This window comes from Papaver somniferum, chromosome 11 (genome assembly GCF_003573695.1).
Source record: "Papaver somniferum cultivar HN1 chromosome 11, ASM357369v1, whole genome shotgun sequence".
Classification (NCBI taxonomy): domain Eukaryota; kingdom Viridiplantae; phylum Streptophyta; class Magnoliopsida; order Ranunculales; family Papaveraceae; genus Papaver; species Papaver somniferum.
In genome coordinates, this window is record NC_039368.1 from 94,689,541 (window position 1) to 94,761,629 (window position 72,089).

The 72,089-nt window shown below is 37.0% G+C and overlaps 2 protein-coding genes, 1 long non-coding RNA gene and 1 pseudogene across 5 annotated transcripts; 2 read left to right on the forward strand and 2 right to left on the reverse strand.

The window, feature by feature from the left end:
* Positions 1 to 4,318: 4,318 nt before the first annotated feature.
* Positions 4,319 to 32,902, reverse strand: LOC113324788 (annotated as a pseudogene).
* Positions 15,568 to 18,745, forward strand: LOC113321444. 2 transcript variants are annotated; one of them, XR_003346662.1, is made up of 3 exons: positions 15,568 to 15,907; positions 17,871 to 17,970; positions 18,417 to 18,745. It is a non-coding gene; the product is annotated as an uncharacterized LOC113321444 (long non-coding RNA). The 2 variants fall into 2 exon arrangements; XR_003346663.1 differs by having other exon boundaries at positions 17,878 to 17,970.
* Positions 32,903 to 48,582: 15,680 nt separating the features above from the next.
* On the reverse strand, positions 48,583 to 51,415 carry LOC113320347. Of its 2 annotated transcripts, none has more exons than XM_026568262.1 (2): positions 50,508 to 51,415; positions 48,583 to 48,626 (listed from the first exon to the last, which is right to left on the reverse strand). In XM_026568262.1, the coding sequence occupies exons 1-2, from the start codon at positions 50,947 to 50,949 to the stop codon at positions 48,613 to 48,615; spliced, it is 456 nt and encodes a 151-aa protein (XP_026424047.1). In that variant the 5' UTR covers positions 50,950 to 51,415; the 3' UTR covers positions 48,583 to 48,612. The 2 variants fall into 2 exon arrangements, 1 of the variants encoding a protein (XP_026424047.1); XR_003346055.1 differs by lacking the exon at positions 50,508 to 51,415 and adding an exon at positions 48,825 to 48,957 and having other exon boundaries at positions 48,587 to 48,626.
* A 1,519-nt stretch (positions 51,416 to 52,934) lies between these two features.
* On the forward strand, positions 52,935 to 59,045 carry LOC113323544. The gene is made up of 2 exons (XM_026571861.1): positions 52,935 to 54,829; positions 58,736 to 59,045. The coding sequence occupies exons 1-2, from the start codon at positions 54,347 to 54,349 to the stop codon at positions 58,781 to 58,783; spliced, it is 531 nt and encodes a 176-aa protein (XP_026427646.1). The 5' UTR covers positions 52,935 to 54,346; the 3' UTR covers positions 58,784 to 59,045.
* The last annotated feature ends 13,044 nt before the right edge of the window (positions 59,046 to 72,089 follow it).

The window sequence follows — 72,089 nt, forward strand, 5'->3', positions numbered from 1 at the left end:
ATTAATCATATAGTATTTGATAGTTTACCAATATTTTAATTAATATTTTATTGGGTCACGTTACCAATAAATAATTCGCCGAATTGAGCAACACTTGCTCAGTTGCTTGAATATTGATCGACCTATCAATATTCAGTAACATCGAATCGAGCAATACTTGCTCAGTTGATCGAATTTATAATATTTTCTCAGACGAGAAATATAAACATAAGAACTATATGTGTGTTCAATTCATGAATCACTGAGCATTCGTCACACATGCTCAATTCAACAAAACTTAGACTCACTGTCTAAAAGTCAACAACTGACCTAATACACGTTTGCCTTACAAACTCCATGTTCGTGAGATATCAATCACGTTACATGGGGGTATCAATTAGGGTTTTGGTCTGGCGGCCTACGGCACGTGTGTTCATCCACGACGAGAAATGTGAGCAAGTCGTGCAAACGGTTGAAGGAGTTAGCAAAGTAGTGGGTGTACGATCAGTCAAGTCTCCACACGACATGGAACTGACTTTACCACGATTTCCCACTTTCCAGAAACCGTCACACTTACTGGGATCAATGTGTTCACTAGTCTGAAAATACAAATAAGTCTCTGAATCCATGATTGAACAAGACACAAAAAATCCACGAGATATTGAACAGACAATCCATCGTCTAACCAAGAATCATCGTGTGAGCAACACTCTCTCAATCATTCGAACTTATTCATCATTTGCAGAAACCCACAATACATCCACAATCCTTGATCATCATTGATCCCACACAATTCCCAGCTTCCCTCCTATAGATCAACCCATCTCCCTCTTTGTGACCGAATTGACTCTGGAACGACCATTGACTTGGTTTAGGCCGGAGTCCTACGGATTGATCTATCGAACTCAAAGCACTCCCGTGTAGTGCATCTGGTTGAGGTTAAGCAGTTTGCTCGATTGAGGAGTCTCGTCCGCACGGTCGTCTCTTCACTTCCCTAAAAACCAACAAATCGTTTTTTCCCCATCTACAACTTTCCATGTCAATCTTATAAAATCCCAGATTTACGGTCAGGATTCATGGAATGACCATTCCCTATTAGGTCTGACGGTTGGATTTCAACCCTTATCCAGCCGTAAGTCTGAACTTTCCCAACCGATTTAAATACGTCACAGCCACCTGTGATACCTGTGTTCAGATTTACGGCTTGGTCAGGGTTAAAACCCAGCAGACATTCAATTTATTTCTTGGTCTTTCCATGTTTTCTGGTTGTAAATATTCAATTGCATTGACTTATTGCATTGAGTTTTTTGAGAAACGGCTAGTTTTTGAAAAAACTAGTCGTTTGGTCATTCTTTGCTATAAAATATTCCTTCTCCAATAAAGAATTTGTGCAAAAACTCTCCCTTTCACAAACTTCCAACCTCTAATTGTTGCAAAAAAAGAGAGGAAGAAACGTGGTCACTACACTACCAAGGAGGATGTTGCAATCGTCAGGGTGTGGCTTACGGTAGCAAAGTATTATGAAGATGTTTACATTTATATAGATGAAACCTCTGATTTCTTTTGGAACCGTGTGCGTCTTGTTTTTGTAGCGTTAGACGGAAATCGTAATGGAAGATCGATAAAACTCATTAAGAAAAGATTCAAGCAGCTCTTTCCAGGATTACAACCTTTCAAAGAGGAAATGAAAACCATAAAGGAAAACAATCCCAATATGCCACGTGTACAAAGAGTAAGTTTGTCAATAATAAATTTGTTTTGAATAATACTAACTTAGAATTGTTTTTTTTTGTTCAGTCCGAGATAGCCGATTATAAGGATGGCTATGGAAAGAAGTTTGACCTTCACGGTTGTTATCATATCTTAGAAGAAAGTACTTATACTGATTTCAATCACTATAATTGAGACCATGTTCACAATGTAATGATCTTTTCTTTAAATTTTATGCTATGAAATACACATGCCTTTTCGTTTCAATGAAATTCTATGAAATATGTATGGTCTTTCCCTTTCATTCGTTGCTAAAAATGGCACAATTATATAAGAATAGAGAAACAATTAACTTTCATTCAGACCATTACGGTTAGGAAATAATACCAAACCCATCCGTATTTCGGCTTAATGGCTGGAAAATGCTTTCCAACCCAACCGCCAAAATTTCTCACGGTTAGAAAAACTGCAAAAAACCTCGATCTGAGGTTGTAATACAACGTAAAATTGGTGGCACAGTTGGGATTCTAAATTTACGGTGAGGGATTCCTAGCCGAGGTCAAGAAAATTTTCTAGTTTTCTGCAGATACAGAAAAACTAACAGCTACAATAGTCTCAACTGCGTAAGATACTTCACGGCTAGGAGTTCTTTAACTCCTAACCGTAGCCACCCATTTTCGGCTTGGTCGACTAGAACTCCTAGCCGTAATCAGCCCATAAGAAGATTTCCTAAACCCTTAATTCATCAATCTTACATATTAAGACAATCTAACGGTTAAAAAAACGGTGGGTTTTTCGATTGTTAACAAATTCTAGTGTTTGGACACATTCATTTGGAAAGATTCATTCACCGAATCTTAAATTTGCGGATCAACATTTTTATAAACATTAGAATCATAACAAGTCGATGATGGATTCAGTACAAATCGTCCTGATCTTGTTATACCGTGAATCAATCTTAATAAATATTCTTGTAAATCGATGAAGATTTAAACTTTTTTATCATAGGTTTTGTTGTTTAATTTTAAGAAGAAGAAGAGGAAAATGGGTTGGTGAATTAATTTGGTTTTGAAATTTGATTTAGTTTTGATTTTAGGCTTAATAATGATTAAAGGATAAATTTGACTTTTCATATGAACGAAGTCCCCCTTGTCCACACTTAGGATGTTAGATCCTAGTTAGAAATTCGCTGAATCATTCGCGAACGGTCGTTCCCGATCTCTACGCCTGTCCTAGTTTTGATTTTTGCAAATTCCGCGATTTATCTACTGGGCTTACTCTTATAAGGCACAAAATCTATTTTCCATTTTTTCCAAAAGTTTCTCGGTAGAGGGAGTCTAACCCCAGCAGCAGTACTCCTTGAAATTGCTTCTTCTCCACTGAATCAACGGCTTGTTGGTGTTAATGGTACTTATATTAATATATATATATATTTATTACAACAAATCGTATTCTCCCCAAATTTCTTGGTATACATATATTTTTTTACAATTACTGTATTGCCAAATTTTTCGTCCCGAATTCATATGTTCAAAACGAATTATATATAGTATGACGTTCCGTATTACTACCGAATCACGATCCATTGACCGGATTTTTGACCGAAATCCATTTTCACAAATCTGTATAATACCCGTACGTATCCCTATCACGAATTGCTAACTAGGTGTTAAATATCCTATGAAGTCCCCAAATCCCAGAGGATTGAATCCCCAATAATAGGATTCCAAACTTATGGAGAACCTTCCAAAACACAACCCCAAAAATTGTAGCCATTTTATTCCCATGTTTCATGAGCTTTCCCACATCCATTACAGGGAGGAAGCAAAATGGACAACATGCTCAGAGATTGGTGCCCTACGGGGGGACCTAAATACAACCAAAAAACTTTCTGCAAAAACACGTTACAGATACCCTTAAACTTAGAAAAACAATGCCTCTCAGCTATGCACAAGTTCCCCGCAAGTAGAGAAGTTGGATTGTATGCTGATGAAGTACAGAAAAGTTTGGTTATCCATATCAAACAAGAAAAGGAATGAATGGAAACAGATGTAAAACTCTATTACTCCACATTAGGAGTAACTTTTCGTGTAACTGAGAATGAAGAAGTGCACTTAAGATTCTGTCTCATGGAAGTGTGCTACTGATATTGTTCCGAGTAATGAGAGGCTTGCCAGGCCAATGCAGCATACTGGTGCGCAATGCAAAACTTCCCAGCAAAGTGTGGAAAGTACAACACATATGTTGATGGAGTGTTCTTTCTCAATCGCAATACAGCTATCAATTCCTGGAGCAAGAAGAAGCGTACAAGGAGCTAATAATTCCATTTTTGATTGGATCCAAAGCTGGTTTGAGGATGATATGAATAAACTAGATGAAGACTGGACAACTAAGATGGCACATACGGTCTGGGAGATTTGGAAGGCAAGATGTCGAAATGTGTTTGACAATATCACGCCAAACCACATCACAGTGATAAGAAATATTCAGCAGCTTAATTCGACCACTGGCAGGAAAATGAGAAAGATGAATGTCTGTGAAAACATGACAGACATAAGCAATATCCCAGTTCAAACTAATTGGATACCACCTGAAAGTCCATTCTATTCAATATGTTGTGATGCAGCTTTTAAAAAAACTGATTTGAACCATTCTGGCATTGGACTACTCCTCCGATATTTTGCAGGGCAGTTTGAACAAGCTCAATGCACCTATGCAGACATACACCTGAATGCGGAGCAAGTTGAATGCGAGGGACTGCTGAAAGCTATAGAGTGGGCAGAAGAGTTACATCTGCAGCATGTATGCTTGGAACTTGATGCGCAAGCTGTGGTAGAAGCAGTGACTCAAGACTTGGAAAAGGTAGCTTGGGAGAATCAATCCATTGTTTTACAGATTAGGTCTAAACTTTGCCATCATCCAACACGGAGATGCAAATTCATTAGGAGTAAAAATAACAAGCCAGCAGATAGCCTGGCAAAGCATTCTAGAATTTTTAAAATTAGTAGGTCTTGGATGGGTTTACCACCAAATTTCATTGCTAATGTAATACAGGCAGAGGAAAACTCAGTACTTCTATTTCATCAAGCAATAAAATCTTTCTCCTTGCATCAAAAAAAAAAAAAAGATTCTGTCTCATGGACCTCGAATTTGAGAATTTGTTTATGATGGCTTCCTAGTTTGCCATGTGCTTTATCCAATGTCCTGGGGAATTTGTCGAATGGAACTAGCTCCGTTCCGCAAAAAGACAATAACACAGAATCAAAATAGTAAATGATATGTTAAAATTAGAATGAAATCCCTGAGAATGGTAAGAAAATAAAAAATATATATCATAATACCAAGAATGTTATAAAAGGAAGTTTATTAGTTACATGCTCACTTTAATGGGATCCCATTATTTGGACACCAAGTATGTAAGTCTAAAGTCCCACATCTTTGTAAATATACACTTATAAATAAAGTTTCTCCCTTCTTATTCCCCTCTATTTTATGTCTTTTGTTCGCTGTCTTCTATAATCACAAGACGTTATCAGCATGCTCTACGATGAGCTTTGGAGTCACTGTTAAGAAACAAAAGCATAGAAGATTAACTCATCTGTACTAAACTTTTCCGTTTGGTTTGATTTTAGTTTTTTTAATTTTTCTTATTTGATTTGATTTGTTAAACATATCTTAACTATGTTTCACTGGAATTTTTTTTAGGTTGATTTAACTATTATGGTCTCTTACATGGCGACCAGAGAGAGCACATAGTTAACTACCCGTGAAAGGGTGAACAGACGCTTGCATATTCGGGCTACAGACTCCTGTTATCTCGACGGGATCATAAGAACTAAACTGATAGAAGGCCACCAACCACCTACACAACGCGTCACTCTTTGTTGCACAGAGTTTGTTTTCTTTATTTTCTGTCTTTGAATCTTACGCTGTCTTCTTAACTTAATTAATTTTATTTTGTTTTCGGAAAATGACTATATTATGGCCAATAATACCTTCTCTTTTGGATGGCTATTTTTTTGGGTGCAGCTAAAATCTTTTAGATTAATCTTAAAAATATTGGTTCATAATTATGGGTCGTGGGTGATCGATTTTACCAAGTAAATTGATCTCCTTTCTTCTCTAATCTTTTTACATAGAGAAAGAAAAACAAAATCCATCAAACGATGGTTTACGGTTTCTATTATCCTAATGAAACTGTAATAGTGTTGTCGTAATCTGACTACCTTTACAGTAATGCATCATATGCATGGTTGAAAAACCTACGACCAATTAAATTTGGTATCTTTATCCGCTGGATTTAGATCATGTGATTTTATTTTTGGTTTCCATTTATTTACAAGAAACCATCCGTCATACGTAAGATGGATTTTCCATATGCGGTGATGAAAATGACGATATCCTTTATTCGTTGGTACAATACTATTAATTGTACAAACCAATTGATATTGGTTTTGTCCCATCTCTTTTCTATAATAGATGTAAAAATTGGCTTTTTAAGAACATTTAGCCAGCTTTGGTTATTGATTTAAAGAAATATTCATCAACCAAAAGGTAGATTTTTCTTTACAAAGAATACGATAGTGATTTCTTTATTTTTCTCAAAAGAATCATTTAAACCAACTGGAATTAGATTTCTCTAAGGATCCTAAAAGGATGAAATTGATTATTACGTATTCACAATTGCAAACACCAATTGCCGCATTCCCAAGGGATATTGAGCAATTTTTTTATATTATTGTTTTTTTTTTCCTAATGCTACTTCCAAAATTCAGACCGTTCAACTTGATGTTGGAATATGGTAGGACATAAAAGATCAACGGGTACACCCGGCTTGTTAGCCAATATCGTTAGTCCTTGTAGTGATTATATTGATCTTGATTTAATTTTCTTTTGACAAAGAAAGTGTTCATCACTTCAATCTAAATCATTATCTTGTTGGCCCTTGAGGTCATGAAGTTATTGGAGATTTGTTTGCATATTTTCAATGCTTTTGATTTTGACTTATAATTTTTATTTTATTTTCAAAAACCAATCCATGGTTGATCGTTATATGTATGTCTATATATATATATATATTAATGTCGAAAGACATATCCTCGAAAAGATAAATCAATATAATAAATATAGTAAATGATTTCTATATAATAAATACCTAACTAATTAGTATTTCACACTAATTGATGATAATGAATGATTTATTAATTGCTCATAATAATGTTTGTTCACTAATTGCTCATAATAAATAATCTATTAATTCTTTTCATTATAAATTTTTTCTTAATTAAACATGATAAATAATGTTTGATGATAAGAGAATCGGGCCGTACCGGACCATGTGCAGCCCTAGTTTCCGATGTACGTTAATGTGCCGAGCTATGTAGAAAAAAGCAATTGAATGATCGGAAATTATAAACTAAAGCTCAAATTTATTCTAATGGGAAAACATCAGGTTTAGCTATAATTAGTGAGAAAATGACAAAAGCATACATATATGTAATATTAAATTTTCTAATTAGTATTATTACTAAAAAGTATTATTTTTCTTAACCACTTTTTAAAAATCAATAATTGCTTAATATTTATTGTTGATAAATTAAAGTATATTTCAATGATAAAGTATAACATAAAATGTAATTTGATATTAAAAATAATTATCTTTAAAAAAATAAAATAAAACGAATAAAAATTGGTGATATATAGATTCAAGGATAATTGTTGTCGGTTATAAAAAAAGATGGGATAGAATTGGAAAATAAAATATGAAATTAGGGTGAACTATATCATTTGCTTTTGAAGCTTTTAAAAGCTCCTTCTCCTCCGCTTTTAAAATTATAGATTTTGGAAGTGTTTTGCATAAAAAACACTTAATGAAATCTCTGTTAAACACTAGGATGAAAAAAATATTACTATAAATATGTTTTCAAAGTACTTTTTTTTGAAAGAAAAAAGCAGTATCAAACTTAGTTAGATTGGCCAACAATTATATAAGTGGGCCATAATGACGGTGGCAAGTATTGGTGCCCGGTGAGTAATTTCGCATCGTCTCACGTATTTCTTGATAAATGGTTTCACGTTATTTTTATTCAATGATGATGGATAACAGAGTTTATTGTTAGTAGAGCGTATTGTTATTGTTCGTAGAGCGTATTGTCATGATTTTAATATTTTTATGCAAAAAATAACCTCATATTTGGAAGCGTAATGTAGTAGAATGTAATGGATGACTCGCTACCGATAATGTCCTCACTTAGCCATTGCGGTCATCTGACAGTATGGGGTTTTCAATGGCTAGCGTTGCGGTTATCCATCCCAGGATTACTCAATACCGAGCATGCTTAACTGTAGAGATTTTTTGCCAAATATGAAACCAACTATGTTGAAAGGTCTCAGTGTTAGGAAAGGACAAACCATTACCTATATTCCATTTGACGAATCCTATCTGCCGAGTCGGAGTACTATAGTACCACCAACTTAATTTGGATCCGCCCTCGACTCCGGAATATGTTCAATCCTTGACTCTGGCATTTTTTCTCACTCATGAGACCCTTTCCAGACACAATCCGTCAAGCATACTCTTTAACCCTCGGCAGGTAACCCGTGGTCGACTATAATACCATTTGTAAGGACCCGATCCTCCGCGAATATTGCCCCCACTTAGTCACTGCGGTTATCCGAAAGTGTGGGATTTTCAACTGATACTGATGCAGTCATCCATCAGCAGTTTTCTGGAAGGTAGACATACCTAGATTACTCTCACCCGAGAACGCAAAATACAGGGCTTTTTACCAAATTTGGATCCAACTATGTTGAAAAGTCCACAGTGTTACGAAAGGACAAGTCATTACCTATATTCCGTTCGGTGAACTCTTCCCAACGAATTGAATTATGTACATAATATATCTGGAAAATTTGAAAAACTAGAAATATATCGTATATGATTAAAATGGTTGCCATCGGAAATGACTTAACATTTTAAAATATTATAGCTTAAGTGAATGAATTATCTTTTTATTATGTCAATGGAATAGTAAAAACATAAATTACGTTATGTATTGCTGATTCAATTCCGGGTTTTACTCTTTTTAGACTATTCTTAAAGGGGAAAAACACAACAAGGATCCGAACATTGTTAATATCTACACAATTATTCTTGAGAAGAATGAGTTCAGATGCTGCAATTTTGTTACAACTTACATAGTTTAATGTTTTGGTACCGCTCGGCTGTTAGAGTATGTGGCGCGATAAACCACATATGTATAGCTAGGGATAGTCCCTCATGGAATAAAGAGGAATACATGTGGAGTTTAATAAGCTTGGAAATCTCCATACATAGCACCAAGGCATTTTAGTGAAAAACCCCACACCTCTTATCCCAAGGCGGTCAAATGGGGTTCGGGGTTATGAGGTCGGGCCCTGAGTAGTGTCTGATGGTTAGTGAAGATCCTAACAAGTGGTTGCGGATGTCACCCGGTTTAGGGTGCAAGTGGAGTCAGACTCAAGGTGAAGCAGACAAGGCCCAAAATTGTACTAGCGTGCAAGGTGGAGTTAGTGTCTCACCCATTAACTCAAGTGGAGCAGGATTCTAGATCGACAAGGAGATGCTCAAGGTTGAACTGATGCTTAAGGTGGAGTTAATGTCACACATTAATTCTCAAGTGGAAAAGGATTTTAGGTGGGCAAGAAAATGCTCAAGGTGGAGTTAGTACTTTCCTTCTCATTAACTCAAGGTGGAGTAGGATTCCAAGGCGCGTAGTGACAATAATCATGATCGATGGGTAGTATATACAGATGGTAATCATATGATGGAGTCTGATTGGACTGGTGAAGTGGTCAAATCTCGCCAAGATGGAGATTGTTGGAGTATGTGGCGCGAAAAACCACATATGTATATTTAGGGATAGTCCCACATGGAAGAAAGAGGAGTACATGTGGAGCTTAATAAGCTTGGGCATCTCCTTATGTAGCACCGAGGCCTTTTATATTAAAACCACACACCTCTTATCCCAAAGTGGTCAAGTAGGGATAACATCAGTGCTATGTGGTTGGCCCATATATAGTAGGTTCATATGGTCCATGAAGATCCTAACATCCTTCACTAAAATAAGGAAGATGCAGAAAGTTAATACCATTTCAAAGGATCGATAAGATATCTTTGTCAACTAAAAAACATATAAAATAACGTTTTTTTGGGGGGGACAAAATATGTAAAAATTAATTCCGATATAATTTCATGGCTGGATTGAGGATGCAACTCGAGAAAGAATAGTCATGGTATGCGAAAATGTCAAGGCGGAAAATGATGAAAAGGATTTGTGGAGTAAAGAATAAAAATATTTATCGGGTTTTTCTTTACTTTTGTAATGATAAGAAGGGTAAACTTGATATTAATAAATATTATACTCCCTCCGTCCGACTTTACTTACCTAAATTGTGTTTTTTTAGTAAAATTGTACCAAAAAATTGGTATATATTCCATTAAAATTTCATAATTATCTAGAAAGAAACAAAAACTAGAATATGAAAACTAGTGTATTAAACAAACATTTGGAAGATCGATGGTGTATGTGGGAGTAATTTGAATTTCTTTCAAGTTTTTGCAAAATCCAAATTAGGCAAGTAAACTTGGACGGAGGGAGTATTTAATATTCATATATGTCGGAAAATGCATAATGCCCGTGCTGAAGCCCTAGTTTCATAATAAAGTATATGTCTCGAATTAATCGGATAATATTTTAAGAAACTTGTTTTCATACGTGAGACGAAAATATTTCCGCCATAATCAGGGGAAGACTATACACTACCAGATGTTGATGCTCATCAACTCAATAGTTATATAAATTTCTCCCCCATCATGATCAAATCAACAAAAGGCTGCCATCTTAAATAAGGCGCGAAAATATTTCATTATGATTTTTATAAGCTTATGCCTCTTGGAAAGGCAAATCCAATCACATCTAAAAAAAACACGCAGCATTTATAAGAGGCTACAGATAGTGCTCCAATAGAGTCTACCAAAAATCCCACATTCTCATAGTTCATATTTCCTCACTGGAAGATGGGGAGATTATATTGCCTGCGGGCGCTAGTACCATCAATTATTTGAATTTTTTTCAAGATATGCATACACTTGAGAATTGTGTAGGATCGTCATTAATATGTTGTTGAATATTAATATAAAGTAGTTACTGAATATATCAACATATGTGATTGGTTGGCATCCATTCCAAATTAGATTGGATTATTTTTATTTCTTGGTTGACGCAATATAAGGATCCTAGATAGACTTGACAACATAAGAGTGCCAAGCCTGAAAATTACAGGTTGGTGTTAGTCATATTGCGTGTTTAGAAAAATAAATCGTTTTAAAAGCGATTAAGGGTTATATGTTCAAACCCCAAGATTGGTTCAATATTACATTGTTCACCCTATGTAATGCTTTTGGCGTGGTAGTCCTTGAAGGATTCGTATTGCATTTACAAAAGAAATGTGGTTGGGAACATATTCAAATTTGTTATCCTTGTAGTAGGATTTTAAAATTATATTATGGCAGTCACCTGATTCGATTATGTCAGGTTGAACAATCCTCTATGTGTTTTTAGAATTTAGTATAAAACCAAGAATCCGGATTAATTAGTTGATTCTATCAACTTTTTGGGTCTCTTGAGGAGTCCTTAAAAACACACGCTTTAGCAGCATATATTTTATTTTATTTTTCATTCTTTCTTAAATCTGCAGTTAGAATTATGCTAGCTTAAACTCGTCCTTGAGATATACTAGATTTATTGTTTTGATGGTTGCTTTTACTCGTATAGTTGAGTTAGCATCCTTAAATCGTCAAAAGTTGTACTCTTTTTCCTTCGTTTCAGGTTTTGTCCTATGTGGTTTTTCTGACAAAGTTTAACGAGGCAACGTCTCGTTGACATTTGATTTTTATTTAACATGTTGATATTGTGCTCTTTTTCCTACGTCCAATTTTTTTCCATTGGGTTTTATTGGCAAGGTTTTAATGAGGCAATTTAATTCAACACAATGGTCATCCAAGGGGGAGTTGTATATATTTTGGTTATTTAGTGGATGCCCACATTTGATGAAACCAAATCCACTTAGTCATCTCCTAAGAATTTGGATTTCATTCTCACTAATACGATTTTTGTTCACGTATGATAAGGTATTCATATCTGGGCACTTTGTTGAAGAAACTACATCAACTATTTATGCAAATCATCTCTAAGAAATTAGCAATCCAAGACACAATTACTTACTGTATTGAAATAAACATGAAGACTCGAGAGCACTACTATTAGAAGACTAACACAAAAGAAGATTTCATCAACTGGCAGATTTCTCACCAAATCATTGATATCTCCAGCATTCAAGATATTCGTCTATCGAAATTGGGAAGTGTCGACTCGAAGATTTGCAAGCCAATATTTAATTAAAGTACTTATCAGGGGGAGCATCATAGTTAAAGGTATTTTACCGGACTATCATTTTGTACTCTTTTTCCTTCATCAAGGTTTTTCTCACTGGGTTTTCCTTGTCAAGGTTTTAACGAGGCAACATATGCATGTCCATCTCTGTTCTAAATTTTCTCATAATTGTACTATTTTCCCTTCGTTCAGGTTTTGTCCCTTTGGATTTTCCTGACAAGGTTTTAATGAGGCAATTGCTTAGATACAGTGGCCATCTAGAGGGAGTGTTATAAATGGAAGTTTATTAGGTAGATGCCCACTTTAGTGGGACCCCGTTACTTGGGCACCAAGTATGTAACTCTATAAATAGAGTCCCAAACCTTTGTAAATATACACTTATGAATAAAGTTTCTCCCTTCTTCTTCTCCTCTACTTTATGTCTTTTGTTCTCTGTCTTCTATATCACAAGAAAGAAAATGAGTCATGTTATTAGGAGGGAAAGAACGGATTTGAGGAGGGAAAGAAAATGATTAAATTTTGGTCAATGTCGAATCAAAACTAAACAAAATAAATGGAAATAAATAATTTTTAAATTATCTTAAATTACTATATGTACCCTCAGCAACATCGTCTTCTTTCATCAGAAGATTGAAAACTAGTTAAAGTAAAATACTCCCTCCGTCCTAAATTAACAGTCCGCTTTGACTTTATCAAGGTATTAAGGAAATCGTATAAAATGTCATGACTAGCCCTTGACTAGCCTATTTTATGTTATGTTATTACCAAAACCAAATTTATTAGTGTTAAAAATCTAAATTGGATAGTATTATTATTTTAGGAAATATTTTAAGAAATATTGCTTTTATTATGAAATCCACAATATAAGATTTTTTTTTTCCTCCATTTGATTTTGGTTTCCTGCACTAAAACTTTGGAGCCTTGGGAATTTTTATTTGAGAGGGAGAAAAATTGAAATTGTAGATTATTTCCTCTTTAGATATACTCGACCATAAATTTGAGATTTTGTCATAAATTTTTTTTGATCCTTTCTCATGTATATATCCATGTTAACCCGCACCCATTAGTAGAAATTTTATAACTATCCATAAATGTTTTTATTTAAAAAAGGAATGACAATTAATACAAAGATATTGAGTAAGTTTTTTTCCTCATATATGATGATAATATTTAAAATTTTGAATTAAGTTGGGTATATTTGATAGTTTAAGGGAAAAATATGTGTAAAAATAGAACGCACAGACTAAAATAGAAATTAGGACATAATTTCGGACAGATGGAGTACCATTTTCGTTGCTTATCTTCAACTATTCCTATCATAAATGGCACCGTTTGATAAACCTATGGTGATTAAACAGTCTTAGAAATCAAAAAGTAATCAACCAACACTTTTTTTTCTAATCAGAAAAAGTAATCAACTAAGCCTTTTAAAATTGTATATTCACAATTTCTCCACATTTTCCGTTCATGTCTCCAACTACCAGAAGAAAAATCAAAAGAGATGTATGATGGTCAAGAGCAAAGCTTAAATGGCTTATTTAAAATCTCTTTACTGACTAAAATAATTTTGATTGTTCAAGAGCAAAGCTTAAATGGCTTATTTAAAATCTCTTTACTGACTAAAATAATTTTGATTGTTCAAATCATATAATCCAACGGAAACAACATTCTTTACTAACTAAGAGTTCAACAGTTGGATTCGTGAAATACCATGTTAGCTTTGGAGGTTTATCCAATTCCTTCTTTGGCACGGACAACTGTGCAACATGAATTTCATACATTATTTTATCCAATTTTTAGAAAGCGTTATCATTTCTGTTCAATTGCAATAAGCTTTACTGTTTAAAAATAAAAGTGTAAGGTTTGGATGTCGATTTCGCGATCTGGTTCGTGTTATTTGCTAGGTAAGAAAATTAGGGTTTATAGGAAACCTGTAAGGGTCGGGTTGATTTTAGGTTTCATTTGGCTTAGATTCAAGGATATTTCATATATTTCAGTATTTTTGTAAAAAGTCAATCCCTCCTCCTAAATTGTAACTCCCTCCTCTTAATCCTTCCCTCCTCAAATCCGTTCTTTCTCTCCTATTAGCATGACTCAAGAAAATATGCTCATATTTTAAGAACGCGCGATTGGGGGATATTGAAATTAATTGGGGATAGAGGAAAAGGGCAAAAACGGAATCCAAATATCAAATCAGGATCACCCCTCATCTAAGGATGTTACCTAATACCTAATCTACCCTCACTAATCAGGTTTAGTGATTAATTATAATTAGGAAAAATCTTAAGTATTTGTTAAATGGAAAAAGTATTTGAAATGGAACATTTTTTTGGTGAAAACGGAGGATGATTGTGAAGAGAGAATTGTTGTTAAGAGGTTCAAAATTTGATTTTTTTTCTTTGAATCCACCATTTTTGCAGCTGAAAAAGCTCGGTGCCCGCATGGACGTAGTATGAATACAATGCCGGAAGCAGCCATACCGGCATGGTTTTCCTACCACGTCCATGTCGGCGCTGAGCTTATCCGCCATTTTGAAATTCAAACCTGCATAGTATTCAACCAAAAAACTATGTCGATATGCTATGCAGGGGGGCGGGGGGAGGGGGCGTAGCCCCTTCCAGAATATTTTTTTGGTTTTGAAATTCAAAACCTATTCCGTTTTGAATTTTTTTCTGGTTTTAACCAGTCTTCCGGCACAGTTAATTAATTCTCGAGCATGCCGGTACTGCTACCGGCATAGTATGTTGCTTAAATTTTTTTTTTCCGGCACATGATGTAAAGTATTCAGGAAACTTAAATTTTTTTCACTTGACTATCGACATTGATAGATTTCTATCGAGCATGCCGACATTTAGTTACGACATTGAATGTTAGTTACCAAGCATGCCGACACCGTTTCCCGGCATGGTCTTCATCACTTCAGGTGATGTAAAAAAATATTTCCGACATGGTCTTTAACACTACCGGCATGGTTTTTATCACTTCCGACATTTTCTTCATCATTACCGGCATGGTCTTCATCACTTCCGGCATGTCTTCATCACTACCGGCATGATCTTCATCACTTCCGGCATGGTCTTCATCACTTCTGAATGTAAAAAAAAAAAGAAGAAATCGTTTTCAAAGTGAGAAGCCGGCAGAGAAGGATAAGAGAATTTGAAATGAAGTGGGGAAAATTTAGAATTTGAAAGGGAATGGGGAATATTTGGGTATCAAAACCCTAACCTCAAAGAGATTAATAAGAAGTGAAGATGGAAATGGGGGATATGATTTTGTTTTTTGATTTTAAGTTTTTAGATTTTTATTTTGAGGGAAAGTTGTTTTAGTATTTTTGCCCCCCAAAAACACCCCTTAGCAAATACTATTGGTTGGGGGAAGTAATTTTTATTGTATATATAATTTAAGTACAAATTGTTGGCCTCACATTGAAAATTAGGCCAGAAACTTGAATTCTAGAGCTCCTGAACTCCTACCAATAGAAATCGAGGGTTTCCGATTTATGTGCCAATTCTTCGGGCACACCAAATACCAGTGGTGAAGTCATCCCTACACGCCCAGAACATAACCTGTCACTCATCTCTTCCATCCTAATACTAAATCTCATAGAAACCCTGAGAAACCCTACTAAAACTCTAAAGAAAAATGGTTAAAAAAAAGCCGAGATATACAACCTTCTCCAACACCATCACTGACAACAGATGAAGCCTGTCATAATCGTTATTTGCGTACAAACATAATCAGAAATAAACGCCAGGTCCCAATGTATCTGTTATCTATCAATCAAGGTATGTATATCGATCCAAAATTGGGTTTCTTTTCTCATCGATCCAAACTTGGGTTCTTTTCTCACTTTTCTTATAAATCTAAGCGTGTTTCTTTCCTCTTTCCTCACTTTACGTATAAAATCCAAGCTCGAAAGTTTTCTCATATAATTTGATTTCTTTTTTTAATGTTCCCTGTACTTGATCATATATGTACTAGGATTTAATACACTAACCCTATTGTAACAATAAACAGATCATTGTCGCGCTCATGAAGGGCAGTACCTTTTGAAGCGTGTGTTTATTAAGTTTTCTCATATGGTTTGATTTTCTTTTTTATGTACATAGAAATTGTGCCTACTGTTCTGTAGGCCTATACCTTCCGAAGCGTGTGTTTATTAAGTTTACATGCCATTCTTGCAGTGAGTATTATTTTGGATAATGACATGAGCTTAGTGTCAAATTTGTATTCGCATTCAAAGATTGCAACAAACAACATAAGTAATGGTATAGTTCATCTAATGTGAACACAAGGATTGATAATAGATATGGAAAATGACTTAGGGTAGATACCGTTCATGTATAAAATTAGGCGCTCTGATTTGCTGGGATAGCATAATGGCCCTTTCAATTTTAAGAACAACAACGTATGGTGAAGGTATCAACTATCAATTGTCATAAAAAGTGTTTCTGTAGTTTTTAAGGTTCTCTTTTTGTTATCATTGTACCTTTTACTCTCCTTATTATACACTTTCCCCATTTTTGCATATGGCTGCTTTTGTTACAGGTGACAGTGAATTATTGTCATCTCCTTCATGTAGACCTAGATACTAATACAACAAAATTCAAAAATCGTATGCCTCTTTTATCCCACGTGTCTTGCAATTTGTATGTTCTACACTATGTATCGGTGGAAAACTTGATGGACTTATCATAAAATAACGTTACTAGAAGGTAATAGTAGATGTTCAAGAACAAGAATACAAGATACAGTTGAACCGTGTTTTCTAAATACTATTTTTGCCTCTTACTGTCTATTAGTGTAGTAATTGCTTTTAGAAGACAAATTACGTTACGAATTTTCGAGATTTTCACCTGTTACGGTCCCTTTCTAAGATAATATAATTGGGATGTAAAACCTGGACTAAGAAGCTCCTGCGTAAAGGTAGTACGGGAGGAAAGGGCCAGGAGAGCTGGAAAGCTTCTGAAGATGTACCATGTGTTGTGAAAGGTCTGATGATGAATCATAGTGTAAGGAAAGGTCTACTGACAGCAAGATGCACATAACACTAATATTAATTAATGATATTTTTTATACTGATGATCGTTTTGCCATGAGAATTTGATATTTTAACTTGGCATATGTGATAACTTCCGGGGTTGAGAGTTGGGATTATATTGTACTGCACTTGATTAGCTCCCAACTTAGATGTTTTGAAGGTCATCCTGTTGATTTATGGTCTTTGTCCCACACTTCACATATTATATTGTAAAAATTAACTCAATAAGCAAAGTCCGATTCATTTATCGTGGAAGATTTTCATGTAACGGAGTTTGATTGGGAGTAAGTGCTGCAATACTAAGATAAATATGCTGGGTTTTTTTTAACGAGTGTTCACTTATAGCAACTACGCGTAAAAATGCATTTGTCCACTTTTTGTTTCTTTTACAATTATATTTCAAACTATGATCTAAGTTACGAAGACATTATCTATGCTACTGCTTGGTATCTGGAGGCCATAAGGAAGAGTATCTTTTATGCAATTTTGTTCACTTGGGATTATGCTGTGTTGAATTATGAAGAGTTAGGACAACCAAATTCACGCCGTGCGATACATGGGCGCTGGGCGCACTACTAAATAAGCTGTTTGACATATTTTTGTTATTCTCTCATTGAAAATTTCTTTTGACCCGGTATTGTTTATTTGTTCTACTAAAGATGCATGGTCGCCACTACTCATGTAATTTATGATTTGGAATTTTTAAGTTCACAGGTTACCATCTTCATTGTCTACCGCACGCAATAGTACCATTGTCACCACTACCTGGGGCCAAGGCCACCTCAATCACCTTCATTTGAGATCTTGGTATACCCTAACTATATACTCATTTTATTTTATATGTTTCTTTTATTTTTAGAATCCATATTCATATTCTCTTTTGATTTGATTTTAGTTAAGTTTTTGATCATCTATATTAACGAGACATATTTGATGAGGAAAACATTTCGAAAAAATAACATATATCAAATCAGTTTATTTGTCTCGAGCTCTCTGAACTAAGTAGTGCAGTTGGAAAATAAGATATCATCATTTTCATGCTTTATTACAAAGTGACTTATTGAAATTATCAAATTTAAATCGTGTGTTAGCCATTTATAAAACTCAAAAGAGTTCATCATTGTGATCTTCTTCACTAATGGGTGTTTTCTTTAAAAAAAATAAAAAAATAAATAATGGGTGTTTCAGTAAATGATATTTACATTCAATTATTAAGAAGATCATCTCATTCTTGAACATGTATTATGCCTAAGGCGTGTGCTTTTAGAAGATGATGAGGATACTCAAGAAGATAATGAAATGGCAGTTGACATAGATGAAAAAAGAAGATGACGAGGATGAAAAATATGATGAAGATGATCAAAATGTTTGAGTAGAGTGCCTACGATCCTCTTGGTAATTTGGGTAGGATTACTTTATTATTAGTTTCATTTTTAGCTATTCTTTCTTAGTAATTTGGGTAGTTTGATTCTTAATGATTCTTTCTGAGTTGATTTCAGTAAAATTACTTTCTTATTGATTTGATTCTTAATGATTATTTTGAGAAACTTGATTATTTTCAGTACTTTTGATTAAATATCAAGTAAATGTTTGAGTGTAGTTAATGAAATCCTTAGCACTTTCAAATGTATTCATATATTCTGAAGTATGCCAGACAAACTCATTTCTAATATATACAAAATTTATGCAGCATGTATTTTACAATATGTTTGGATGTATCTGGGATTTTTACAATATGTTTGTAGTTTCTTACAAATCCTTAAATTGTTGATGCACGCAGGTTGTCTTTGCTGTAGTTTACTTTTAACCTCAAAATCCTTGCGTCAGCTACATTAAATATATTTGATTGTTAATCAATGGTTGGTTCTCAATGTATGCTTAATTAACTTAATCCCGTGCAACGCACGGGAAAAACACTAGCCCCCAATTAGTTTCAATATCCCCAATCGCGTGTTCTATTTTAAATTCCCCTCTTGTATTAAACTCAAAAGGTAATCTATCAAAACTCTGCACTCTTGGATTCCTTCCGGGATCATCATTTTTTGCAGCCAGAAACCCCGTAAAGTAAGATCCTGCAGAGTGCAAACATAGTCCAATTGTGTCAAAGACTATTTAAAGAGCAATAGAGTGGTTACTAACAGTTATTTGCACACTAGACACAACCAGAGCATTTCCAAAAAAGTGTATCTTGAAGTACTATTAGTCAAAGACTTGATTAACTTGGCATCCAGCCTCTGGAAACAGGAAATAGAAAGGAAGTTTTACAACAAGAGACTTGATTTTAGCAACCTGGAATTAGAGTGAACTGAAAAATGTGGACCAAACTGAAACAGAAAAAGATATTAAATATGGATCTCACGCCAATTGTAACATAAAAACACTGGGGTTTCTAGTCATTGCAACACTACCTTAAAAATGAAAGCGGAAGTTGAGACAGTTACAGCCTTTTTGCACATACCACCATAAGTTACCGTAGTCCCTTCCTACCTGCAAATATTAGACTCTTATCAGCTCATTATGCAACCTGGAATTGTTTTTAGTATCATGCCGTTGATGCTTACATAAAATTAAGTTAAACAGAGACTCAATATCTCGAACAACGACAATCAATATTATCATCTAATTATTGAAAACGGAGATTTCATTCTTTTAAAATTACTGGAAACATGCTTCACCTTAAATATTTGAGGACTAACGTAGCAGAATTTCTACTAACGCGGTTAAATCCCAGCGCAGGCTCAGGTAAGGCACCCTAACACCTAGTTAGCAATTCGGGATACGGGAAACGATCGGAACGGGATACGTACGAGTATTATACGTATTCGTAAAAGTTATATTCGGTCAAAAATTCGGTCAACGGTTCGTGATACGACAATAGTACGGAACGACATACGTACGTGTATAATTCGATTTGGAAATGTGAGTTCGACACTTAAAATTCGGTCAACATTTATAATCTTAGAACACTAATTTTTGTATATATATCGGTTAAAAGATGGAAAAATGACAATTTTAACTCAAAACGAATTACAACTATGTGTATACATAAATGAATTTTATGGGTAAATTATTTTATATAGAAAATATAATCAGCTCAATCACCAAAGAGTGTCCGGAAAGATGGTTAGGCAGGCATCTGAAGGAGAGTTAGGTCGTGGCATCGAATCCCCAAGCTCCTACTTTTTGAAGGAAATAGCTCAGACCAAACACAGTCAGCTGGCTTAATGAAAGACGCGAATAATTCGCAGATCCGAATAATCCGCGGTTTATTCGGTTAGTCCACAAAACACGCGTACATGAGTCGGGGTATCAATAGTACGAGTATCATACACGAATTTACTAACCTCGCGTTTTTAGGGGGCACCCGAAAGGATTTAGGGGCCATTAATTTATACCCAGCCAAAGACTCTAGTTAAGGGGTATCCTATATGATATTGAAGTTATATAAATGCCCTTCTGGTAAAACTGTATAAAAACCAAATCAAAAAAAATTCTACTCATTTCAACTCTTCTTCTTCCAGTTTCATATTATCTTCCGATTGTGGAAGAAAAAAAAAATTTCCTCGTTCTTGTGTTCAACCGAAACATCGCCGCAAATCGTAAAATCAAAACATCGTCGATTCGTTTATAAAACAATGGATAAGAGAAATGAAACCCACAGACCTAGAACCAAAAACGTTGCTCGGGGTATCGATCCAAAGATTGGGATTTTAGCAAGAAATAAAGAAATTGTTGTTGCAAATGAAGAAGAACGCGAAGAACGCGAGGAAGAAGTACCCGTCGATGTAGTCGGTGGTGGCGATTCCGATAGTCAAACACTTCGTCAACTTCAAATGGCCCCAATTAGGTAAGAATCTATCATTTTTGGGGTTTATCTCGCTTTAATTCGACGAATCGAGAAAAAAAAAATCTAGGGTTTTCGGTTATTTATCCAGATTCGGGCGATATTCATGCTTATTTACTTCCGAATGTAGTCATGTTCTTCATTTCTCAAGAACATCGACAGTATTCGGGAGAAATATTTGATGGTTATCGACCGAATATTGTTGGCCATATCTTCCTGGATACAAACTGGTAATAATCGGTAGTTTAATGAATTTCTTGGCTCCCGAATATATTTAAGTAGACACACAGTATTCGGAAGTACACTCACTACCGAATATATATATATATATATATATATATATATATATATATATATTGAAAAAATCTCAAAATTTCTGATATAAGAAAAATCCCATTTTGGGGACAGTATTTATTCGGAAGACAATATAATGTTTTATACCTCCGACTGTGTAGGATAAAATTTTAGAGTTTCTGAACTCCAGTTGATGAATATTCGGTTGTAAACATGTTTAAATATATTCCGATTGTTTTTCATTCGGGAAAAATATGTGTCTTCTTACTTCCAAATTTGTTCATTCGGGTTATAGTTGTGTACTTTGTCTTCCGATTGTGTAGGATGAAAAATTTAGAGCTTCTGAACTCCAATTGATGCATATTCGGTTATAAATATGTTTAGTTAGCTTTCGATTGTTTTGTATTCGGGAACAATATGTGTCTTCTTACCTCCGAATGTGTACATTCGGGTTATATTTCCATACTTTGTCTTTCGATTGTATAGTTTGTAAATATTGTTCCTTTCTTTGTTGTTTAGACAAAGTCGAGAAAGGAGGAAGAAAGTGACAGCTAGTGCTAGGAGGGAAAGGAGTGCCAAAGATAATTCAAGTGCTCAACAAAGCTTACAAGAACAAAGCAGTCAACAAGAAGTGCAACCAAGTGCTGAACAAAGTGTAGAACAACAAGGCAGTGAACAAGGGGTGCAACCAAGTGTTGAACAAGACGTTCAATAAAGTGCAGAACCAACTGCTCCACAAGTTACACCCCACCATGAAATTGAACCAGTTGATCCAGTGCCAAGAGTAGAAGAAGAAGGACAACCAAGTGGTACCTAAAAAGCCAAAAAAGGAAAAGATGGTGTAAAGAAGGATATTGCTAAGAAAGCATCACATCTTGTCCCTCAGCACTTGAAGAAGAAGGGTATTCCAGCAGGCACAATCTTTGGGCTACCGACGGATGGAGGAAAATTGCTATTTGGATACAAAGACTCATGGGCCAGAGAAATATACGAAACCGAGGTAATAAAATTACTATTTTTTATTAATGTATTGTCTATGTGTTATATCGTAATATTTGTATTAAATATTTTTTTATGTACTTTAATAGGATCATCAAGATGCAGTCCGTCTACTCAAACCTACCGCCGCACCAACAAAAATGCTTGCGTGGCCTTTATCCGGTGAATGTGAAAGGTTCAACTCAATTGTTGCCAACTCGGGGTTAGCTAATGCCGTCGAGAATTCATTATTGGAACATGATCGTGTGGCCATATCGGCGTTCGTGGAGAGAATGTATCCTGAGACCGATACTTTCTATATGCCGTTTGGGGAGATGACGATTACCACGGATGATGTTGTGCAGATTCTTAATCTTCCCGACCAAGGCACAGCTGTGAAGTTTAACTACACAAAGCAGTTAAGTTGGGCACAACTTTATGCTCTCACTAAAAAGTGCTTAGGTTGGGATGAAGAGACAACAACAGCAGAGTTTAGGAGGCATGCAAGTTACATAACAAGACAGATCAACATTACAGCTTTGATGAATATGTTCCGAGGCACCTTGGAGAAGGAAAAGAATGGAACGTTAACTGATGAGCAAGTGAACCACGCTGCCACCGCATATCTCCTTTGTGTATTGGGATGTGTCATATTCCCCAATACTTCTGGAAACCGGATCGACGCCAACCTTATACAACTTTTGGATCCTCTCCATGAAGTCGGTGACTATTCTTGGGGCACGACATGCCAAGCATTCTTGATGGAAGAGTTGAGAAAGGCTTCGAGGCTAGGAACCTGCCAAGTTGCCGGGAACGTGGCTCTATTGCAATTTTTTTCTTTAACTTTATAACTCACTCTATAGTTATTCGGTAGACAATACATATGATGCATATTCATAACTCCAAACTATGCATATTCGGGAACATGTTACTTAGTTTTACTTCTGATTGTTTAGAATCGGAGTTTAGTCTTGGGGAGTTACTTCCGAATATATAGGCCAAAGTATTATAGGTTACTGAACTCCAAATGACGCATATTTGGTACGAAATGATCCATCTCTTGTTCCGAATGTTGGTTATTGGTGGCTAGGTACTTATTTTGTTTTCCGATTATATATAATCGGAAATATACTTTTGATATTAGAACCGAATATACATGCCAGAAAAACTATAGGTTACTGAACTCCAAATGACGCATATTCGTTAGGAAATGATCCATATCTATTTCCGAATGTTGGTTATTCAGTGGATAGGTACTTAATTTTATTTCCGATTATATATAATCGGAAATAATGTTTTGAAATTACTACCGAATATACACAATCTATTTAATAAAACTTGGTTTCTTATGTATATAGGCATGGATCTATGACCACTTCCCTATCCTGAAGTTGGCCGGAGAGAACCCAGAGTGGTGCAAAGGTACTCCTAGAGGAACAAAGTATATATTTGAAGACAACCGTTCTAGGACAAAAGAGAAGCAGTTGATTCGCATGAGGGAGATTTTGGACCAATTGAAGGCCTCAGACGTATGCTTTGATCCATACAAGGAAGATCGAGCCAGTGGGCATATAAATGTTCGGTCGGACTTGTCCCTTTATTTTGGACCATTGTGGCACCCCACAGGATATGTGATGTATAACCCTTCTAGGGTGATGCGACAACACGGGTATATACAACATCAACCTATGGAGGAAATCAAATCCAACACTACTGCGGCGGGTTCAAGTTATAATTGTATCATCAAAGACAAACCAGCTGGTTATGATAGACTGGTGCGTGTTCTTATATTTTTGTTCATTTTATATTATTCCTATAAATCTTAGGTAATTACCGTTTGATGTTATGTCATTACGTGTAAAAAACCGGTGAATAGGTTCAAGCGTGTTTCCAAAATGTTATCTACATGCCTGAAGAGCGGATATCCCATGCCAGCTGAGAAGATCAAAGAGGCTAGAGACCTAGTTGATAATATGGATAACGAAGATTATGCTGCGCAGTTTGGGGAGAAAGTCACGAAGAGGCATCCGCCCAAGGTGGCAGTATCAAAGACGGGTGCTCCAACTAAAGCTGCTCCTACTGAAGGTGCTCCAACTGAAGCTGCTCCTACTGAAGGTGCTCAAACCCGTGGTCGTGCAGGACTGGGAGGTAGTCACGGTCGTAAAGTAAAGAAGAGCAGATAAATGACAATGATTTGTGTTGTACATTCGGGACTTTACAAGGGCCAATATAGAAGGTTGACTTCCGATTATTGCAAGTTTAAAATTTGAAAAGTATCAGTTTTTTTCCCAAATTTTGATTTTTGGGCCATCGTACATTCGGGACTTTACAAAAAAAATTTATCCTCCGAATATTACAAGTTCAAAACAAACCATGCCATGGATCTAGGTGGTTCCAAGGGCCAATATAGAAGGTTAGACAACCCATATTCGGAAGTTTGGGTAACTAAGTTGACTTCCGATTATTGCAAGTTCAAAATTTAAAAAGTATCCGTTTTTCCCAAATTCTGATTTTTGGGCCATCGTACATTCGGGACTTTACAAAAAAACATTATCCTCCGAATATTACAAGTTCAAAACAAACCATGCCATGGCTCTAGGTGGTTTCAAGGGCCAATATAGAAGGTTAGACAACCCATATTCGGAAGTTTGGGTAACTAAGTTGACTTCCGATTATTGCAAGTTTAAAATTTGAACAGTATCAGTCTTTCCCAAATTTTGATTTTTGGGCCATCGTACATTCGGGACTTTACAAAAAAACATTATCCTCCGAATATTACAAGTTCAAAACAAACCATGCCATGGCTCTAGGTGGTTCCAATGGCCAATATAGAAGGTTAGACAACCCATATACGGAAGTTTGGGTAACTAAGTTGACTTCCGATTATTGCAAGTTCAAAATTTGAAAAGTATCAGTTTTTCCCAAATTCTGATTTTTGGGCCATCGTACATTCGGGACTATACAAAAAAAATTTATCCTCCGAATATTACAAGTTCAAAACAAACCATGCCATGGCTCTAGGTGGTTCCAAGGGCCAATATAGAAGGTTAGACAACCCATATTCGGAAGTTTGGGTAACTAAGTTGACTTCCGATTATTGCAAGTTCAAAATTTGAAAAGTATCAGTTTTTCCCAAATTTTGATTTTTGGGCCATCGTACATTCGGGACTTTACAAAAAAACATTATCCTCCGAATACTACAAGTTAAAAACAAACCATGCATGGATCTAGGTGTTCCAAGGGCCAATATAGAAGGTTAGACAACCCATATTCGGAAGTTTGGTAACTAAGTTGACTTCCGATTATTGCAAGTTCAAAATTTGAAAAGTATCAGTTTTTCCCAAATTCTGATTTTTGGGCCATCGTACATTCGGGACTTTACAAAAAAACATTATCCTCCGAATATTACAAGTTCAAAACAAACCATGCCATGGCTCTAGGTGGTTTCAAGGGCCAATATAGAAGGTTAGACAACCCATATTAGGAAGTTTGGGTAACTAAGTTGACTTCCGATTATTGCAAGTTCAAAATTTGAAAAGTATCAGTTTTTCCCAAATTCTGATTTTTGGGCCATCGTACATTCGGTACTTTACAAAAAAACATTATCCTCTGAATATTACAAGTTCAAAACAAACCATGCCATGGCTCTAGGTGGTTCTAATGGCCAATATAGAAGGTTAGACAACCCTTATTCGGAAGTTTGGGTAACTAAGTTGACTTCCGATTATTGCAAGTTCAAAATTTGAAAAGTATCAGTTTTTCCCAAATTCTGATTTTTGGGCCATCGTACATTCGGGACTTTACAAAAAAACATTATCCTCCGGATATTACAAGTTCAAAACAAACCATGCCATGGCTCTAGGTGGTTCCAAGGGCCAATATAGAAGGTTAGACAACCCATATTCGGAAGTTTGGGTAACTAAGTTGAGTTCCGATTATTGCAAGTTCAAAATTTGAAAAGTATCAGTTTTTCCAAAATTCTGATTTTTGGGCCATCGTACATTCGGTACTTTACAAAAAAACATTAGACTCCGAATAATATAGTCGTGTTTAGAATTACCAACCTAATCGGTAGATAAAAATTTAAGTTCGCTACCGAATGTCCTTTTCGGAGGAAATACGTGTATCGTTAGCAACCGATTGTAGTGCATCATTGATACGAAACCTCAACGGCCATATTTTCAGTTATTATTGAGTAAAAAAATCAGAATGAAAAACCTTTTCAATGGCAAGTCCATCATCAATCGACAACATACTTCGAAGATGCAAGCGAACAACTACATCAATTGCAGCAATGGAAGAAGAAATACAAAAAAGGAACAAACAACCCAAAAAAATTAAACCATCGTTAGTGGCAACGAAGGAGGAGGAAGAAGAAATCAAGGCTAAGAAGCGAGGTCAAGAACAATTCCATCAAAGAGAAAGATTAAAACAAGTTGAGAAAGAGACCGAATGGATAAAAAATTATTACATTGTGAAAGATCTACCCAAAGAACAGCAGGACGATCGTATAATTTGGATTAACGTTTCATTGGGTCCTTTTGTTGGTAAGTACAAGAAGCCACGCCACAATTATGAACCATCCCATGTTTCTTCAAGGGTGCACCATGTTATAAAATTGTGCACCGAGTACAACCGTATTCTTGCTAGGCACATAGACGACAGGTTTGCGGCACAAGATTCTTATTCCAAGTGGAGAGGAGAGTCGTTTCTACATTTCCAAGCCACGTTGATTGTTGCATCTCGGACTGGGAAAAAGGAATAACATGTGATGTTTGAGTGTTGTCAATTCAAATTTTTAATATTAATCGGCGGTTTGATAAAATATGGAGTTCCCGAATATGATTAATCGGATTGAAGTGTTATAATACTGTTGTTCCGATTACATAGTTTCAAAAAAAATTATAGCCGTGCCTCGAAATACCCACCAAATCGGTAGATAGATATTTAAGAGTTCTACCGATTATAATATTCAGAATCAAAACGTGTATCATTACCAACCGATTATAATATTCAGAATCAAAACGTGTATCAAAGAGCCCGATTCCTGCATTCGGGAGACAACATTGTATTTTTTGCCACCGATTAAATCATATATCTTCACAAAAAAGTTTCCAAAAAACTTGTACAAATTACATGTTTGAAAAAAAAACGATCAAACATCGTCATCATCCGAGGGGATCAATTCGAGTAACTCAGCGGGAAAGTTGTTGTCCATAACGCGATCCCAATCAACCATGTTGGACTCATATTGTTTCACCTAATCCTTGCAATGGTTCATCGGGAAGTAATCGTGCCACTTACTCAACGGAGGTAACGGACAATCTTTCTTTACTCTTAAACCGATAAAATGCATTTCATTCACAAATGCCATTACGATTCTTCTATCTTTAACCGACTCGTCGCAATCCGTTCTTGTGGGTGCAAACGTCATGCTAAGTCCATACATAGGAGGAACAAAGAAATGTACCACGCAATTCAAAACGTCCGCTAGGAGATATCCAAATTTAGGCATTGTCATCCAATACTTGGATCCGATTGTCTTCAATCCCTTTCGGCACTTCACACGCGCAACTAAGTCTTTGAACTCTTGTTCTTTGTCGTATCTATCTCCTCGCCTCATCATCTCCATATAAAAACCCTTGTCCTTCACTAGTTGTACCGCCATCTTATTTCTTAAATATTGGCATTGGGTGACATCTTCGATATCCGCCTCTCTAAAGTAACCCATTTGTTCTGTAGCAACGTGAAACCCACAATTTCCATCCCCATCAACCTCGTCGGTCGACAAAACAAATGGAATGATAAGTGGAGGGATTTGTTCCAAATACTCTTTGTATATTGTATATGTGGATCGATTTGGTCTTCCATTAAGATCTCTAGGGAAACGAAGAGTACCTTTGTCCTCTTTTATATTAAGAATTTCCATTGGTTGGGTTTGTTGCGAGGCGTTCATTTTCTCAACAACTTCTTCGACAACATTGGGTTGACTTACTTGAGAAGGCTCTGTAGAGATCTTTGGCCTTACTTGTCGGGTGGTTGGTCCACTTTGATCATTTCTTGGACGACCTCTTTTCTTAGGTTCCGGCTCATCTTCAAATTCGGCTTCCGAACGCTCGTGCCTAGACAATATTCTTTTATTAGACACTTCGGTGTTCGGCCTACCGGTGTTCTTTTGCTTAATAGGTTCATCAACCTCCCTTAAACAAGGGTGAAGGGATTCCTACAAATTATGCATCAATATTTGCTTTTTGGTGCCGTTTGATGTAGCGTAACGCTCGGCTATTCGTGCACACAATTCTGACTCCAAGAAAGACGGACCATCAACTACCGGGGTGTTCGGAGTGAAATTTAATTGCTTCCAAAATGGATGAGTATCATTGATGTCAATCACTTCAACATACCTACCCAACTTATGACGACACGGGAGTCCAATACCTATCATATCCTTGCAAACAAAAAACGTATTCTAGTCATCATAAGTTTTATATAACTTCAATTGTTTCATCATGCGATTTATTGTCCATCTTGAAACTTTATGAACAACTCCCCTTAGAAGCAATTTTTCCATAATATGTTCCATCGGGAATTGGTGTACACTAAATTGCATACATTTCCTAATCTTTACGAGATCACGATTGGTGAATTCATGGATTGCTTCTTGGATCGATACAACTCCATTTTGACTACCAATTAGTATTTTCTTTAGTCGACCATGAGACCCCTCCGCAATGCTTGTCGCCTCGTTCTTGAAATTACGATATTCATATGTCCATGCAAACACAAACCTCTCCTTAATCGTTAACCATTGTTTTTTACAATACTCAACCGGTTTTGGGTAGTCCGTGCCGTATTCATCCTCAAATTTCTTCAAGTTACATTCGTAAATTTCCTCGGTCATCGACCAAACGGTTTTGTCCCATGCTTTCATGAACATTTTCCAAATAATTCCATCCTCCTTCCACTTTTCTTCAAATAACCTATCCTCTTTCTTACGTTCTTCCACGGTTAATTTACTAATGCGCTCATCCTCTTCCTTTGACCTCTTGGTACCCTTCCTTGGTCTTTTAGCTTGGAAATGATGATGGCAATTGGTTTTGAGATTGCATTGAATGTGCCACGTACATTGCAAGTTTTGGGCTTCCGAAAACACTACCGCTATTGCATGCATTAAGGCTTGATCGTTATCCGTTACAATAACCCTTGGAAATTATCACCGTTATAAATGGACCTCAACGTCTCCAACATCCAAATGAAACTCACATTGTTCTCATGATCCATTAAACCCCATGCAATCGTAAACGTGTTTTTGTCCGAAGTATGGCAAGCAATGTTCAACAACGACATGTTATACTTGTTTGTCTTATAAGTAGCATCTATCAACAAAATTTGATGAAAGCATTGAGCCAATTGGATCATTTCGGGATGTGCCATGAAAATACGAACCACTATACCATCCTTTTCTTCCCTTCTCAAGGTGTAGCCGTGTAACTCCGCTAACCACTCCGATTGTTGCATGACCGTTCTACCATCCCATTCAGTCCTTTTGATTGTAGCTAGGGCCGACTTAATTGTAGACAAAGAAGACAAGTTGTCGGGGTCGTCCGCCTTTATTTTACTTAAGATCGCACTCGCTTTTTGGATTCGCATAGACCTCACCGTCTGCATTTGATGTGGTTTTAACTTGGCAACCATTACATGTCCAATTAAATCCAACAGATCATCATGGTTGTGACAACCGTTATCAACTTTATACATTTTATACTCTTTACCTTTAATACCATCGGGCTTATAGAAGACAATCTTAAATTGGCATCCTATCTTCTTGGTATTGCTTCGGTATTTCCTATTCGTCTTCCGTACGTACTTACTATTCTTTCCCTCGTGACTCTTTCCCGTCCCACCTTGCTCACAAATCATTTCAAATCGAGTGTCACTAACATGATTATTTTGAACTACTACGCACATGTTATCTTTTTCCTTGTTCATAAGCCATTCCTTTGCATCCTTCTTACTTCCAAATGTCTAAACGTGCATAAAACAAAACAAATCTAATAAGCATAACCATTTAACATATAAATTTTGAAGAAAAAAAAGTAGTAATGAGTATACCAAATCGTTTGCATAGTATAGGGAAGTGTCGGGCCTCAAATAGAAATCATCAACAAACTCTTCAACGACCTTCATATGAAAGCAACAAATTATTATACAATAATCGGAGGTTATTAAATAAGTCAGATTGCCGAATATACTATATTCGGAATCCTATCGGTTACCCAAAACACCCGATTTATGCAAATGAATGTACACAGTTTACTGAGTGCAAAAAATGATATAATCGGAAGCTAAAATATATAGTAAAACAACCGAATATAAATAACCGGGAGATAACTTTAATCGATAAACATCCGATTTTCAAGTTTTCGGAAATTTTATTTTGAGGCCACTGTTATATTCGGCAGTCAAATAATGTTAAACTATTACCGATTGTAAAGGATAAGAATACTGAGTTTTGAAATTTTTTGAGGAATTCGTTTTTGGGGCCATTCGGGGGTAAATAACTCTACATAACTACCGAATGTAGATTTTTTTGGAAAACCAGTTTGGGGTTTTTTCTCATATTCGGCAGTAAACTACTATCTTGGAACTACCGAATATACATATTTGGTATCCTGTGTGTTATATTCGTAAGTTTATTCGAGAAATTATCTACCGAATCTGGGTAGTTCATGGCATTCAATGCATGCAATAATCGGTTTTTCTTGTTTACAAAAGCACACAAACGCATGCAAATCGAGTATTTGAGTTTCTTAACACAATACATGTGCTTTACATGCATCGTTAGCTTCAATATCAGGCGATTCTCCATTTTCTTCCATGAAAGGGTCGTCTAGGTTTTCCTCTTCACAAAAGTTTGGATCATTCAACATATACCCCAAATCGTCTTCGCCATGATTCTCACCTTCTTCTTCATATCCATCCATTTTTGTAGTGATAAAATGGGTTTTCCCTTTTTTCCTTCACCTTCTTCTCTATAACTCTAACAACTCAAAAATGAAAAAGAAATGGAAAAAATGAAACAAAAATCATTCTAATACTGCACCGATTACAATCGGAAGTCTGGGTAATATTTTGGCTTCCGATTGAAATCGAGGATAAAAATGTTATCATAGCCTCCGAATATATAAGGGTAATTTTTCCATTACAAATTACTCGAGATAAGGACTGACTACATTTTCCTTTGGGTGACCTTTTTTGTTTTATTGTTGGTCCCTAAATTCTTTTGAGTGGCCCCTAAAAACGCGAGGTTTACTAGCTAGGCCCTAACATATAGCCACAAAGTTAGAATAATGTACAATCATAATATTCATTATTAATACTTGGGAATCCAAATTCCAAAAATCAATAAGAAATTGGTTTACCAGGAGATCCTTGACGTTTTTCATTTGTAATTGATTCTCCGTCATCTGCGCCAAGTTTCTTAAGTATTCCTTTCAAATCATCTGACACAACTCTGCAAATGAAAGGGATATGGATAGGGAATATATATGGCAAGTTAGTTTTCGAGTATCGGATACTTCAGGTATACCTATCTGCTACGCCATTTTCTAAGACAGTAATTATATTTATGATGAATCAACAATTAAACATTTGACGAAGAAATGATGGAAAAAAGAATCAATATAACAATGTGCACCTATCTCTGATAATATTAGTGCTGTGGACTCCTCGAAGCTTGGCAAGCTGAATAACGCACTGACCCACAATACTTGTTGAACCATTTTGCACAACAGTATCCCCTGATTATATATGACCTCATCATATGTAACAGGTAAACTTAAATGTATGGAATTCAAACAGAATTGTCTGATAAAGAAAATAAGACATTTGGCCAATACCTGGACTAACTTTAGCAAAGTCGTCTAGCAAAAGTAGTCAATGGATTCACAGTGAATGTAGAAGCAAGATCCAGAGGTACGTTTTTATTGATTTTGTGCCAGGCACTCCCTTCTTTCACAATGTAAGTCTGCCATGTCCCTAATCACCCACATATTTCTAAAACGCCAATAGTTAAATACGAAAAAAGTTCAAAAGCTGTGAGATCTTAAATTCGCTGAACACAATAGAAACCACATTGAAAAACATACCAAATGGAGGAGGGGATCACATGACCCAATCACCAAGAGAAAGACCCTTTACAGCAGACCCGAAGGCATGTGCTTCCCCAACATCCTCGTGCCCTCCAACTGCAGGAAGTGGAACCTTAATTGGGTATACACCTACATATAAATTAAAACATGATACTTCAAATGCTTAGAGTTCAAAAACAAAAACATTTTAGCAAGTAACATTAGAGAAGTAACAAAATTTGAAGAAACGTATATGTTCAAAATCTGAGCACATTGATTTATACACCTTGAACCATATTGATATCTGAAGGATTAATTGGAGAAGCAAGCATTTTAACACACGCTTCATTTTCTTTAATCTCAACGGGAGGTAACTCAATTAAATATTCATAACAGAAGAGTTATTTTTCAAACAGTAACGTAAAGAACAAGTTCAAAACCTGGCAACTTCATCAGGTGATCCATGTTGTTCAAACACCACAGCTAATGATGGTGGAGAAAAGTTTGAGGGATAAGATCAAATGTCATCCATTCAGTTATGCCGTACACTGCTGAAGCAGTTGTTCTGAAGCTATTTTATCTCATTAAAAGTACAAATTACATTAAAAACATAATAGCATGCATCGTACAAACAACCGAAACGAATTTGTGACTTAGATACATGTCCTAGAATATTTACATCAATGGTACCATCACGAATGGTACAATAGCTTGCAATCAAACATGTTTAGCGTGTTCGTTTGGGACTCTACTTGGGGTTTTAACACAAATAGGATCGTTTTCAGCAATGACAGTGAATTAGTTTGGCCAAGTGATTGAATAAAGTTGGCCCAAATTTCATGTAGAGAGTACATCTAAAAATATTACTGTAGCTGAAGATGTTCATCAAAATGATGCTCTACAAACTAAAGAAAATGCTTATGATATCAATAACCAAGTCATAAACTAACCTGAGAAAATTACAGAACCAGTATCATGCACAACAGTAGTATGCTTTGATACGTGGATTTTGTTAGGATACTGATAGGTGTCTAAAACACCTTGATATTAATCTATTGTTTACGCTTTTTTGTGAGTTTTCTTATAAATTATGTATTTTATGTTTGCTTTTGAGTTGTATAGGTGTTTTGGAGTCATTGGAACAAAAAAGGTGGAACTCGATTACACCTCAATTCTCCTTCGCTACCAATCAAGATACAGTGGAAGAAAATACCGAAGACCAGGTAGGAGAGGACATCCATAACGATTTCGACGAAGAAGATATCCTGTCAAGAGCAAATCAAGACGAAGATTTCAGCAACGAAGATGATTGGAGAACGGTGATCCATGCGTTTCTCGAAAAGGGAAGTTTACCCGCGGACCATAAACAGGCTAGGAAAATACTCTCCAAAGCAGGAAGATATGATCTTCGGGATGGGGTCCTGTACAAGAAATCCTTCCTCGGACCGTTACTACGTTGCTTATCTCGAAAAGAGGGGCATCAAATTCTAAATGACATCCATTATGGGGACGCAGGGAATCATAGCGATATGAGATCACTAGCCGACAAAGCCAAAACGCAAGGATATTACTGGCCCACGATGATACAGGATGCCGCAAGAATGTCCCGACGATGCGAAGAATGTCAGCGTTTCGCCAAAAAGATACACGCGCCAGCAACAATGTTAAATTCTGTAGATATCCCATGGCCATTCGCAAAATGGGGCATAGATATCGTCGGGCCTTTCATCGAAGGATCAGGGAAAAGACGATTTTTGATAGTAGCCACGGACTACTTCAGTAAATGGGTGGAAGCTAAAGCCTTAGCTAGGATTAGAGACGTGGATGTGTTTACTTTCATATTCCAGAACATCATCTGCAGGTTCGGCATACCAGCAGAAATCGTATCCGATAATGGTAAGCAATTACAAGGGAAAAACATAGACATGCTCTTCGATGCTTTCAAAATAAGGAAGAACAAATCCACCCCTATATACCCTCAAAGCAACGGACAAGCGGAAGCCACCAACAAGACCCTCGCCCTTATCCTCAAAAAACAATTAGACGAACATAAGGGGCGGTGGTGTGAACAGTTACACAATGTGTTATGGGCATACAGGACAACGCGAAGATCTGCCACTGGGGAATCCCCGTTTCTTCTCACTTATGGAGCTGAAGCAGTCATCCCTACAGAGATACTCATGCCAACCACAAAGACCGAAGCGTGGGAGAAAAATCTCACAACAGACATGATGTTAGAGAGATTGGACGACCTAGAAGAAAGAAGGGAAGCAGCATTGCAGAAGATGGAAAATTACCAACGAAGACTTGCAAGGGAGTACAACAAAAAGGTAAAGCTTCGGAATTTTGTAGAGGGGCAGTATGTGTTGAGAACAATCCCACAGTATCAACGAGAGAAGAGAGGGAAAGTTAGCACCTACGTGGGGAGGACCTTTTATAATACACGATATTGCGGGAAGCGGTTCCTACTACCTTCGTAATCTGAAAGGCGAAGTCCTCCGACATCCTTGGAATGCTAAGTGGCTCAAACCATACTTCCCATAGGGGCAACGCAGCCTTGCAACTGCGTGAAGGGTACCAGAAGAAGAAGGGAGCGTGACCACTCTACATGTTTCTATCTCTGGACGAGGAATTGCAGGCCTCAACCTATCAATCAAACAAGCTTTCTATATATCAACTAAACCTATCGACAATATTGGGGAAAGTAGTTAATCTACAATCTCTCAGGGCTCCCCCGTCAGTGTCCATAAGTGTAAGACCAGGGGGAAGGCACCCAGCAGAAAGAGATACCCAACCAATCTTAAGGCAACGGGTCGACGGAATGGGTGTATGTAAATTTTTTAACCCCATATCCTAGAACGTTGCCTCGGCCCCCACCGTCTGGGAATCCTCTGGCCAAGGGTTCGCCAGCGGGGTGACAGGTCTCAAGCCGATCACGAAGGTACCTCCCTTCGGGATCGCACCCAAACACTTCAAATCCTCTTATATTTTTAGAGTCTTTCATCACAATGACTAAAATAAAACAACAAACTGATATTGCAGGTATATCAAAAAAATGATCCATTTCATAAAGGTTGGTTACAAAAAGCGACAAGGCCATGGATTGTAAATATACACATCCAAAATTTACAAGGAATACAACCAAAAATATTCTCTTTTCACCAAAAATTTACAAGGAATCTCAACGGAAGGATAACGATGCTGCGGTCTCTACTTAGAAGAGGCCACCACATCAGCAGGATTGTTCCGAAGAGTTGAAGGGACGCTCCCACCAGACGAGGGTCCCGAAGAGCCAGGCAGGGAAGCAGGCACTGGACGACGTGGATAGCTTTTCACAAGGCCATGCTCGGTCTTAAGGCCAAGCTCAATCTTCTCCAGCATCTTGTTTGTCTCCTCAGCCAATTGACACCGAGCCTTGTGCTTAATAACTATCGTCCGCTGTTGGGCTTGGGATAACAATGAAGACAGACGATTCACTTCTTTAGAAGCTGCACCAACGGCCTCTTCGCGGGACGCCGCCAAACTCTTAAAATGATTAGTCTGTTCTTCCTGCTGCGTTAAGGAAGATTGAGCCTTTTTAAGCTTTTCATTTGCAACGCGGAGTTGTCCCTCGAGCTCTGAAAAAGACAACACAAGGGAGTTAGCACAGTAAAGACACAATCACACTCGATGAAATAGAGTTATACCTTCGACACAAGCCGAAGCCTCTTCATACTCATTAACAACCGCATCTCGCGCTTCATCAAGATGGTCATATTCCGCGGATAATTTCTTATAATCTAGTTGAAGGTTGGTGAGAGTAAATTGACTGGCATCTAATTCTACCTGCTTCATCGAATCCATGTGACGAAGGTGGTCGACCTCTTTGTTTATCTCTGATACCCCCTTGCTCAATCTGTACATACACACTTCAAGATTTCTCTCAGACTCAGCCTGACGAGCTACTTCAGCGCGGGACGCGGCAAGGGCCTTGCTTAGAGCATCGGCTTCGGCACGGGCATTGTCCCTTTCTCTGGCAAGACACAGCACACTATCCTTAACTCCTGGAAAAGGGAGGGATCGAGCCTTTTGTAATTCCTCTTCCAGAAGTTGTATCCTAGACTCCAACAAGGAAGTACGCTCATGGGATTCCCGCAAATTCTCACGTGTCCACAACAGTGTACCGTTGAATAAAGCACGGTCATGGTTATACAGATTCTGCATATCAACTATCTGAACATGCCTTGCGCGCCATACCTCAGCCCGAGCGTCCCACTTTTTGGCTTCACTTTTAATTTTCTCAACAAGCTCTTTGATACGAGATTTCTGCCGTGCCCTTTCATTGCGGAGCCATATCAGCTCGGGGATGCCACCCACTGAAGATAGCGTGGGGAGACTCAGACAGAACACCCTAAGTAATGAAGGAATTATGACACATTGCGAGGGAAAAAGAGGAAAAAGAGCCAAACCTGTGAAAGCTGAAACTTGGCCGCGAGTTTGTTCTAACTCGGCGCGAACGACTGCAAGCTCTGAACGAAGACCAGCCTCCGCTTCACCCAGCTTTTCTTTCTCTTTGAGGTTTTTCTTCAGCTCTTCAATTTCCACCTCAGCCACAGATAATTCCTTTTCTCTGTGACGAAGCTTAGCCTCGAGCTTCAGAGATTTCGCTTTGAAGAACTGATACAACACGTGGTTACAATGCTCACTCCTCATCATCTACACGTCAAGACGACAAACATTATTTTACCGAAGAATTCGATCGTCACGAAGAAATATGTACGAAAATTTACCTCCAAGACACGCTGCTGAGGAAAGCCATATTGATACCCGTCGGCTATGGCCATCATATCCGCAACGGAAGAAGGAGGCTCAGACACAAGGGTAGCTTCGGGAACACTCAAATTTCTTCCCCAGGCCTCAGATACCCGCGCCTTGGAAGACATTTCCATCATACAACGGGTATACGCATCAGAATCCTTTTCACCAGTAATAACCGGGGCGGGATGAGGGACAAATAGCAGATCCTTTTTTTTGAGCCAATCCATTATGGCGTCCTCACCCTCAGATGTCGGCGAATGAGGAAGATCCGCGGCAGGCGAATCAATCACCGACTTCCCCTTTTCTGATACGGCCCCTTCAACACAAATGTCGGCACCAACATGTGCACCATGCTCCTCCGCGCCACCATCCTGAACAACAACGTCTTCGTTATCAGCAACCCCGAGCACATCCCAATCGTCATTGGGGGAAAGTAGAGAGAAGTCCTCAGGAAAATCAAGGGCATCGTCGAAGAACTCCCCTGTGGAATACATCCGTTCAAAAGAAAACTCTTGAGAAAGGGTGGGGAGAGTATCCGCGGCATCACCAGCAGGGACAGAAATATCACCATTAACACCGCCATCAGCTACCACGGCGTTGTTTCTCCCTTCATCACCATCATGACCCGCACGAACCTCTTCTTCGACATTAAGAGGGGAAGTATCAATACGTTCCTCCCCATCTGTAATCTCCTCATCCTCAGCAAACTCTTCGTTCACCGGACTGGTAACTTCTTCATGAGCCTCAGCCTCACCCATCACAATGGTAGAAGACTGCTTCGACTTAATCTTTTTCTTCTTCGACACCTGAACCAACACCACAAAAAGAGTTATTTTTCCCCGAACAGTTGAATTTCTAAAGAAGGAAAAGCGCAGCTAGAAACCGCATACCTGGGCAGTCGAGGCACTCCTCGGTGGAAGTATAACACCAGAACCTTCCTCCCCGTCTCCCTCAACGACGTCAAGGGCATAAGGAAAATTCATACCTGAGAAGTTTAAACGCCAGGGACAGAAATCTCCATAACGAGCAGGAGGAGATTCACGTGGCCTGCTACTCTCAGTAGGACGCCAACCGCGTGGACCGGGAATCCAACCGTACGCCCAAGGACCAACAACTTCGATAACGGTAGCGTGTCACTCGTAGTCATGGTCGCGCTTGATCCTCTCGCGTGCCGGAAAAAGTTTCCGCTGACTAGACCCTTCCGTGCCGGGAACATACTTCATCTTGGCATCGCTGACCTCTTTTAACAGACGAATTTCGCCACGAGGAGCAGCAAGATTCCGAAGGCTAACACTCCACGGCTTACGGTTCCTACTATTGACGTAATCACCGAAGGAGTTATTGAAATTCTCAGGAGTATACCATTCCTTCTCCGCGGGATTGGGAACGTAACAAGTCATTGTCGTCTCTCCCTTACTCCGCAGATAGCACTCCCTCAGTGCACGGAGATAATTCCCCGATAGTTGCGATACAGAACGGCTGTGAGTATTGGTGGAAGAGCCTTCACGACTAGCAAGCACATCATAGTAGAAGGAATCACCTGACTTGTATAACGGCAGCATAAGACCAGCTTCGAACGCTCCAACCGTAGTCAACAAATGAAATTCATCGAACTCATACCTTGAGATAAGCTCATAAGTAATATCATCCTCAGGGGCATAGAAACGAACCTCGAAGGCTTGAAGCTCGTGCTTTTCCTTGAATATTTCGAGATCAATATGCTTGAACGTTACTTTTTTCTTGCTGACTGAAACGCTGCGTATCAATGGGGCAGCCTCATCCTCCTCGGCGGGACCGGATGAACCAATGAAAGCCTCGGAAGCCTTTCTCTTCAAAGAAGGATTTTTTGAAGACTCATCCCTCGGAACACTACCTTTGGTATTCTTCCCTTTAAAAGAACTTATAGGAGGAGGCGGCAGATGACGCTCGGGCTCTACAGAACGTAGAGGAGGAACATCAAAAGCGACAGCACGGGTCGGTGGCTGCGTACTCCTAATATCATCACTAGGACGAGACACCGCGCGATCGAAAACTCTTCGAGACCCAGAAGGATTTGTCGAAGGAACCTCTTCCCTAGAAGATGAGGCCTTTGCCCCAGAAGAAACTCGATTTCTACGAACATCATCTTGAGACTCTTTACGTGGAGGAGATCTCGATAGACCAGAACCAGGAGTCTGATAAGGAAGCCGCGGACGGTCAGACATGGCTGCGAAAAGATTAATCATAAACAAGTCAAAAACAAACACAAGGACATCATAAGATCAAAAAATCCACATAAATAGCAATCCACACACGATAACGCAGAAACCCTAAAATTAGCATACATGCTCGAAACTCCCTAAATCACTACCCTGAAAGGCTCAAGCAAAACAGTGGCCTCCTTGATTTAAGACGAAGAACAGGGGAAAACTAGAATGCAAGCATTAAAAGAAGTTCTTCATCACAAACAAGGGACAACAGTAGCAGAAAATTTACAAATCAACATAGCGTAAAACAGTGGAAACAAAGAAAAGAAAAAACTTACCAGCAAAAACAGCAGCAGAAAGAACAAATCAGAAATAAAGAGGAGGCAAGTGTGATTAATACTAAGGCGGAGAGAATTTAAGGACTGAAGAATGAAGACTGACAGAGAATTTAAATGAAGACTGACATAGAATTTAAGGGCTGAAGAACAAGGAATGAAGAGCAAGGAATGAAGACGGAGAGAATGAAATTAATTTTTCTCTCTTCCTTAATATACTCGAAAGAAAGAGGAGGAAGTTAAGATAGGAATGGGAAACGTGCCCATTAAATGAGCAATTAATGCACGAATAAAGAAACATGCCCAAGTATCTAGGAGAAGTTATTAGGAGAGAGGAAGAATATGTAACGACTATTTTCTTCAATGCTCCCGCTAAACACTCAAGCCCGAAGAAAAGGGGCAAATTGTGTGCACATATTTCATCATCAAACACGTGTATATAGGAACATACGTGGAGAGCATGCGGACAAAGTCATCAAAGCATGATGACATGTGCCCACAACCAAGATGCTCATCCCGCCGACGTTGGATCGTTGCCCGAGCAAATCTAAGGGCAGAAGTTAAAGGATGTTCCGGTAACACGTTGTACTGCGGAGCACCAAATAACTCCCAAAGAGTTACTTTATCTCATCCCCAGAAGATCCAAGATCAACGATGGAGAGAAGATGTACTGACATAGACGCGACAGAGGCAGAGCACACTTGCCTGACACGAGCAGGCGCCTCAACTACCCGCATTAAACACTCTGAGCAGCATACGTGTCGATCAACCCGTGGAACGAACGAGGATGACTCTGCGTGATGAAGTTACGAACGAAGACCCCTGCGTGATGGACACAAAACACAAGAAGATAAGGTTCCAACGGCCTTCAGAGATGGGTCCCACACTCTAACCCTATAAATACCCCCTCTCCACCAAGAGTAAAGGGATCGGAAAAACAGGGGATGGAGAGAGAGAAAAGATTGTAAGTGTAAGTTAGTCCTTTACAATAGATAGACCAATGTAAACTACAAAGTCACTCGACTATCTTTGTAACCATCAAGTACATAGTGAAACAACAACCCCGTGGATGTAGGCCTTAGTGCTGAACCACGTAAATCCCGGCCTCATTTACACTTCAGCACTTTATTTTTGTCTAACGCTTCATGAGTTTTACTTTTATGCTTCGTTTTCTTTATCTCCCCTTGCGCAAACGCCACTCCCAGTATTCTTAGATGAGGCTATGATAAACCCGAAGGTTTTGAGCCAAGGAATCAATGCCATTGTATTGTCAGCACGAGTTGGTACTTAGAGTTTGAATATTGTTTGTGAACATATAGACGCATACGTGATTTACGTGTTCACAAACAACTTTGATACCGAGATTTACAGGGTTTGATTCGGATTTGAGTTTGCAGGGAACAACACAGAGAAGAAGAAATTGGAGTTGGGATTGCTGCAGTTATAAGCCAAGAGGGAACAAGGGCTTAGATGGGTTTGCTGCGAAGAAATTAAGGATGGGTTTTCGAATTAAGACACTGAGTCTGTCTAGAATTCAACCATGGAAGAAATTGCAGGTGGTATGAGGATAAAGAAGACATGGTGTTGTTGCTGACATGATTGGACTGTGGACAAGAAGGTTGCAGGATTGAACTGTAATGGAGATGTTTCAGGTGAACAAGAAATGTTCTGCAGCTGGTGAAGCTTAAGTACTGGGTTGAGCTTGAACTGTATGGAAGTAAGAAATGTTGGTGGTACTGATGTGGATTGTTGAAGCTTATGGTGCTGGATCGAAAGAAGATGGAGTTGGTCTTGCAGGAGGTAATGTTAGTGCAGCTGAACAACAAGATGCAATGGGACTAAAGCTGTGATGATGAACTGTGTAGATGGGGATTGCAGATTCAGGTTGATGGTAGATGTTAGAACTGGAACGACTGAAGCAGTTGAAGCTGCAGGACAGATTAGTCTGCAAGAATTGGTTGGTGCAGGAATGGAGTGTGTGCTGCAGGAACTGGGAATTGCAGAGTAAGCTTGTGCAGCTGGATATTACAAGAGAAGGCCAAGAAGATGCGGTGGCGGTTGCAGCTGGTGTTATGATGGGTTTGAAGTTTTAGATCAGGACAAGGAGTTATGGGTTGGTTCGGTATTAGTGGAAGAGAAGATGTTGGCTGTTGCAAATGACTTGAGATGGATCATTGAAGTTCTGGTTCTGGGACATGGAGCTGAAGTTGAATTGAGCCAAGAAAGTGCCAGGGAATGTGTAGACGGGTTATGCTGTGATGAATGAGCTGATGCAAGTGGTATGAGGTGCTGAAGTTGCAGACGTTGCTGCTGCTACAAGAACTGATGTTTACAGGCCATGGGTTTGCTGGCAGTGGTTCTGGTCATGTGTTGCTGCTGCAAATGGGGAGACTGTTAGTTAGAGGCTGAGCTGAACAATGGGTATCTGCAGACAACGGTGATTCAGGTGGTATGGCCGAGAGTAGTAAGAAACTGGCAGTCTAAAGACCAACAGATTCAAGGGTTTGGCAGAAGCTAGGACTTGAGCATTGAGCAGTTGAGAAGCCAGAACCAGTGCAAGACTCAAGAATTGGTTATGGTGTTGAATGGATCTAAATTGCAGGTACATTGGCTGTGAGATAGAGAAGGCAGTGGTGGCTCTGGTGTTGCTAGCAATAAGAAGCAGCTGAGAGTGGAGATGGAGTAATTGGTTTGAGATGTTGTCGCAGTTACAAAGTGCAGTGCTAGAGTTGCAGATGAGTAAATGACACGTTGTGTTGTGGTGGCAGAGATCACTCGAGTTGGCTGTCAGTGAGTTCAAGAATGGTTGTTGCAAGTGAGTTAGAGAGGGTGTTTGTTGCTGCAAGAATTGAGCTGCAGAGAAGAACAATGAAATGAAACAGAGTTAGATGTATGTTAGGGTTATACAGGCAAGGATTTGGAAGGCCTGGAATCGGCCAGAACTGATCAGAAAAGAGTCAAATCTAGGCAGAAATCGGTTATGATCAAGTCGGGTCAGTGAGTTATCCCGAATTCCTTGATTTGACTTGGACCTGCTCTGACCAGGCTTCAGAAATGGGCTGTCTGACTAGGCTTCAGAAATGGGCTGTTTGAGCGACTGAGTTTTGGCAGATGAGCTTATGAGTTATGACCTAAGAATGAAGGTGAACAGAAGATATAAAGGAACCTCTCTCCACACACTATTCTATTATCTTTTCTTTTCTTCTAGTTTTGTTCTAGGGTTTAGAAAGACGATATCTTTTCTATTCCTACTTACTATGAATTCCTTTGATACGAGTAGTTAATCTTATTATTGGTACATAGCATGTCCCTGATATGAGTAGTTAATCTTATTATTGGTAAGTAGCATGTCTCTTTGATTTAATAAATTAGTCGATTATGATTCACTACAAATATCGCATGTTTGATTAATTTTTGTATTGTCAAGTTGCAAATTGGTAGAACTCGTAATCACATCCATTGCTAGTTTAGGGTTTTTTATACGTAAAAGTGATAATCCTTGAATACAAGTAGCATAATTGTGAATATTGCTTGTAGTGATGAATCCTAGTAGTCACAAGTGAGTCATAACCTTTGTTAAATCGGATTAGTGCTTTTACACGTTCGATTGCTTTGATTGGCCCGATTTCATAGAACTTAGTGTATCTAGGGAATTAAACTTGATTACTGCTTTTACACGTTAGGTTGTTCTCATATTCGCATCTTTTAATGTGTTTGTTGATGGCAAGAGGAAATTAGCGGGATATTCTTGCGATCAAGGTATCCTAGGGCCTTTGATAAAGTAGAGATTAAATATCAATTCTAATTTTTATGACAAGAATATGTTTGTGAATGAAAACGAAATCCTTAACCAATGCTTTCACATCTTTGAATTTATTTGCTTTTATATTTGTTTTAGTTACATAAATCAGAAAAATTCCCCTTGTTTTACATAAGAAACCGAAACATATTGGCAACCTAGTTCTCTCTGTGGGAACGATCCTTTCTTACCCTTGCTATATTATATATTTTGACAAGTGAGAAAGTAATTTATTTTTGACGCATACGACATCGATCAGAAACCGACCCTAACTCGTCATAAGCCCATGGGTAGAACTCAACTCTAAAACCGGTCTACAAGTTGAGGGATCCCATTGACTTATAAACTACCCAATTGAGCTTCATCTAACTAATGTGGGACTAACGGAAATTCCTATGGCAATGGCCAAATGCATTTTTTTGTTGAGCCAGGTGGATGGGGCTTTTTCACTATGGTAAAGCATTGAGCGGTTGATCATCAAGCGCCCGTCCTTAAGACAAACGATGGCGTTGGCAGGAAAAGCGCAGGCGTTGGAAATACACACGCTGGCGCTCCTAACATAAACTCGGCGCTCGAACATACAGCGCCGGCGTTTTTGCTACAAACGCCAACGGGTAGTTTTTTAAATTTCAAATTTCACTTTTTACCTCTATAAAGTACCATCATCTTCAAACAATTCACTCACACCAAAATTCACTTATCTTGAATTTTCTCTTCTAAAATCTATTTCAGTTTTTTAGTTTATTGTTGGTGAAATGGCTGAAAAGGCGATCACACTTTTTTGCGATGCAAAACTAGAAGCTGTTGTTTCTAATATATATGGGAGTTTTAAAAAGATTGAAAATTGTAAGAGGGAAGTGCAAGTTTTTGAAGTTGCTCCAAGAAAATGTTCCGCTAAAATGCATAGAAGAGCTCCAGTTTTGAAAGTTAACAACAAAAAATTCAAAAACAAAGGCGAAACTGTCAAAGAGTGCGTTGAATGGAAGATACGTCAAATGAAGATATACATGAGGCCAAAACTTGTACTTGATTTTTATTGAAGTCGTTAAGTACGTTTTATTATTCCCTAAGTTTATATCTTGTAAAAGGATTGGTATCAATGAATGAAAATAATTAGATTTTAAAATAGAGATTTCCACTTCAGATTAAGCGAAATTTATTACAATTTTAACTTGCAAATAATATCAAATTATATTTTAATAAACCACAACAAAAACATCAAACTACATCAAATCCAACGACATTCTCTCTGTAGAGTTCATAGCATTCAAAATGCTTAAACTTTCTTCCGCTTTCTTCAGTAAACTTGGTCTGAGCGATGTTTTCTGTATAACAGATAAACAACAAGTTCAGATATTTATGATCCAGTTGATTCCATGAGGACAGAGGTAAAGATACTCACCAGTTCTTCATTGGATAACCAGAATTGCTACGGTGAACCATCCACAAAACTTTCATATAATGTTTGACTTCCTTAGTGATGAATGCAATTCTTATTTCTAGTCTCTTACTGTTTCTTATGGTTTCGTTCCGCGATGCTACAAAATATCCCAATACTCTTTCCCAGAAATAGTCACCGTCCATTGGTCTCATCATGCAATGTAACCAAGATCGAACAAGAGTAACATGTTCTTCCATTGTAAAGACTGGGAGAGGCATTCGAGTGCAGTACAAATGTGCTTGAGATGGACCATCTTTTAGAATTCTAAAACGCGATTGTAATGAAAAGGTTTACCATGAGCTTCCTCCCAATTATCAAGAGATGTTTGGATCACTTCTTCTTCAGTTACGATGAACTTTTCTCGATCAATTTCCATTGCCAGAGCAAGAAATGGCTGGAGTGCAAGCCTAATAGATTGAAAACGAGCACGCAATCGACGAGCATCTCGGTTTCCTAAGTTTCCCGTCAGTGAGACGAACATTGAAAAACGTTCTCCCAAAAAGAACCGTCTTGAGAGCCCATACCAGTGATTACCCTATGAAAAAAATATGCTTTGCATATAGTTATATCCTCTTCTTCAGTAAACTTGGGACCACGATTTCTAACAGACATTTATGCAGAGTGAGAGAGATTAAAGAAGAAGAAGATGTGATTTTGGAGATGGAAAGAATGAAATTTATAGGTCGAGAAAGAAAATAGAGCCATTGGAAATTTAGCCGTTGGCGTTTGTAGTAAAACCGCATGACTTTCCTTTAAGCTCCCGTTTGAATTACCATTAGAGTTGGCGTTTGTAGTAAAATCGCGCGACTTTACTAAAATCACGCGACTTTATTAAAACCGCCCGTTTGAATTACCAATGCCTATTTTTTTGTTATAAGTATAACACTAGGTTTTATTATCAACCAAACCAACAGATTTCTTTCTCAACATCCACCATGTTTTCTAAAGGCAAAGCGAAGTAAATATTATGTGTCGAAGCAAAAAAGGTTTGTCCATTATGTTTCATGGATACCCACAGTCTTGTGCAATGCCCTTGGATGTATTCAAAGTGTCCGCGATAAGGTTTTTCACGCATCAGAATGGTGATTGAATCACAACCGGAAAAGCTCGGGTATTTGCAATGTCAAGATCCCAACTGTCCAGAGGAACCACATATGCTAGATGATGCTATGAAGATTAAAAAGGAATAAGAAGAAAAGATTGCAACACTCTGCAAAAACTTCAAAAAAATTGAAGAAGGAGTTATTACACTGCAAGCATTGTGGATATGGAGATCACGAATACAAACATTATCCACAGAGAATCAGTGGATGCTCAAAGCCCGGTTGCAAAACTTTTATGCATTTGCGGACTTCTTATGAAGAAGACACATATGGAAGGCATTTCTGGGAATGTCCTAAGTGTTTTTTGGTGGAGTGGGCTGATCGAAGTTGAAGGACAAATCGATTCACTATGGTATTATGTTATTTAGTTTGCTATTTATTTTGTGTTATTACGATTATCTAAAACCAAACATGTGGATGTCTTCACATTTGCACCATCAATATCATAAGTAATTTAAATTTTTCCTGGATTAAACATTGCACCATCAATCTCCTAAATAAAAACATACTGCATTGAACATCCATAGCATACATGAGAATAAAAGAAATACATTAGATCAAAACAACTACTACATAGGCGTCAATTCTCGGCGGATGGTGGAATTCCTAGGGCGATGTAGGGATTATATTTTTTGAGCACCCTAAGAATGTTGAAACAAGCATGGAAGTCGAAAGGACGACCGCGGTGAGATACTGCCCACATTGCTAGAGTTCTGGGTTCCACTTCATGTTCGGCTTCACCGTTGAGCTTATTTTTGTGATTCTCCATTAGTTGAGCGACGAATTCCGATACATTATAAATAATTACATTAAAACAATGCGCCAATCCGTGACAATCACACCTATTAATGTTCATCGTTCCAGCGACGAACATTTCATAAACTTTCTCCAAGAACGTCGATCGGGATACATTCCTACCGATATCAGCAACATCTTGTGTGTGAAAAACGTAGGCTCTACAAATAGCTAAATCCTCTTGTTGAGTGAATCTAACACCACAAACTTTGGGAGGCATTTTTGTGGATGATTTGAGAGTGAAGAATGTGTAGAACGTGAGAATTTAGAGTTGAAATGAGGAGTATTTATAGAACTCAAAAATTAGAGCCGTTAGATAACAAGAGTTTTCATCCGTCCAGATTCAGCCGTTGGCACTTTTACTAAAACCGCGGCGTGTTCAGCAAAAACGCTGGCGTGTGAAGTAAACGAGCGTTTGATTGACAAGCGCTAGCATTTTTGGGACAAGCACCCGCATTGATACCAAGTTCGCCCGCTCTTTCATCATGTGCGCACTACATGTTCTATCTCACTCGACAAACCAACAAATTTGTTGGTTTGTACATCCATTTTTCATGTTTGTTGAGTCCATAGTGGGAGTAAAATCAACAAACTTCAAGTTTGGACTGCTATAAGGTCTCAACATCCCTCCACGCTTCCAGACCCAACATCCTCATTGGCCCACTCTATCGACACTGGCCCAGAAGTAGCCCTTTCCTTATGACGGCTCCACTTGACTACCATTATTAAATATGGTGGCACCTATGCCCATACATAGGTGCGCCCACACCTTAATCCAGCCTATAGGTCACCCCTTCCATGGAGCGGGCATGGATCACAGTGGTTGTCCCTGATATCAAATATTAGGATACCGACCCTCACTCGTCATAATCCCATGGGTAGAACTCAACTCTAAAACCGGTCTACAAGTTGAGGAGTCCCATTGACTTATAAACTACCCAATTAAGCCCCATCTAACCTATGTGAGACTAACGTCCCAACAGATTATGAGGAGTTAGTGTGCAACTGCTCACTAATGCAAGGTATGTTTATACAGACATTATGGACTACCATGGATGGCTTGTTTCTACTTTCCATTGTTTAAAGATGACTCAACGGAAAGTTTTTCTGTCTCTCTTCTCTCTCTTCCCTGAAAATTTCTCAGGCTACTAAAATTCCCGGAAAAGAAAACGAACACCAAAATATGAATGTTATATTACCGTTATTATACCGTTAAAAAATATTTAACCGGAGTTTAGATCGGAAGTTGACCGGAACTGAGCTACTAGATAGGCATGTCAACGACACTTAACGTAACAAATAATGGCTCTGCCGCTACCTTTTCCGTTTAAATTAGAGGTTAACCGTTATCCGTTAAATGCCGACGGAATTGTAAAATCCAAAACCATTGCCGTTACGTCGGACTTATCGGCTAACGGTTAATTTTCCGGTATTAACCGGTATGTCACAGGAAAACACAAAAGCAGGTTTAAAACACAAACCAATTACATAGAATAGTTCTAAATCCAAGCAAACAAGTTCTAAATCCAAGCAAACAAGTTCTAAATCCATGACACACAGAAAAAAAAACATACAGATGTTCATGTTCTAAACCAAATTACATGTTCAGATCATCACATGTTCTATCAAAAGAAAAAAACCAAGTTTTTGCAAAAGAAAAGACAAAGGGATGCCAACTGCATCTGCAACTGCAAATGCATTCCTCCATCTCCAAATTCTCCACTGCCAATGCCAACTGCATTCCTCCTTAGTCCTCAACTTCTGCATTTTGAAAGGAAAATGAAAAGTGTTAGACAGTGATGTCAGTGAAGCAACTTAAGTTGGCAAAGTGGCAATGTCAGTGCAATAAGCCAATAAAAGTGGCAATGTCAGTGCAATAAGCCAATAAAAGTGGCAATGTCAGTGCAGTCACAACTATCAGTAAAAGCTAGTAAAATATTAAGATATAAGGAAACTTACCAGTAACACAACTATTGCTCTCACTGAGAGTGAGATCTGGCAGCCAATCACCCAAACAAAGCAAAGCTTCAACAAGATCTGGAGCTAATGAACTCCTGTGAGATGTGAGAACTCTGCCACCAATACTAAACATGGATTCTGATGCTACACTTGTCACTGGAACAGCCAATACATCTCTTGCAATCCTTGAGAGAATTGGGTACTTAGCAGAATGATTCTTCCACCAACTTAAGATATCAAACCTCATTTCTTCAGCAGCTGTGCCTTTAGGAAGAACTGGTTCTGCTAAGTATGTCTCCAATTCTGACTTCTCAACCTCAAACATATTGTTTTCCATAATGAAATCATCATAACCAAATCCATATGATGTTGTTGTACTTGTACCTGCACAGCTCTCAAATGCAGTTGAATGCATTGCAGTATCAAAATAATCTGGAGCTGTAGTGTTTGTTTCATAAGCACAGAAAAGAGCATTGAGTGCAAGCTCAAATTTGTTATAGTGACTTTTATAATGATCCACACCATATACTCTCTTCATAACAAACTCCACCCATTTAGCTTTGTACCTAGGATCTAAAACAACCCCAATGCCCATCAAAGTGTTACTTTCTTTCCAGTAGCTATCAAATTTCATCCTCATATTATTGGCCATGTCTCTGATGTACTCATGCTGACTTGATTCCCATATCTTAATGCATCTATTAACTTCTTGCACCCTATTATAATATAAATTTGCAGTGGGATACTTAATCCCAACAAATTTGGTTGAAATGACATCAAACAATTCCAAACATTCACATATGTGTACTCCTTGTTCCCACTCCTTAGAGGTTGGTAGTATCTTGAAGTCATTATCTAAATCAGCTAGCCTAAAAAAAGCTTGTCTCGGAAAGATTGCATCCTTTAGCATCTTATAGGTGGAGTTCCACCTGGTATCCACATCTAAACCCACAGACCTTGAAGAAGGAAGCTTAACTTGAGCAATAGAAAATTCAAATCTCTCTTTTCTAGCCTGACTTGCTTTGACATATTTTACACACTCTCTAACTGCATCTATAAATGGAGCAGCCACTCTCATTCCACACCCTACAATCAAGTGTAATACATGATTACTACACCTCATTTGGAATATATCCCCATTAAGAACTAAACAGTCTTTGCTATCAAGCCATTTCTTCAGATGGTCCATCATAACATTGTTGGAGCTAGCATTGTCAGCAGCAACAACAAAAATCTTAGTATCTATGTTCCAATCTAAACATACTGATTTCACTACAGATGCTAGAACTTCTCCAGAATGTGGTGATGGCACTAAAGTATATGCAAGTGTTTTCTTAATCAGTTTCCAATCATCATCTATGTAATGCATTGTCACACAGCAATAACCATCCTTTGTATGCTTACATGACCACATATCTGTTGTTAAACTACACTTAGATGTAATTGTCTCAAATTGGTCTTGTAATTCTTTTTTGAACTCAGTTCTTAGTTTCATGATATCTTCCCTAACTGTATTCCTAGTGTAAAGTTTAGCAGCAGGATTTAAAGACTTCACAAACTCAACAAAATATGGATGCTCAACTATAGTGATTGGATAACCATGTTTAGCAATCATTTTGGCAACTAGTATCCTAGTAGCATCAGCATCATACTTCCAATTAGCAAGCTTAGTTTGTGCATTACCTGTTCTGACTGTAGTAATCTTTGTTTGTCCTTTCTTGTTTGCAGGCTTTTTTTGGCAAGTTTTGGCATGGTAATGCAATTTGCTGGTTCCTTGGCTACTGGGTGAAGTCATTCTCTTATTACAATGTTTGCATTTAGCTACAAGTATCCCAATCTCCTTACCTTTTACCATCTTCTTTTCAGTTAACCTTTCAAAATCATCCCAAACATCAGACCTTACTGCACGCAGTTTCTTCTTTGCTTCAGCTATAATTGGATCTTCATCTACTTCTATTTCTTCTACTGCTTCTTCTGTTGCAACAGCAGCAGGTGTTGATTGAATTCCTGATTGTTGAACTTGAGATGCAGAAGGTAATTCAGATGCAACTGAAAGTGATTGAGAGGGATGACTTCTTTTTGATGAACCAACGCAATTGGATGCTTCTCTTTCGCTTTGGGTCATGATTAATTTCACGAATTGAAAACCCTAATTTCAATTTTCAGAAACCCTAAATTGAAAATTTAGTTTTTAGGATTGAAATTAAACTCGAAATAAAAAGTACAAGATAACCCTAGTTTTCTAATCGAATGAAGATGATGATTTTGCTCGAATTGAAAGGAAGGAGATGACCCTAGTTTTCTAATCGACTGAGGGGTGAGTTTTTCTTCTCTCGTTTGTGAGTTGAAGAACAGAAGAAGATGAAAATGATGTTCATTCGAGTATAGTAACCTAGGTATAGATGAATGTTACACGTGCTAGGCACACGTTAGCGGTTAACGGAACTAAGGCTAACGGAAATAGGTCTTTCGTTGCCGTCACCGTCGGATAAAATTAACCGCTACATTATCGGTAACGGATAACGGATATAATGGAACTAAACGTAACGGCAACCGGGTAATCGGATTCGGCTAACGGTTAACGGATTTCCATTGACAGGCCTACTACTAGATAACAAAATGAAGATCTAATACCAAAATTGAGATAACGGAGGAACACAAGTTGGAAGAATTCATTAATCAGGAGAGATTCTAAACTCAAAGATAGAAGTAAAATACTGAAACAAAGACGCAAAGATACTAAGACACAAAGATACTAAGACACCAAAACACAAATAACACCAGTTACAAAAGACACAAAGCCACAGAGATTCTGAGATATCTAACACTTCAAAGCACGAAACTCTGAAGACCGATATTACTGCAATTATTTCTTTCTATGTATTTTCTTGTCACAGAACAACCCTATTCTTTGCTCTTCTTCTCTGGTGCTGAAGACCCTGGTTGGTTACTCTTTCATTGATCTTCGTGATCATCCTGAAGATCCCATTGATTCCGAAAAACAAAGAGCTCCTTCTTTTCTGGCTGCTGCCTCATATCAGGAAAGGGAAAATGAGGAGTAAAATCTTCAGCTTGATATACGAACCCAAGTTCAGGAGGAGTTCTCACCGGAAACATTTCATCGGAAGTTCCCCATCCATCTCCATAGCTAGCTCGTCGGGAGTAGTTTGGCTCTAGAGAACAAAAAAATTCTCCATCACTTAACTCAATCGCTCTCTCTTCTTCCTCTGCTCTTTCTTCCTCCTCTATCTCTTGATCCTATGGAATCTCGAAGTCCTCGTTGTAATAATAATTACCATCATCATCATAATGTGCAGGATCATCTGAAGAGGCATATCGATAGTAATCTTCAATCATATCATCAACTTCTGAGGGACTTCCTGGTGGGGGATTCTCATCCAACTCTGGAGCTACTTGAAGCAGATTGGCATTATCAGCATTCACTGCAGACTGATTAGATAATTGATTAGGTATTTTGGAACTCTGAAAGGGAGATTCGTAAATAATCTCCTTAATCTCTTCATCGGGGTTCTCCTTGGATGGTGGAATGGATTGTTTTTCAGAGTTATTCCCACTACTGCTACCAAAATATATCTTTCGCCTAACACTCTCTATTGTTGTTGATTTTCCATGCTCTTCTTACTGTGATCACTCATCTTGTTATTAAAAAGTATTTGTTCTTTGTTAAGTTTGTGGTGTATTTTGGTTAACAATTCACTGACTTTTTATTTAGGTTTCAACTTGCTTATGCATTGATTCTCAACCACTTAAGTTAATACAATCCCCTTTTTTAGGTTTAAGTCTTTTCGTCTTTTTTTGCACGGGTCCTTAGTCTTACCTCTTTCATTGAAATCTGACACTCTACTTCGTTTGTAGACTTTACTGGTTTTTAGTTCTTTACTTGTACTAGTGTGTTTTTCTCCTGCATAGTTTGCAGAAGGTAAAGTCTTCTGTTTTACTCCCTGTAAGTTTTAAGTGCTCTTGGTGTTGTGTTGGCGGTGCATAGGGTACTTCCCAATTACCCTGGCAAAGAGTTATACCTCACATATCAAATGGAGAAAAAGAAAGAGATAAGTCTCTCTGACTTTGATTGAATTAAGTACTTTAATACATAGGAAAAGATCACCAACTTTTCTAGAATTCTTAGACAACTTAGACTCTTGGATAATAAACTCTAAAGTTGGTCTACATTTTATCCAGTGGACATTAGATAGCTATTGCTGGCTGTATTGTTTCAAGTAAGCTGTTAGATTTGAAATTGGGTTTCAAAATTCAAAAATCTGATAATACCAATATTTTTGATGGTCACTTCAGTGGTCATTCGGGATACCCTATGAACTGGATTTTCAAATTATTACCTCTCTTCTTTCCTGGTTTATCAAGGCTTTAAAACTTGAAGTTGTTTTCACAAACAATAACTCTGAGTTTCAATCTCAAATGGATGCACCTAACCCATTCAAAGCTGCTGAAAAAGTTAAGGATAAACAAATTCAAAGTTTCATAGATTCTCTAACAAAACAGATGGAGAAATCTATCATAACTACTCCTAACTTCTCTCCAAAAGTGTATCTTAACCCCGTAAAGCTAGAATATCACCTGCTACTAACCGGAAGAATACAATTATTGGTAGACTTTGTAGTAAAGCTTCTTATGATATTACAAAAATAATATATAAAGTTAATTTCACATGGGATCTTAAAGGAGGAGTTTCATTTAAGAGAAGTAGAAGATTTTGATCTTCTAAAGCAAGGAGGTGCTTGGAATATCTTAGGTAAATTGATTGTTCTTGTTGAATGTCCCATACAAGGTCCACATATAATTGATGAAGACTGCTTATTCAAAAGTATGATTTGGATGCATATCAAAAACACCCCAATAAGCTTCATCAATGAAGAAGATCTCAAGTAAATTTGTGCACCGGCAGGTGAGTATCTGAAACATAAGACCCTTGTGGAAGAAATCAAGACGAAAAAAATGTGGAGTGTCTTGTGGAAATAAGAGTTCAACACAATCTTCCTTTCGGATCTGAAGTTTATAAAGATCCTTTTGCCAAACTTGAATGGTTAGAGTTCCATACAAGCTTTTCATTCTTAAGATATGCAAAAGCTGTAGATGGTTAGACCACTCAACAAAAACCTGTGAACAAGGTCTAGAAAATCAATCAAAAGAGAAGGAGACACCAGCCACACCACAATCAACAACAAGCAAAGAAAAAACAATTATGGAGACAAATAAGAGGGATACACAAAGGAAATCCTTTTCTTGCTCATCTCCATCAATCCAGTTCAAGGCAGGAGAGTCAAGTTCTTCTACAAATACTGAAAACCCATTCGAGTTAACTGAAACGTCTTCAAATCGGAGTATCTTTGGGCCGATAAAGAAGAACGTGGTAGAGGTATTTAAAACTTCTACACAAATTATAGAAAAAACCCAACATCATGGCAAACTGAAACCAACACCGAAACCAAATCTGAAACCGAACCAAAAACAGAAAAATAAGGGGGGACAATCACTCAGTCCTAATGAACCTGAAGATTAAGAAAAGAAATGAGCGAAAACAAACCCTAGTTGATCCTCTAGGAAAAATAGGAGAAATTGATCCCTTTATCTACAATCAAAACCTAACTGCCTATGGAAATGCTCATATTCACCCACTATTCAAGCCATTCCAAAACTTTAATATGTCTGCTTTCCTCTGTATTCAAAACCAAAATCGATTGAATTCAGGAACAAAATCTGGAGAAACACTAAAAATTAATAAAGGGTATTGGAAGAGGGAGGCTAGAGAGGCAGTCGAAACCCAATCTGCAAAATTCCAAGAAATAAATGCTGAAGTTGTTATGAACAATGTCCCGATGCAGAGGAAGATAGATGATGATATGCAGATTCAAAGTTCAAAGAAGAACATAAACAGGGAGGAACAAATTGAAGAAGTCAAGGATAACATGGAGGCACAAAAAATCTTCAAATCAAACAATGAGTCCACTATGGAGGCCACAAAAGAGGTAAGTAACTACTACTCCTACCAAAATTTTAACCTAAATGGTCCCCTGAATTACATTTTTACTGAAATTCTGGCTAATAATGTGAATCTTTGCTTACTGAATGCTAATATATAGTCTTATTAAATGTTGGGGGTTAAGAGAACTTAAATGTTGGGTGTTAAGAGAAATTAAATACCCTGAAGTTTCATACTTATGGAAATTTATAAGTATGATATCATGGAATTGTCAGGGGCTAGGTAAAATTGAAACTAGACATAGTCTGCTAGATACTCTAAATAAGGAAAATCCTGATATTCTTTTTTTGTCTGAAACAAAACAACAAAATAATGAAATGAAAAATATCATGAAAATGGTCAATGTGCATAACTATTTCTTAGTCCCTCCTAGAGGTAGTGCTGGAGGACTTTGCCTCATTTGGAAAAACAATATTAACATTAAAATAGAAGATTTTGCTTACAATCATATAAATGTTACTATCACCAATCCCTATGATAACACTAGTTGGATTCTTACTTGTTTTTATGGTAGTCCATATAAGAATAGGAAACTTGATTCTTGGAACATCATAAAAACTATGGCACTTATTGTTGATAAACCATGGACAATTATTGGAGATCTAAATGTGGTTCTCCATGAGGAAGAAAAGAAGAGTAGATTTGCCTTTAAGAAAAATGAAGCAAAAATTTTCAATAATCTCATAAACAAGTGTAACCTTATGGACTTAGGCTTCACATGATATACTTACACTTGGAATAACCATAGACTAGATACCGAAAACATAGAACAAAGACTAGATAGGGCCATTGTTAATAAAACACTTAGGACCATTAGCTTCTGACCATGTTCCTATAAAACTTAATCTGCATAATCACTGGGATAATGGCCCAACCCAGTTTAAATATTTTGGGGAGTGGATAAAACATGGGGATTGTAAGGCACTAATTCAGGATAGCTGGAACATAAATGTCAGGGGATCACCTTCTTATAAGGTTAACAAGAAACTTGGAAATGTCAAATGTAAACTGAGAATTTGGAATATACAGAAATTTGGGAACATAAATAGCAATATAGAAAACATAAAAAAAAGACGGCCATAGCAAATTCTAACACTAAATACCCAAATAAGACTAAAGAATTAGCCAACTTAAGAAATGAACTTGCAAAATGGTACGCTATCAAAGAGAAATTCTGGAAAGACAAAAGTAAGATCAGAAATTTATCTTAGGAGACAGAAGTACAAGATATTTTCACACAAAAGCTAAATATAGATTTAGAAGAAATAGAATTGACATGATAAGAAATGATGCTAATGTCTGGCTTAATTCTAGGGAAGAGATTGCTGAATGTATAACCCAACACTTCCTCAAAATTGCTACTACTGTTAACCCTGAAATTGACCAAAACATAATAAACTTAATCCCTATTAGTGTCACTCAAAATGACAATGAAACGTTATGTGCCATACCTACTGAGAATGAAATAAAAAAAAAACTCTATTTTTCATGGAACCTGATAAAAGCCCGGGATCGGATGGGTTCCCACCCAACTTCTTTCAACAGAATTGGGAAATTGTAGGAAATGACCCGACCAAAATGATACAAACTTTCTTTGAAACAGGCCACATTTCTAAGGAAATGAATGCTTCTTTCATTTCCTTAATTCCCAAGACCCTAAACCCTACTTCCCCTGTGGAATTTAGTCCAATAGTATTATCTAACACTAGCTATAAGGTGATTTCAAAACTAATGGCAGGTAGAATAAAAAGCTTGCTAGGTAAAATTATTTTCCCCTATCAGTCGGCGTTTATCCTTGGTAGACAGATAGCGGAAAACATTACGCTGCACACGAAATAATACACAAGGTGAAGAACTCTAAATCCAAGAAAGGATTTATGGGGTTAAAAATCGACATGTCCAAAGCATTCGACATAGTCGAATGGAATTTCCTGATTAAAGTCATGACAAGAATGGGTTTTAACAAAAAATGGTGTGATTTGGTCCACCAATGCATTTCGACTACAACTCTGTCTGTGTTGATTAATGGTTCACCTTCTAAATTCTTTAAACCCACTAGGGGATTGAGACAGGGTGACCCAATCTCCCCATATCTCTTTCTTTTCTGCATAGAAACTTTGTCTAGAACAATACGGAATGCTGAAAATCTTGGATTGATTAAAGGTATCAAATTGGTTCATAAGGCGCCTTCACTTAGCCACCTTCTTTTCGCAGATGACTGCCTTGTTTTCTGTAAGGTAAGTGAAACAACCTATAAAAACTTAGTAAATTTGTTTAGTAATTTCAGTTTGGCATCACGCCAAATGATTAACATGAGTAAACCGGGAGTGTTTTTTACTAAAAAGACTGAAACTAGCATCCGAAGAAGGGTTAAAGAAATTTTAGGAGTTACAACAATACCACTGACTGACAAATACTTAGGTGCACCTTTGTTTACTAACAGGTCAAAAATACAGTGTTTTGAATCTTTAATTGAAAACTTGAGAACTAGAATGACGGGATGGAATGGGATCAATCTAAATAACTCAGGGAAAACTGTCATGATAAAAAATGTGGCTTCGTCTATTTACGTGTATCAAATGAATTGTTTTAAATTGCCTGTTAAAATCTGTGACCAAATAACAAAAATGCAGAGAAACTATTGTTGGGGGAAAATGATAATGGGTTAAATAAAAATGGGAAAAAAGGTGTCTGCCTCAAAAATTGGATATCTATATGTAAAACTCTGGAAGAAGGAGGTCTAGGTATAAAGAATGTAATTTTTTTTAACATAGCCATGATAGCTAGGATGGGATGGAATCTGAGCCAAAAGCCAAACTCTCTTTGTGTCACTATTATGAAAGCAAAATACTACCTTGACTGTGATCTTTTTCATATAAATAGCAAACCAAACAAAAATGATAGTTGGGTTTGGAAAGGATTATTAACAAGCATAAATCATATAAAGAAATGTTGTTTCCGGGAATTAGGAAATGGAAAAGATATTGATATCTGGGAAGATAGCTGGATCCCAGATACTAAACACCCTCTTCATAGAAATGTACCTGCTACTGTAGGGCTTACTAAAGTAGTGATCTGATATTGGATAACAAAACATGGGACATAAGTAAACTTGCAAACTTCTTTGATAGAAAAATTGTTGAAAAAGTTAGGAAAATAAGAATACCAACTAAAGATAAAATAGATGCCCCAAGATGGATTATAAACGAAAAAGGTAAGTTTTCTGTAAAATCCTTATATAATCATACTAATTCTAATGGAAATGCTGAGACCAAGTAGAGTAGAATTTGGAAATTGAAGGCACCCCCAGCTGTTAAATTTTTTATTTGGAAGACAGCGCACTCAATCCTCCCTAATAGTATGAGAGTTGCAGCTGTTCTACCTGAAATTGACACAAAGTGTAAGTTATGTAATGCAAGTGAAGAAACTTTGAATTATTTATTTCTGCATTGTAACTATACAACTCAGGTATGGGTGCACTTCAATTTTGATATGAATTATGTTAGAAATGGTACAACAAACTTTCATGAATGGCTTTCTAATTGTCTTGAAAACTCTGAGCTGGGAAATTATGAAATAGAATGGAATGCTTTGTATAGTATTATAATATGGTTTATATGGAAAACAAGGTGTGATATAGTTTTCAAAAAGAAAAATCAGAGCAATATTACAACTGCAAATAAGATCATTAGTTACATAAATAGCTACAAAAATGTGAACAAGCCTGGTTACAACATAATGGAAGAACTATATTATAATTCTGTAAATGATGTTGTTTTGCAGATAAATAAGTATCCTAAAGAGAACAAAAAAAATGACATGATACTGAAAATCCATATTGCTTTGTATATCTCAAACTCAAAAACAAGTATTGGACTAATTTTGGTGGCAGGTACAGTCAGAGAAGCCAGAGGACTCTCTACTGACAGTACAACAATAGAAGAACTGGAACAAGAGGGAGCTGAAGCAGCTTTACAATGGGCAACATGATGGAGTGGACATAGGATTTCTTTCACAAGTGATTCAGAACCAACTCTGGTGCTGTTGGTAGGAATCTATGCGGAAGCTAGAAGACAAAGATACCAAATCAGTGAAGAATTTGGAAACACTAATAAATTTGAAATGTACTTCCTAACAAAAGAATTTATGTTGGGTGAGAAAGAAAAAGTTCCGTGGGCAATAAAACTGTCTATTTTTTGCAACAAGTATGATATCAACCATAGTTGGACTGATTATAACTTATGTGCTATATTTAACTGTTTAAATACTCAACTATGGAACCATAATGAAATGGAAACTAGAAATAGAATGTAAGAGTTATCAAGTTCAGTGATGTAATTGTCTGAGGTGTTTTTACCTCTTTTATAAAAAAAAAAAAGATGACTCACATCAACAATCCAATTAAAAAAAATACAATATACTCGGAATCGACACTGACAAACAATACTAAATTCTAGTGTAAGTTGAGTTTATACCACTTTTCTGCATAAAATAGACTTACACGACATCTAACTGGACTACCACATAATAGAATCACGCGTCTAGGAAGCCTAGTGGTTATTCTTAATTATTGTTTTCGCGTTAAAAACAATATCTTGTCCCTTATGTTATTAGTTTTTTAAATGATAAAATAAAAATTAAGTTTTTTAAATGACAAAATGCAAATTAAAAATATTTGAGTGGATGAGTTCTGTATAGTGGGAAGTCTAGAATGCAAGTTAAGTTGTTGTTTTGATCCGATAAGTTAAAGATATTTTTCATAACAAAAGAATGAAAGAATCCCATTTTGCTAGAGTTAGTGTTACCTCGAATAGAAGACTGGTAAGGTATCCCCAATGGGAAGGGTTTGGGGATGACCGTTGTTATGATCGAGAGCGTCAGAGCATACATACTTTCACGCTTCCGCTTCCCCCTTTTCCCACTGCTAAAACATCATTGATTCTTCATTAGACCACTGTAACTCCAAAACAACCACAACCATCGATTTAACTTTTAGGAGAATAAATCCAGAGCGTTCTTTATCTTGCCTAACTTGTCTAAACTTTGTTGTATAATCTAGATTTTATTATTATTTTATCTCTCTTCCTTTTCCTGTTTTGATACAACTTCCGTATCCTTGTTCTTCTATATTTTTGGATGCCTCTTTGAGCATTACTACTAAATACACCTGTTCCATTTACTCGGGGCTTACTCGGGGTTTCCCCTTATGTCCGAAAGGTGAATATCCATTATTATTCCATGGAATTCAGCTGAGAGAAGCTATGAATCTGAGTAAGTGAATATTATGGTTTAATTAGTGTATTTTTCTAGGAATTCAAACGAGGAATATAGCATTAGATTCAATTAATTAGTTGTTCTATACTAGCAGGCAATCTATCTAGGGACATTTAATTGATTCAAAAATGAGTCGACAATCGTCATATCATTTTTGAATATTATTCTGGGGAAGTTCGGACACTGGAGATGAATTCTGAATTCAAATAAGAAACGCTGAGTCTTCCAGCTTAACTGTAAAATATATGGAATATTGAAGGTTCTACTTCAGAAGCCCTAATATTGCCGTCATATATTATTACATTTGATAAGGTTACAGAATTGCAATTCACTTCTCTCGCGGAAGTTGAAGACATGAATTTTTCATGATTCTGATGCTGGTCAGAGATACATAATATCCGATATGATTTTACGAACCTAACTTTCGTCAAAAATCCACCACCAACAATAGCGGCAGAAGCTATGTTGGTGGAGTCCTAAACGTGCTATATTTTAAAGGAGTTCATCTGGTAGAGGTATTCTAGTGATCGACCAATGTGTCAAATTTTTAATACTTCAGGTCATCTAGCCACTATTTATAAACAAAGATTGAATTTCTCTTATCAAGTTAGATATCCTCCAGCAAACATAAGTCATATGTTGGCTGATGCTGACATATTTGATAACGAATGGTATATTGTTGATAGTGGTTTTAATCATCATATTACTTTTACTGCAAAATCTCTCCAATAAGCTACTCCTTATGATGGTTTCGAGGTGATTCATACTGCTAGTGGAGAAGGTATGTTTGTAACCCAAAAGGGAAACTCCAGTAAAATAGTTAACGGTAATTCTTTTTCCCTAAATGGCATTTTTCTTATGCCTCAATCTTCTCACAACTTACTGTCTATTTATAAATTTACATATGACAATAATTGCTATTTAACTCTTGATTCTCATGGATTCTCTGTGAATGATCGAAACTCTAGGAAGACAGTCTTCCAAGGTCCACATAGAAATCGTTTTTAACCTATCTCATTCATCTCAGCTCATCATGCTCTTACCTCCAAAATAAGTGGCAGTGCTCTTCTTCATAGAAGATTTGTCCATCCATCGTTTCAAACTCTTCATAGAATTTTTAGTTTGTTACAATTGTCTAATGTTTCTAATAAGCCTTTATTTTGTAATGATTGCAAATTTTGTAGAAGTTAGAAGTTTCCTTTTCAAATATCTTGTAGTGTTGCTAAACAACCTCCGGAGTTGTTGCACATGGATATTTGGGGTCCATGTCATGTTTCTCATGTATCTGGTAGTTTGTATAATGCAAATATTGTTGGATTCTTCCTTTGGCCTCGAAATCTGACTTTAAACATGTATTTGTATTATTTGTAATTTAAAGTTATTTTTTTTATCTCATTCTGTCATTACCATCAGAACTGAAAATGGTAAGGAGTTTTTAAATGCTTTTCTCAAGCAATTTTGTGACTCAAAAGGTATCACTCATGAAATTTCATGTCCTCATACACCTGAGCCGACGTCAAACACAAACATCTTTTAAGGGTTAATAGAACCTTGTTATCTCAATCAGGCTTTCCTAGTACTTATTGGGTTGAGGCTCTTCAAACTGCAAACTATCTCATTAATAGATTTCTTACTATGTCAATCAATTGCTCTACACTTTTCAAATTTCTTGTGTTTGCTTTCCATAGTTGAAGCCATATGCTTCAAACAAGCTCGAACCAAGAAGCACACAATACATTTTTCTTGGTTATAGTTTTCGACATAAAGGCTCAGGTGTACAGATCCCTATACTGGAAAAATCTATATCTCTAGTCATGTCTCCTTAAATGAAGATTTTTTTTCCTTATATGTTGTTGATTTCTCATTCTCCTTATGAGCTTCAGCCGACATCCGCAGTTTCTACTCCATCTTTACTTTAGTAATTCCTTTTACTTCTTCTTTTCCCACTTCTCCTATCACCAAAAGTGATCATTGCACGACTACTAGAGATTCTTGAGACTATAGAGAAATTGAGATTCTGGAGAGACAATTAACCTTTGAGAGAGTAATCATGAAGGACCTAACCATCCATGATGGGGAGACAATTAGGCCAAAAGAAAATGTCATAAAAACAGAGCAACCTCATCATGTAGTCTTAGTTACTGGATTACGACTCTCTCTCATCAGAAAATTTTCATCATCAAAAAGCGGAGCGACATCAAAACCTATGAAGAAAGTTGAAGACGTTCAAGGTTTATAAGCAACAATACAAGGAAGAGCAAACTTGATAATCAAAGTGGAAGACTTAGTACAAGAGCGAAGAAAATCAAACGATGTGAGTTGTTGAAGTTTATGATACCAAGACATCACAAGTTGTGAAGATCCAAGTAGTCAAAGTCATTCTTTCATGGCCATGTTAATATTTTCGTTGCAATTTTATTCCAAAATAAAATAAAATAATAACAAAAAAAATTAGAAAAAATAAATAAATAAAATAAATATTTTTTAGCATGTATTTCGTTCAAAAAGGTCATGGGGAAGAAAAATCTATAAGAAGTTTCAAGCAAAAAGAAATGAGGAGAAGAGTTTATATAATGTCAAAGTTATATGAAGTTCAAAAGTTTATCATCAACAGTTGAAACTAAAGATGACGATTGAGCACTATGAGAAAGTCGAGGAGAAATGTATATTAGTTGCTCTGTTAATCCGCTTTCCATCTGGCACTGGTTCAACTCATCACACATACTCTCTGTCTATATCCGTTGTTGAGTGGATAAGATCAGTTGTTGACCAAGTCTCTCTATCCCGATGTTAATGTCATTGTGGAGTGGACATCTCTCCGCTGTCGAGCGGAAATCTCTCTCTCGATGTTGTTCTAGTTATTTATCTCTGTCTTCCAGTTGTTTAACGGATCTCTCCCGTTGTTTAGTGGATACACTGACATTTTTTTTTCTCTTGCACTCTAATTACTTGGTTATAGGTTGAGAAACTTTGTGTCCTCATAACTCTTTGGATACTTGTGACTATTAGAAGTTGGAGTAAAGGTTTTGTGGGTGCACCACTTGTAAACCCTCTGAGACTATAATTCGACCACTAGGGCCACCTAGGGGTTCAAAGACTTGTTAAATATACTAAATGTAATAGATATGCCTGCAACAATGAGTTAGGGTTTTTTTAAAATTCTTTCGTTTTGCTCAAGGACTAGCAAAATGTAGGTTTGGGTGTGTGATAAGTGCTTGATTCTTACATATTTACTGCTTAAATTTATATTTATTTAGTTCTTTATTTTGTACATATTTAATGGTTTTTGTTTAGTTTTGCAATATTTAGAAAATAAAGCTCGATGGACTAAAATGCAGAATTCTGCTGGTAAAATGGAGGAAATGAAGTATGTATGATTAAATGGGCTAAGCCCGAAAGGAAGAACATGGAGAATCATTTCATTAGTCCAATTACTTGAATATGGGAGTGTGGTAAACATGTCAAGGCGTGTGGTAAACATACCAAGGAGTGTGTATAAAGTGTGGCTCCAATTTATTCACAGATACGGGTAGTTATGTCGACATCATTTGGATGATTAATATGATATCTTCTACCTATGGAAAGAAAGAAGAGACAATTTCATAAATAAGGAAGAAAATGAAGACATTAGTTGGAAAGCCACATATGTTTCATTTATCACATAAAATTTATACTATACTAATTAAATGAGAATATTGTGGAAATTTGGTAGACTTGTGCATATAAATAGTGGTGGAAACAGATGGAAGAAAAGTAGTTTTGAAGACGCCCAGAGAGCCAGAGCTCGAGCAACATATTCTTTTTTAGGTTTATTTTATTTTACTTTTGTAGTGGAAATATAGGGAAGATAAAAGGCATAGGAGAGTTTCCATTGATTAGAATCAACTGTGTTGCATCCATATATTCCTTTATATACAAGTAGGACGAAGACCCTAGACACTATATTGGGCCACACATCCATGGGCTATAAGCCCTACAACACTCCCCTTGTGCGGTCCAGTAGAACTTCATATGCGGTGCTTCACATTTACTGCTTCGAATATAGTTCTTCAAATGTCATCCTCTCCTTGATGACTTGTGCCGAAATCAATTGCCTCATTAAAACTTAGGCAAGGAAAAACCCAGTGGGACAAAACCTCGGTACAACTCTTCATATGTGGTACTTCACATGTTATATCGTACTTTACATGTAGTTCATCACATGCAATACGATGTTCAAGGACCGACTAGTCTAAGTTAATTGTCTCGTTAAAACTTCGTCAGGAAAAACCCAAAGGGACAAAACCTGAACTAAAGAAAAAGAGTACAATATTAAGCAAACTTAGAACATAGTTGGACTCGAATATGTTGCCTCATTAAAACCTTGACAAGGAAAAAGATTTCAACGTGAGTAAAGGTGATCCGTCGCAGATTATCACTTTTCTTCGTTGAAGTTGACTAGTTGCTTCACAACTCCTAAGGCAGAAAATCTTCGTGGGAAAGACAAATAGCCGTAACTGGGAAATTACATTCCTAGTGTTTGTTGTTGTCTCATTAAAAACCTTTCCGAGTAACAAAACTCGTTGGGAAAAGCTATTCTCAATCGAAGGGAAAAGAGTACAACAAAACTTCAATTTCGAAGTAAAATTTGTCGACATCATGTCCTTGGATCCTCCCCCTGATGTCGGAATCTCCTCTTGATTACTTTCAGAGTTGTTCCAGACAGTTCATTTAGTCATGTACTTTTCGAAACTGGATATCGGTAATGACTTAGAAAGTAGTCTATCATATCTCCCCCTGATTACTTTCGTTGGAGAAGAGATTATTGTTCCTTCATAATCAACAAGTTTTGGATTGCACTTTCATTAGCATTCCTTTTTATGTCCTTGTAGGGATAAAACAAATTTATGACAATGGTTACTTTTAAGTACATGATTACATTCATTATACCATTCCAATGACGTTGCGTTGGCGCTGAGTTATATCTAGCTAACAAGTTCCTGAGGATGTAGAATTTAATCGAGTATATTATTATACTAAGTACAAAAATGCGTCTATTGTACTTAGATATGGGAATTTCATTTCCCAACACATCTTCATCATATTCCTTTAGACGAAATGGTCTCTTACTTACATTTGAACCTCGACTAATCATGGGAGTGCTATCAGGATGCATGTCTTTGTTAAATTGCCTGAAAACTTTAGACATATGCAAACTGGTGGAATAATGTACCACAAGCTCAGTATTCGGTCGAGCTTTCCCCAGATTTTTCATCTCAAATTCAGATTTCCAGCTTTTAAGGTCTCGTATTACATCAAGAGTACCCATCATGTATGTACCATCGACATAGATAGTTACAATTCGAAATCAGGAACTTTCTTGTGAATACGCAAGGAAAAATAACTTACTTGTCTATCCCCTCCAAATAAAATAGCCACTTAGACGGGTATACCATATCCGCCTGATTGCTTCAATCTATAAGTGAGCGTTCTATCTAACTGTAAACGCACTCTATGGTTTAGAGTCAATTGATTTGGGCAACAAAAGGATATCAAGTACAATATTTAGTATCTCTTGATTCTTTCAGAGATACGTAACAACCACATACATATGCTGCATTTCAAGTCCTTTTGAAATTACCAAGCTAACTAAGTAGAGGAACGCTATAACGTTTATTACAAGAGAACAATTCCAGGGCTTTATGAGAAACCTCGCGCCACAAGGCGAGTCTGTATACTTTAAGACTACTTTCTTCTCATTATGCTTTGTGACAAATTAATCATGTATGTCCAATAGGCTTTACACTTGGTTGGTTAGCACTACCACACCAAATACATGTATATTTGTCAAAGAACCAACCTGGATTGTATAGGCCAAATATGCTCTTCGTTGAAGTTAAGCAACAAGGAGCGGTTCAATCTCATCTTGATCTATTTCCTTAAGCAAGTGTATATGAAATTAATCATCAATATGCACGCATGATCTTTCCATTGACTCATGCGCATTATCATAATCCACTTGGGATGTCATTGTTCTCTGGAATCATTAAACTTCGGAGTGTCCTCCAGTTTGATTCATGGACATGATAAGAGACAATCTTATGAGATGATTTTTGATGATATATAAGTTGTGCCTTATTCACCTAATTCCTTTCTAGGTGAGGATTGATCGAACCAAATGGTCTCTCCAACTTCCTTTATGGAGCCACGGCCTCAACCACACTTCCACTAAGTGTAGTTGCAACACCTTAGTCTACGGTGTATATCCCTTATTGAGGATTTATAACCTTGCAGGTAGGTTTGCAGCTGGTATGTGTGATCTCATCACTTTAGCGACATCAACGTACATTCTGAAAATAAATTATTCGTTCACTTCACATTTACATTTGTGGAGTACAAGAATCAATATGAGACACAGTGGGAACACACCACGACAATTCCTTTTGTTCCCTTAGAAAATACTTTTTTTTTATCTCCCCCTAACGACGAGAAGATTGTCTCATTAAAGTGATAACCTGCTAGCGGTAAGAGATCTCCTGCCAAAGGTTTTAAAATGCGGATAATTGTTGAGATTAAATATCCAACAAAATTACTTAATCGTTTTAGTGACCCATCATAGTACGATGTGGACTCGTAATGGCACATTTATAGTTCAACCAAAAAATGCGTAAGAACACGAATGTCAGGCTTATATCCAGTTACCAACTGGTACACATAAAAGGTTGATTAATATTGGGTTCTAAAATAAATTAAGTAAAGATGTGTTAATATTGCATATCCCCAAAGCAATAAAAGGTAGGTTGGTACGCGTAACCTATTCCTTAGACATCATTTGTAACTTTTGATGATAGCCTTTGCGAGACCATGAGGTATATGATGCTCTACATTCATCCTATTAAACATGCAATAACCATGAAGTCCTTTTGATGTACACTCGCTAGCATTTACAATGAGTGGTGACCCCTTACATTTAAAATATGTGCTAGTAGTTTTTAAACGCAAATTTCTTGAGAACTATAACTAGTCCAAAATATCAAAACATTCACCAGAGCCATAAGTCACTTTAATGTTCCGCATTCTGCATGAATATCTTTCTAAACTTCACCTTGTTATCTTTGTAATATGGATTATTTACCATTTGCATCTTAGGATGGTCTCGATCTTGTTTTACTGAAGACTTTGTAAAATGAGTAATATGCTCTCTTACTTAAAAGCATAATGGTAGGGGGAGGGGGTGTGCATCTAGTACTTTAGAAAACACTTATTGAGAGATATGTCGTTACTTCGGATTCTGTCAATCTTTTTCCCGTTGTTTCGTCTACTCAAACACACTGAAGTACGTATGAGTCCTTTCAAAACGAAACATCATGTCACAACCAAAGTTCCTTTATGGTTATGTCAAAGTCTGTATAAGTCAATTCCCAACTTTTCATCATCGGAGTCAAGATGGATTCAATAATCCAAACACTACAGTGATTTACATTTCACTAGATTGACTCATTAGTTTCTCTAAGATATGTTTCCTTACACATACATTAGAGATATAAAAGATGCAATCAACTAGATTCTCATCACTGTGAGTTTCCATGTGATATCCACTTGCATGGGTCTCTTTAGAATTTAACAAGGTGATTAGCTCTCGGTACATACAGAGCTTTTGTGACTTTCATCTTGGAAACAAAATTTGAGAAGTGCTTTGCTCGATGATCCAATCAAGTAAGCGGTGTGGTGTGGCCTTATTAGTAACAAAAGTGAGATTCACCTCAAGTACTTTAGAGTGAATATATGTTACGTTTAAGGGGGGGGGGGGGTGATATATTTTTCATCCAGATTTATCTCAAGTGCTTTAGACAATTTATGTCTTGTGGGAATGATGTACTTTTCATTCCATAAGCGCAATATTGGATCTAGTTCAATTAAATAATCAATTAGCCAGGCAAAGTTCTTTTTTTTCATTAAAGTTGATGTCTAAAGTATTACCTTCCTATGGAAATTGGTTGCTATTGTGGTACCCGCATTACATTGCTTGTACCAATACTGGTAAGAAAATTCATTCCCAACTCTTTGGTGAGAGCTATAATTATATCTTAGCTTCATCCCTTGTTCAATTGATACTTGTACTTTGGTGTCATTACTGCTGGGGGGGAAAAGTATATCTTTGTCTTTTTTTTTTTTGCTGAATCACCTTTTCTATTTATTATTGACAAACTAAAAGGTTACAAAAGGTATTATAACACAAATAACATAGCAAAAAATTACAAGGAAAATGAAATTTAAGAATCAATTTTAAGGTAACTAAGAATTTGGTTTTCATAGCTGTTATTCCATCTAACTCCTCTTATTCTAACTCCATGTTCTTTGACTGTCTTCATTATCCTGTGCTTGAAGCTATGAAAGTTAACATCACCACCTTCAAAGAAAATCCTGTTTCTTTGAAACCATAGTTCCTTAATGACAGTACAAGAAGAAACAGTCCATACTTCATTAATGAAAGGACTGTGTTGTTTTGCTGCAGAGAAAACATCTGAAAAAAGAGTATGGCCTGGGAAATTGAAACATATTACTAAGCCAATTCCAAACCTGAACACTGAAATCACAAAGCCACAGTGTATGCTCCATAAAATCCTGTTCTGATTTGCAGATACAACACCTAGAAGGCATTTCATATCCCTGCTTTCTTTTCATGTCATCATTCACATAAACTCCCTGCAGAAGTTTCCAAATGTTGCTGGCAATAGTTGGATGTAAGGATTTTCTCCATATATAAGAAGACCATTCTACCTTGTCTTCCTTGTGTCTTATTTTCTCCACTGCCTTTGCATTATTGAACAGACCACTTGTATGTAGGTTCCATATTATGGAATCACTTCCACTGTGGATCTGAGGCAAATTATCATACTGTAGCAAATGCTGCAACTGAGGATGTATATTCCATTGGTTATTCCTGATTAAGTTCTGAACTTTTAATTGCATATTGTTATGGATAAATTCTGTGTAACCAATTTCATTGATTAGTGGGGATGATCCATACCAGTTATCAAACCAGACAGAGATGTTAGCTCCATTTCCAAACTTCCAAGAGATGTCTTCTTGTAAAGTAAGCCAAGCCCATTGCAGACCTGCTCTTACAGATGATAATTTCCATTTTGAAAACCATATACCATATTTATCTTTGAACTTAGCTGTAAAAAACAGAGCCCATTCATCTGATGAGTATATCAATTTCCACATCATTTTCATCAGCAAAATTTTGTTAAAGACTTCTAGCCTTCTAATACCCAAGCCACCTTCATTGTATGGCACACAGATCTTCTTCCAAGATAAAGTTTTTTACTTTCTAATCTCACCATCACCTGACCATAGAAAGTTTCTTATTAGTTTTTCACAGATCTTAATAACAGAAGATGGCCATTTGTAAACTGCCATATTGTAAAGAGGGTAACTGCACAACACTGTTTTAACAAGAATCAGTCTATCATGAAAGGATAGTAATTTTCCTTTCCAAGATGCAAGTTTACTCTGAAGCATAAGTACCATTGGCCAAACCATTTCTGTAGTTACCCTTCCTGGAGCTAGAATGATACCAAGATACTTATCTGGAAAACAAGATATATCCATACCAATTATACTGCTAATTTGGTGCTTTCTGACTGAATTGGTGCCATCAATAAAACACTTGCTTTTGGCTTTGTTAATCATCTGACCAGCTATGTTGATATTTTTCAATCAGCTTGAATAGACAAAGCAAAGTCTTCTTAGCTCCATTGCAGAATAAGAAAACATCATCAGCAAAAAATAAGTGAGTTGGGTATATTCCATTCCTGACTACCATTGGAGTTATTTCCCTGTATTAACCAAATTTGTGATATTCCTACTCAATACATCCTCCATCAAAATAAATAAAATAGGGGATAATGGATCACCCTGCTTAAGACCCCTATGCATTGAGAAAAACCACATGGTCCTCCATTGATCATTACTGATAATTTTGCAGATTCAAAAATGCTTAACAACCAATTACACCAAGATGAAGAAAATCCATATTTGCGCATAACTTTAAGAAGAAAAGTCCAACTTACAGAATCATAAGCCTGAGATATGTCCAGTTTCAAAGCCACATTACCACCTCTTCTCTTTTCCTCATTTCATTAACCATCTCTGAAGCTAGAAGTATTTGTTCTTGAATGCTTCTCCCTTTAACATAAGCACCTGTTGTGATGAAATTAACTTCTCCATGAGTCCATTCATTCTGACAGAAATTATCTTTGTGAAAATTTTGAATAATACATTACTCAATCCAATTGGTCTGTATTGACTTGGTTTCTTAGCACCTGCACATTTAGGAATGAGGGTTAAGAAATTTGAATTTAGGCCCTTGGGGATAAACCTTCTTCTCCAACAGAATTGTATGGCATTTTTAAATCCAACTGAATTATATCCCAGCAACTTTTATAAAATGATCCAGGAAATCCATCTGGACCAGGTGCACTATCTGAGTTCATTTCAAAAACAATTTTCTTGATTCTTCTGTGGTGGGAATGGAGTCCAACATTTCTTGATCTTCATTTGTAATAACTGAAGGAATAACATCAAGCAATTCTTCAGAAACATCACATTTTGAGCTTCAAATTTTTGTTGAAAATGTTTGACTAAAATGTTTGCAATTTGAGATTGATCACTAATAATATTTCCATCTGCATCTTCTAGTTCACTGATTGTATTTCTTGCTTGTCTAATCTTCATTCTAGCATGAAGTAGCAGTGTTTGCAGAACCATCTTTAATCCATTTTGCTCTGGATTTAAGTCTCATAAGAGTATTTGCTTGAACTTCTCTTGTTGCATATTCATTTTGAGCTGCTACTAAGTTGGCTAAGAGATTTCATTTAAGGGATTTTGATCAGATAGCTCCATTGCTTTTTGAACCTTCACTTCTGCCTCTTTAATTTTTGTATTAATGTTACCAAAAATACTCCAATTCCACTCACTTAGAACCTTTTTTAAATTCTTTAGCTTCTGCAAGAAAATAAATGATGGATCTCCAATAATATTCTCAGTCCATACTTTCTTCACTTCACTTAAGAATAATGGATGATCAATCCACATTTTCTGAAATTTCCAGGGAACATTTTTTGGTCTTGGTATACTTGCACAACCACATAATAAAGGAGCATGATCTGAAATTATCCTTAATCCAACCTTATATCCCCAATCACCATATTTTTGTAACCACAAAGAATTGAAAACAACTCTATCTAAGACACATAGGATTCTTTTTGTACCTTGTTGACAATTGGACCAGGTGTATTGCTGTCCTGTGCTAGGAGCTTGAATTAAGTTGCATTCATTCAGGCAATAAGAAAATCCATCATTGAACTTCTGTTAGGAGCTTTACCACCAAATTTTCTTCAGGTGAAATTATAGCATTGAAATCACCTACAACAACCCATGGTTTTTGTATCTGACTAATAATTTCCATCTCTACCAGAGAAACTTCCTATGACTTTTTTTAACATGAGCATGAACACCAGAGATTATACTTCACCAATACTGACTGTTACCATTTGGCTAGACATTGAAATAACTTGAGGAGTAGATAGAGAAGCATTCCAAAATAACCATAAGTTACCTTTTGTAGTTGAGGTTGAATTGTGTATCACCATACTTTTCATTCCAGAGAGATTTAATTGACTGCAAAAAGAAGTATTACAAGAAATTTTTGGTTCTGCAACCCAAACTAGAGATGGGTTAAATTGGTTCACCAAAGACCTTAGTTTATTCTGAGCCTTAGGTCTTCTTAGGCCCCGAATATTCCAATATATGATCTTCATCTTGGTGGGGGAGGATTTTTGGTACCTCCTTTACCTTGATTTTGTCTGAGATTATGTTTCTTATTTGTAACAATTGGATTACCACCTTTAACTGCACCTGGATAATGTTGAGAAGTGGAAGAAATAGAAGTAGGATTAATCACTTGCTTTTCAACCATTTTAGAC

What these genes read in the sequence shown, in the direction of transcription:
- LOC113320347 (XM_026568262.1), bottom strand. Translation starts at nt 50,949, where the DNA reads ATGACCCAAAGCGAAAGAGAAGCATCCAATTGCGTTGGTTCATCAAAA.
- LOC113323544 (XM_026571861.1), top strand. Translation starts at nt 54,347, where the DNA reads ATGAACCTGAAGATTAAGAAAAGAAATGAGCGAAAACAAACCCTAGTT. An exon ending in CTATGGAGGCCACAAAAGAG is followed by an intron (nt 54,830 to 58,735) that starts GTAAGTAACTAC and finishes TTTTGGTGGCAG; the next exon opens with GTACAGTCAGAGAAGCCAGA.